The following is a 72,089-nucleotide window of genomic DNA, read 5'->3' as shown; positions in this document are numbered from 1 at the left end:
CACAGGTTAATGGATGACAAAACTTCCAGTTCATACCTGTCACAGAGTTGTATCCAGTATGGGGCTAAGGTGTCTTGGGGGTAGATTTGGGACTTCTTGACCTGGTGTCTTTTCCTGGTCACTGGAATACTCCTGACTTGACTCTATTCTCATCCCCAGAGCTCATTATCTGTCTCTCTATGCCAAAATGGGTTAGTTAAATGACTTACTGTGACTTTTTCTGAATTTTTCCAACAGGACTCAGTATGACATATTTCATTGTCATCTTGGCTCCCCCCTTGCATCTAGTCTGTTTTCAACTCCCAATTCAGACACCAATATCAGTTTTGCAAGGTGGGAGGTAGGGAGGAGACTAGGCTCTATTCCTTCCACTACCCCCATGAATGACTTCTCAGGGATTTAGTTGGAGTACTTAACTCTCCTCTGGGAAGCATTAAAATCTCTTTACCAAACTAACTTGACATTTTATAAACAACACCAAGATGTGACCAAATATGATTAGTCAATTCCATGATAGGTTGATTCATTAGAGTAGTACTCTCACCAAATTAAAGTATCAAATTTGACAATTACTTTACAAGAAAGAGGCAATATGAATGATTTACTCCATCTCTCACACTTAGGCACTAGTAATGTTACTGGGATGCTAGGGTATTGCTGCTTTGCCAACAGCACATGATCTTTTAATTTGTTTCTATGTCCTTTCTCTTCGGACTACCCCTGACTTCAACTAGCTCTAGCTTCAACCTTTTGAAGCTCCTGACTCATATTCAACTCTATGAGGGCCATCATTTCCCAGATATCTTATCAGCACTTCAAATGCAAAATATTCTAAATCAAGCAAGGGTCAGTATTGAATAAAAAGAGAAAATTTAGTTTTATTGAATTTAGGAAATTTTACAGAATTTTCAGTGACATTAAACATCTCATTGAAACAAAAATTCATCTTTTTAGGGTACGTCAAAATTCTTTTAGAGATGCTATGTGAAAATTTAAACTTTTAGGTTGATCCAAAAGGCAAATCTGGATAGGCTATTATCTACTAAAAAATATTACCTAGAAAACTTATGATTAAAAAAGGCAGTGTGTTTATGAGAGAAAAGAACATGTGGGACTTCCGGGTAAGCATGGCTGCAGAGTAGATGCGGCTTGCTTCCTCTCCTCAGACCCAACGACACAGATGACCACAAAAGACCCTCCCAAAATAAAAAACAACCATCCTCATAAGAATGGATAGACCCCACAACAAGGCAAAGCTCTGAATGTAGGTGGGATTCTGGCACCTCCACAATATAAGGGAATGAAAAGCTGACCCACCCACCCCTCCCCCATCAAAAAGCCGGAGCCAGAGCTAAAGTCAGCACTGGCCAGAATCAACAAGTGAGGGAGGAGCACCCCAGGACTGAACAACGGGCAGCCCCAGGTCCAGGGACCTGAATAAGATAAGGTCCTTCTCCTGAGAGTACTAACACCCGAAACCCTGGCAAGCGGGCTAAGGAAGCACAGATCTCAGGCGCCCAGAACTAGCACGCTGTAATCACTGAATGCACGAAGGGATCACTTGACGTGAGCAAGGGGCACCTACAGGTCTTGAGAGTTAGCTAAGACCACCAAAGACTTTCACCTGAGAGCACTAGCTCCCAAAATGCTGGCAGGCAGGGGAGGGCAGTCCTTGGGCCTTCCCAGGAAGACAGCGCAGCTACAGAGAACCTAGAATTAGCCTGAGACTAAAGCCTTGACCATTAGACCCTTATACTGAGGGCAAGTACTACTCATTCAGATTTCTGACTAGAAAGGGGAGGAAGGTGGAAAAAAACAAACAAAACACACGGATGGCAAACTGTACCCATGAACCCCAACACCCCAACACCAAGAAAAGCAAGAAGAAGGGGGTGACCTTGGATACATTTTATGGAGGGAAAACAAAACAAAACAAAACAAAAAAACAGAGAAAATAGCATAAAAGGAAGTGCAAACAAATGCTCCAAAACTTTCCAAAAGAAATGGAAATTGTCCACAAGCTCTTGAAGAATTTAAATTGGAAGTTATCAAAAAGATGGAAGCCTTCTGGCAGCTGTAAAAAATAGACCTGAAACTCTGGACTTCAGTCCCAAGGGGTCCTTGCTCCACTTCCCCAGAATGCTTTGAATTCTCATGTGGGCCAAGATAAAGAAGATATTTTGATTTCAAGAACTATTGGGGCTCTTTTGGATTTCCATTTAGGGGCAGACGTGGCTTTTTCCATAATGTAAGTGAGGTCTTGTCTAGGTCTCTCTGGCCTAGGCACGTTTTCCTTATCCTGTACTTTCTTTAATCCTTAATCTTCAATACACCTCTAAAAATATAATAATCCTTGCAGAGAGAAACTAATTTCTACCTGCCTCAGTTTCCCTAAATTTTAATCTTTACAGTTGGCATAACCACTTCGGGAAAATGAAATATCTCAATCTTCTGATTCTTTTCTGATCTTTAGTTAATCTTTAATAGCTAGTGCGTAGAAATTTTTTTTTTGAGCCACGTTTCTCTGGTCAAGGTTTTTTTTTTTACCCTTGCAAAGCTGCTGCTCGATTAGCTCCTGGCCCTGCCTGCCACCGCCATCTGCTTCGGCCTTTCTTGAGCCCTTCCCTCCTGCCCGGCTTGGCTTGGCGGCTTCTCCCTGCCTGAAGACCTGTTTGCAGATTTGCGGCTCACCTGCCCACCCCTGCTGCCCGATCCGCTCCAGGCTCCAGACCTGTTTGGCGCCCACCTGGTTCCCGGCCTCTTCATTCTGCCTGCCTGTTTGTCCTGCTTGCTGCTCCTGACCTCCTGGCCTCTCTCCACCCTCACCTGGCTCTGCATTCCTGCCCAAGCCTGCTTTCTGAGCCCCAGACCCAGGAGCTCGACCCGAGATCACCCAGATCCATGGAGCAGATCGCTCAGGACTCATTTCTACCAGCTGGTAACAAAATGGGGGAAGGGGGGTATTGGCTCCACGTGGGCGGCCTGGGCTCCACATGGACTGGGGCAGGAGGAGGATTGTAGGAGGGGAGAGAAAAAAAAGGAGAGAGGAGACTTACGAACAGGAACTTTAAAAAATGGCCTATTTAAAAGGATACCTTTTGACTGTTCTGGTAATTTCACTGATTTCACCTGCGTGCCAGAAGAAAGATTCAGCCAAAAGATTCAACTTTGAAGGGACAAATGGGTGGCTCAGGGAACTGAGAGCATGGTCCTGGGTTAAAATCTGGCCTCAGATACTCCCCAGCTGTGGGGCGCTGGACAGAACCCTTAACCCCCATTGCCTAGCCCTTACCACTCTGCCTTCTGACAATAGGCATCTAAAAGGATAATTAAGAACAAACAAACAAAAAAACACCTAAGGAATATTAAAGACTAGAGGCTATATTTTAAGGCATTTCAGACTCCAATGGTTATAAAAATCTCTCTGATCTATTGCATTTTTTGTTTAAGGTTTAACTTTGTGATTTTACATTCATATATTACTGGATTCAATATTATTCTGTTACACTGTTCATTTAGTGTACTGAGTTTTAAAAATTCGGTTGTTTTTCCCCTATAACATTGCTGAACAAATATTATTATAATTAAGCCCATATATGAAAAAACAACTTTTTTCTATTTTTGACTTTGTAAATTATCACATAGAGGTATGCAAAAAATAGACTTGAAACTCTGGACTTCAGTCCCCAGGGGTCCTTGCTCCACTTCCCCAGAATGCTTTGAATTCTCATGTGGGCCGAGATCAACAAAGTATTTAACCTGATTGCAAGAGCTTTTGGGGCTCTTTCAGACTTCCGTTTTGGGGCAGACGTGGCTTTTTCCATAATGTAGATGAGGTCTTGTCTAGGTCTCTCTGGCCTAGGCACGTTTTCCTTATCCTGTAATTTCTTTAATCCTTAATCTTCAATAAACCTCTAAAAATATAATAATCCTTGCAGAGAGAAACTAATTTCTACCTGCCTCAGTTTCCCTAAATTTTAATCTTTACACTGGAAAAATGGTAAATAATGCAAAAGGAACTCAGCAATCAGAACCACGAAAAAACACAACTAGAGAAATAGCTTGAGGCCTCAAATAGCAGGACAGAACAAACTGAAAAGGAAAATCAGGTTTTAAAGGTCAGAATCAGGCAACTTGAAGACAATGATCTTGCAAAAGAGCAAGAATTAATAAAGCAAAGCCAAAAGACTAAGAAATTAGAAGATAATATAAAATATCTCACTGACAAGGTAACAGACCGGCAAAATAGAGGAAGGAGAGACAATCTGAGAATAATTGGCCTACTAGAAAAGCCAGAAATAAATAGTAATCTCAACATCATAATACAAGGTATCATCAAAGAAAATTGCCCAGAGATTCTAGAAAAAGGGGGCAATACAGCCACTGACAGAGCTCACAGAACACCCTCTACACAAAACCCCCAAAAGACAACTCCCAGGAATGTAAGTGCCAAATTCCAAAACTCTCAAACAAAAGAAAAAATCCTGCAAGAAGCCAGAAAAAGACAATTTAGATATAAAGGAATGCCAATCAGAGTCACACAAGACATTGCAAGTTCCACTCTGAATGATCATAAGGCATGGAACATGATCTTCAGAAAGGCAAGACAGCTGGGTCTTCAACCAAGAATGAGCTATCCAGCAAAACTGACTATATACTTCCAAGGGAAAGTATGGGCATTCAACAAAATAGAAGATTTCCAACTTTTTGCAACAAAAAGACCAGAGCTCTGTGGAAAGTTTGATATCAAAAATCAAAGAGCATGGAATACCTGAAAAGGTAAATATGAAGGAAAGGGAAAAGAAGAAAAATGTTATCTTCTTCTTTTACTCAAATTCTCTTCAATAAGGTCTACATTTATATCAATCTATGTATACTAACACATGGGGAAAATGTAATGTGTAAATAGGGGGAAAAGAAAGACCAAATAGAATAATCATTCTCACACAAAGATTCACATGGGAAGGGGAGGGGAAGAAAACTCCTATAAGCAAGAGAGGAAGAGTGTTTTTACTTAAACCTTACTCTCAGGGAAATCAAGTCTGAGAGGGAAAAACATCCAGATCCATTGGGATCTTGAATTCTATCCTACCCAACAAGGGTAGGGAGAAGGGAAAACCAAGGGGGGGAAAGGGAGAGGGAAAACAAAAGGGGAAGGAAAGAGAGGGGGGAGGGAGAGGGAACAAAAGGGGAGGGACTAAAAAGGGAAACATCAAGGGAGGGGACAAGGGGGACTGATTCAAAGTAAATCACTGGACTAAAAGGTAGAGCCGAAGAAGAAAAGGATAGAATTAGGGAAGGCTATCAAAATGCCAGGGAGTCCACAAATGACAATCATAACTTTGAACGTGAATGGGATGAACTCACCCATAAAACGTAGATGAATAGCAGAATGGATTAGAATCCAAAACCCTACCATATGTTGTCTTCAAGAAACACACATGAGGCGAGTAGACACCCACAAGGTCAGAATTAAAGAATGGAGTAAGACTTTCTGGGCCTCAACTGACAAAAAGAAGGCAGAAGTGGCAATCATGATATCTGATAAAGCCAAAGCAAAAATAGACGTGATCAAAAGGGATAGGGAAGGTAATTATATTTTGTTAAAAGGGATTTTAGATAATGAGGAAATATCACTAATCAACATGTATGCACCAAATAATATAGTACCCAAATTTCTAATGGAGAAACTAGGAGAATTTGAAGGAAGAAATAGACAGTAAAACCATATTAGTGGGAGACTTAAACCAACCATTATCAAATTTAGATAAATCAAACCAAAAAATAAATAAGAAAGAGGTGAAAAAAGTGAATGAAATCTTAGAAAAATTAGAATTAATAGACATATGGAGAAAAACAAATAGGGATAAAAAGGAATACACCTTCTTCTCAGCACCACATAGCACATTCACAAAAATTGACCATACATTAGGTCAGAAACATAAGACACAAATGCAGAAAAGCAGAAATAATAAATGCAGCCTTCTCAGATCACAAGGCAATAAAAATAATGATCACTAAAGGTACATGGAAAACCAAATTAAAAACTAATTGGAAATTAAACAATATGATACTCCAAAATCGTTTAGTTAGAGAAGAAATCATAGAAACAATTAATAATTTCATCAAGGAAAATAACAATGGCGAGACATCCTTTCAAACCTTTTGGGATGCAGCCAAAGCGGTAATCAGAGGTAAATTCATATCCCTGAGTGCATATATCAACAAACTAGGGAGAGCAGAGATCAATCAATTGGAAATGCAAATAAAAAAACTCGAAAGCGATCAAATTAAAAACCCCCAGCAGAAAACCAAACTAAAAATCCTAAAAATTAAGGGAGAAATTAATAAAATCGAAAGTGACAGAACTATTGATTTAATAAATAAGACAAGAAGCTGGTACTTTGAAAAAACAAACAAAATAGACAAAGTACTGGACAATGTAATTAAAAAAAGGAAGGAAGAAAAGCAAATTAATAGCATCAAAGATGAAAAGGGGGACAGCACCTCAAATGTAGAGGAAATTAAGGCAATCATTAGAAATTACTTTACCCAATTATATGGCAATAAATACACCAATGTAGGTGATATGGATGAATATATATAAAAATACAAACTGCCTAGACTAACAGAAGAGGAAATAGAATTCTTAAATAATCCCATATCAGAAAATGAAATCCAACAAGCTATCAAAGAACTTCCTAAGAAAAAATCCCCAGGGCCTGAAGGATTCACCTGTGAATTCTATCAAATATTCAGAGAACAGTTAATCCCAATACTATACAAACTATTTGACATAATAAGCAAAGAGGGAGTTCTACCAAACTCCTTTCATGACACAAACATGGTACTGATTCCAAAACCAGGCAGGTCAAAAACAGAGAAAGAAAACTATAGACTAATCTCCCTAATGGATATAGATGCAAAAATCTTAAATAGGATACTAGCAAAAAGACTCCAGCAAGTGATCAGAAGGGTCATCCACCATGATCAAGTAGGATTTATACCAGGGATGCAGGGCTGGTTCAATATTAGGAAAACCATCCACATAATTGACCACATCAACAAACAAACCAGCAAGAATCACATGATTATTTTAATAGACGCAGAAAAAGCCTTTGATAAAATACAAGACACATTCCTATTAAAAACATTAGAAAGCATAGGAATAGAAGGGTTGTTCCTAAAAATAATAAACAGTATATATCTAAAACCATCAGCTAATATCATCTGCAATGGGGATAAACTACATGCATTCCCAATAAGATCAGGAGTGAAACAAGGATGCCCAGTATCACCTCTACTATTTGACATTGTACTAGAAACACTAGCAGCAGCAATTAGAGAAGAAAAAGAAATTGAAGGCATCAAAATAGGCAAGGAGGAGACCAACTTATCACTCTTTGCAGATGACATGATGGTCTACTTAAAGAATCCTAGAGATTCAACCAAAAAGCTAATTGAAATAATCAACAACTTTAGCAAAGTTGCAAGATACAAAATAAACCCACATAAGTCATCAGCTTTTCTATATATCTAAAACACAGCTCAGCAGCAAAAACTAGAAAGAGAAATCCCATTCAAAATCACCTTAGACAAAATAAAATACCTAGGACTGTATCTCCCGAAACAAACACAGGAACTATATGAACACAACTACAAAACACTCTCCACACAACTAAAACTAGACTTGAGCAAATGGAAAAACATTAACTGCTCATGGATAGGATGAGCCAATATAATAAAAATGACCATCCTACCCAAACTTATTTATCTATTTAGTGCCATACCCATTGAACTACCAAAATACTTCTTCACTGATTTAGAAAAAAACATAACAAAGTTCATTTGGAAGAACAAAAGATCAAGGATATCCAGGGAAATAATGAAAAAAAAAACACATATGATGGGGGCCTTGCAGTCCCTGACCTAAAACTATATTACAAAGCAGCAGTCATCAAAACAATTTGGTACTGGCTAAGAAACAGAAAGGAAGATCAGTGGAATAGACTGGGGGAAAGCGACCTCAGCAAGACAGTATACGATAAACCCAAAGATCCCAGCTTTTGGGACAAAAATCCACTATTCGATAAAAACTGCTGGGAAAATTGGAAGACAGTATGGGAGAAATTAGGAATAGATCAACACCTCACAGCCTACACCAGGATTAATTCAAAATGGGTGAACGACTTAAACATAAAGAAGGAAACCATAAGTAAATTGGGTAAACACAGAATAGTATACATGTCAGACCTTTGGGAGGGGAAAGGCTTTAAAACCAAGCAAGACATAGAAAAAATCACAAAATGTAAAATAAATAATTTTGACTACATCAAATTAAAAAGCTTTTGTACAAACAAAACCAATGTAACTAAAATCAGAAGGGAAACAACAAATTGGGAAAAAATCTTCATAGAAACCTCTGACAAAGGTTTAATTACTCAAATTTATAAAGAGCTAAATAAATTGTACAAAAAAACAAGCCATTCTCCAATTGATAAATGGGCAAGGGACATGGAAAGGCAGTTCTCAGATAAAGAAATCAAAACTATTAATAAGCACATGAAGAAGTGTTCTAAATCTCTTATAGTCAGAGAGATGCAAATCAAAACAACTCTGAGGTATCACCTCACACCAAGCAGACTGGCTAGCATGATAGCAAAGGAAAGTAATGAATGCTGGAGGGGATGTGGCAAAGTAGGGACATTAATTCATTGCTGGTGGAGTTGTGAATTGATCCAACCATTCTGGAGGGCAATTTGGAACTATGCACAAAGGGCGATAAAAGAATGTCTACCCTTTGATCCAGCCATAGCACTGCTGGGTCTGTACCCCAAAGAGATAATGGACAAAAAGACTTGTACAAAAATATTCATAGCTGCGCTCCTTGTGGTGGCCAAAAACTGGAAAGCGAGGGGATGCCCATCAATTGGGGAATGGCTGGGCAAATTGTGGTATATGTTGGTGATGGAATACTATTGTGCTAAAAGGAATAATAAAGTGGAGGAATTCCATGGAGACTGGAACAACCTCCAGGAAGTGATGCAGAGCGAGAGGAGCAGAACCAGGAGAACATTGTACACAGAGACTAATACACTGTGGTATAATCGAATGTAATGGACTTCTCCATTGGTGGTGGTGTAATGGCCTGGAACAATCTGCAGGGATCTAGAAGAAAAAACACTATGCATAAGCAAAGGATGAACTATGGGAGTGGAAACACCAAGAAAAGCAACTGCCTGAATACAGAGGTTGAAGGGACATGACAGATAAGAGACTCTAAACGAAACTCTAATGCAAATATTGACAACATAGAAATGGACTCGAATCAAAAACACATGTGACACCCAGTGGAATCACACGTCGGCTATGGGGGGTGGGGGGGAGGAAAAGAAAATGATCTATGTCTTTAATGAATAATGCTTGGAAATGATCAAATAAAATATAAAAAAAAGAAAGAAAGAAACACATATGAGGCGGGTTGATACTCACAAGGTCAGAATTAAAGGATGGAGTAAGACTTTCTGGGCCTCAGCTGATAGAAAGAAGGCAGGAGTTGCAATCATGATATCTGACAAAGCAAAAGCAAAAATAGACCGGATCAAAAGGGATAGGGAAGGTAAATATATTCTCTTAAAAGTGATTATAGACAATGAGGAATTATCACTAACCAATACATAGGCACCAAATGGTATAGCAACCAAATTTCTAATGGAAAAACTAGAAGAATTGAAGGAGGAAATAGACAGTAAAACCATATTAGTGGGAGACTTGAACCAACCACTATTAAATTTAGATATATCAAACCAAAAAATAAATAAGAAAGAGGTAAAAGATGTGAATGAAATCTTAGAAAAAATAGAGTTAATAGACATATGGAGCAAAATAAATAGGGACAAAAAGAAATACACCTTCTTCTCAGCACCACATGGCATATTCACAAAGATAGATCATACACTAGGTCACAGAAACATGGAATACAAATGCAGAAAAGCAGAAATAATAAATGCAACCTTTTCAGATCATAAGGCAATAAAAATAATGATCAGTAAGGGTACATAGAGACCTAAATAAAAAATTAATTGGAAATTAAATAATATGATACTCCAAAATCTGTTAGAAAACAAATCATAGAAATAATTAATAATTTCATCAAGGAAAATTGCAATGGTAAGACTTCCTTTCAAACCTTATGGAATGCAGCCAAAGCAGTACAGAGAAGGAAAATTTATATCCTTGAGTGCATATATGAATAAATTAGGGAGGGCAGAGAGCAATCAATTGGAAATGCAAATCAAAAAACTTGAGAATGAACAAATTAAAAACCCCCAGAAGAAAACCAACCTAGAGATCCTAAAAATTAAGGGAGAAATTAATAAAATTGAAAGTGATAGAACTATTAAACTAATAAACAAGACCAGAAGCTGGTACTTTGAAAAAACAGACAAAATAGACAAAGTACTGGTCAATCTAATTTTAAAAAGGAAAGAAGAAAGGCAAATTAACAGTATCAAAGATGAAAAGGGGGAGATCACCTCCAATGAAGAGGAAATTAAGGCAATCATTAAAAACTACTTTGCCCAACTATATGACAATTAATATACCAACCTAGGTGATATGGATGAATATTTACAAAAATATAAATTGCCTAGACTAACAGAAGAAGACATAGACTTCTTAAATAATCCCATATCAGAAAAAAAAATTGAACAGGCCATCAAAGAACTCCCTAAGAAAAAATCCCCAGGGCCTGATGGATTCACAAGTGAATTCTATCACAGAACAGCTAATCCCAATACTATAAAAACTATTTGACATAATAAGCAAAGAGAGAGTTCTACCAAATTCCTTTTATGACACAAACATGGTACTGATTCCAAAGCCAGGCAGGTCAAAAACGGAGAAAGAAAACTATAGACCAATCTCTCTAATGAATATAGATGCAAAAATCTTAAATAGGATACTAGCAAAAAGACTCCAGCAAGTGATCAGGAGAATCATTCACTATGATCAAGTAGGATTTATACCAGGAATGCATGGCTGGTTCAATATTAGGAAAACCATCAACATAATTGACCATATCAATAAAAAAACAGTCAAAAATCACATGATTATCTCAATAGATGCAGAAAAAGCCTTCTATAAAATACAACACCCATTCCTATTAAAAAACACTAGAAAGCATAGGAATAGAAGGGTCGTTCCTAAAAATAATAAACAGTATATATCTAAAACCATCAACTAACTTCATCTGCAATGGGGATAAACTAGACGCATTCCCAATAAGATCAGGAGTGAAACAAGGATGCCCATTACCACCTCTATTATTTAACATTGTACTAGAAACACTAGCAGTAGCAATTAGAGAAGAAAATAAATTGAAGGCATCAAAATAGGCAAGGAGGAGACCAAGCTATCACTCTTTGTGAATGATATGATGGTCTACTTAAGGAATCCTAGAGAATCAACCAAAAAGCTAGTCGAAATAATCAACAACTTTAGCAAGGTTGCAGGTTACAAAATGTTATATGGAAATCACTTTAAAAGACTGATATATATTAATTTAAGGTCGCCAAGGAATTCAGCTATGTAATTCCTAAATAAAAACTCAAGTCCGCAGTCAACCTTTTATGGAGTTTTTAATTACTAACAGGAGGAAAAAAAGGTATTAGAGAGAGAGAGAGAGAGAGAGAGAGAAAGAGAGAGAGAGAGAGAGAGAGAGAGAGAGAGAGAGAGAGAGAGAGAGAGAGAGAGAGAGAGAGGGGAGAGAAGGGAATAGGGCTTAAATACCCCCTCTGCTTAGATTGGGCCAAAGGCCCAAGACCTTGGATAGCCGAGGCAAAGAAAAGAGATCTGTCCCTATCACTCACGTGACCAAAATGGAGAAACAGTCTCAGGACCTCCACTCCAAGCAACCAGCCTCCAACCACCACATTCTCCCTCCACACAGGAAGTCCCAGCCTCCTCAGCTGTCCTCTACCTTATTTCCTGTGTCTCACCTATGCCAATAGTGGCTCTAGCTTCACCCAGGACTGCCCAGAGGTCTGTCCCCTTTGCACATGTCTGTTGAAGGCCACATTCTCAATAATTAAATCTTGAGCTTTGCTGCAGCCCTTCCTAAATCCTGTTAACCTGAGTAGGGTGGAGATTGTAGTTTCCAAGACCTGATTCTGTCATTCCAAGTATCTCCATTGTTATTGATCAGGAAATAGCCAAATCTCATCCTCTAAAGAATGGTTTGGATAGGGTTGAGTAGTTTTGAAATTCACCATCCCCCTTGAGGCCCAAGGAAGGCTAACCTCTCCAATGGGTCTTGTAAACATACTAGCTATGAAATTACAATAGTTAGAGATAAGGGAAAAATAGGAGAGATAGAGAGAGACAGCAAAACCAAAGTTTTGCTGGGCACATTGACAAAAGCCAATTAGGGGGCCGTCCCCTTTGGCAGAAGAGTGTACATTCAAACTAAATTCAATCAACCTTCAGTTCAAGCAACCACACCCCAAGGTTCAATCTTGATCTTGATGTAATGTAGGTTTTCTGGCATCTTTCTGCAACAGTTCATTCTCTGGATTTAGGAGTTAGCAAGCTTCTTCCTTGAAGATGTTTCTCAAACAAAAAAAAACTTTTCAAAATCTTGGAGTTTTATTAAAATACAATCCCCCCTGAAGTGGGTGTTAAAAAAATCCAATTCAGCTCAGGATGCATTGTTGAGTTATGGGGTATATGAGTCAGTTATTAAAAAAATTCAAAAACAATAAAAAAAAATATATAAAGGGAAAAATATGGAAGAAAGTTAAACTTTTGGGAGAAAGGGAAGAAAAAAAATTCAAAATCAGAATCAAAATACCAAAATCTATGTATAAAATGTTGAGTAAACAAGAATAACTTCATAATGTGCCCTTGTTAAGGTCCAATTTACAGTAATTTCTATCCCACAAGTCTGTAGGACAGAATGCAGTAATATTTCACTTACCCACTTGCAGCCAAGACTACAGGAAGTTGTCATATTATAAGAAGGAAAGGAACTAGAATTTTATTTTGATAGGGAAGAGTCATTCCCTGGTCTGACATTTTTCATTCTCAAGGATATAGGGAGCCAGCATGATAGTCAAATTTTTGTACTTGTATGAGTACTTCATAAAAAGTATAGATACAAGGAAGTCCTACAACTTAACATATGTCAAGCGTTGTAACCTTGAGTCCACATTAGTATTTCCTGTGTGCTCTTTTGGCACTATTCAGGTAAAGTCTGTGTTCCTTGTTTTTATCCCATTTCCTGAAATCAGATACAAACATTAATCATAGTCCCATAACATTTTATCAATAAATGGCAGGTTGCCACAGTCTAAAGCTGTTTGGGTATGTATATTTAAACTTATATTACTGCAGAGAGAAAGGAAAAAAATGTAATTGTATGTATCTTTTGTACAAGAAATGAAGAAAGGGGAAAAAATTCAAATATTCAAAAGAAAAGTAATAATAAAAAAATAAGGGAAAGAGAAGGAAAAAATCAGGAATTCAATGTGTTTTTGAAAAAACAGCATCCACTTGTCAATGGATTATTATTTTCAATGCATGTGATAGGATGCAGTCAATCAGTCTCAGCAGAAAATGCTCTCTTTACATGTGAGCAATGAATCCAAGAGTCCTTTTCTCCAACCTTTATAGATGTTGGAGTAGTTAACAATATTTGGAATGATCCTTTCCACGAAGGCTGAGTTGCTCCAGTACACTGGAAATTTTTAATATACACCTTGTCTCCTGGGTTCAGGTTGTGAAGTAAAAAGTCTAGTGGTCCGGCTTGTACTGCAGCTCCAGATTCATGAAGTTCACGCAGTTTATGCTGTAATTCCTGTATACAGGAAGCAATAGTAGTATCTCCCCCTAATAGTGAGGTATATGCCGGGGAGAAAGGCTTAGCCTATATAGGCGGATGTCCATAAAGCATCTCAAATGGTGAAATATGTAAGTCTCCTCTAGGCCTGCTTCTAAGATAAAATAGGGCCAGAGGGAGAATTTCAGGTCATTTTAAATGGGTCTCAATGCATAATTTTCCAACCATAGTTTTAAGTTCTTTATTCATCCTTTCAACTTGGCCTGAGCTCTGGGGATGATATGGAACATGGAATTTGGGAGTTATCCCCAAGCAAGAATATATTTGATTTAAGACAGAATCAGTAAAATGACTTCCTGTATCAGAATCAATACGTGCTGGCAGGCCAAAACGAGGAATAATTTCCTTTAAAAGCACCTTAGCAACAAAAGTCGCTGTGGCTCGGGTCACAGGAAATGCTTCCGGCCATCTGGTCAGTTGATCTACTATGACTAGACAAAATTTATAATGTCAGGCCTTTGGCATTGTTATGAAATCTATCTGTAGGTGCTCAAAAGGTGTGTAAGCCAGAGGACACCCACTGAAAACTTTGCCACGAAAGGCATGTTGGTTATATGCTTGGCAGGTAGGGCAGGCTGAACACACTTTAGAGGCTATGGTAGTTATACCGGGAGCTATCCATACTCTCTTAACAGAGTCCACGATGTCCTGGGTACCAAAGTGACCATTTTTATGCACAGATTGGCAAATTTGGTGATAGAAATTTCTAGGGAGCAGGGGTTTCCCTTCAGACGATACCCACACTCCATTAATCTGTTTTGCTTTAAATTTTTGTTTCCATTTTTCCACTTCCTTTTCATTATAGGAAAGTGATAAACTTAAATTATCAGTGGTTGTTAATGTTAAAATTAATCCAGCTCCTTCTATGGTTGCCAGCTTTGCAGCAGCATCTGCTTGGTCATTTCCTCTAGAGACAGGGTCAGAGCCACCTGTATGGGCAGAGCAATGAACTACAGCTAGGCCTTCAGGCAGTTTGAGAGCAGAAAGAACTTCATTAATAATTTCTGCATTAGCTATGGATTTTCCAGCTGAGGTTAAAAATCCTCTCTGGAGCCATAGCATCCCGACTGAGTGACAAATGCCAAAAGCATATCTAGAATCCGAATAAATTGTTGCCTTTTTTCCCTTGGCAATTATACAGGCATGTTTCAGAGCTATGAGTTCTGCTCCTTGAGTGCTAATATTAGTGGGCAGAGAAGCTGACCACTCAGTGGCAAATTCTGTGACTACAGCAGCTCCAGTGTAGCGTGTGCCATCTCTCATAAAAGAAGAACCATCAGTAAATAAGAGCAGATCTGAGTTGTTTAAGGGAGTGTCCAAGAGAACATCTCGAGGCTTTTCTGCCATGGACACTAGTGTTTCACAACTATGTAATGGTTCTCCTGAAGTTGGTAAATCTGGAAGCAAGGTGGCAGAGTTAAGAGTTGAACAGAGCTTCAAGGTAATGTTTTCATTGTTTAACAAGGTTATTTCATACCTTGTAATTCGCTGATCAGAAAATGCCTGTGTTCTATGTCTTAATAACAATGCTTCTACCTCATGTGGGCACATAATTGTCAATGGGCATCCCAATACTAGATCAACAGCTTTTGTCACTAGTAAGGCTGTAGCAGCTACTCTTCTAAGACATGGTGGTGCTCCTGATGCTACTGGGTCCAGTTGGGCAGAATAATAAGCAATTGGGCTCTGAGAAGGTCCCAAAGTCTGAGTTAAAACACCTGAAGCTACCCCTCTTCGCTCATGTACATATAAAGTAAATGGCTTGTTGTAATCTGGGATGCCTAGAGTGGGGGCAGACAGGATAGCCTTTTTTAGATCTGATAGAGCTGACAGGTGTTCTGGTTCTAATTTGAGGGGTTCAGGGACTGAATCCCTTCTTAGTGCTATAAGGGGTTTAGTAATTTCCCCATAGCAAGGAATCCATTGTCTACAAACCCTGTTGCTCCCAAAATTGCTCTTAACTGTTTCTTAGTGGTAGGAGCACTTAAATTTTGAATATTCTCAATTCCTTTCGGAGAAACCAAGCGGGCACCTGCAAACAGGATGAACCCCAAATATTCTACTTTCGGGAGGCACCACTGAACCTTATCCTTCAAGATCTTTTGACCTCTTTTGTGCAATTCCAAAAGAAGGTGCTTGCTATCTTCCTGACATGTTTCTGCACCTGTTGAGGCCAAGAATAGGTCATCTATGTACTTGATTAATTTGCTGTTTTTAAATTTTATATTATCTGTATCTTGGCTCAAAATTTGCTCAAATAAGCTTGGGCTGTCTACGAAACCTTGTGGCAGACAACTCCAGCAGTATTTACGGCCATGCCAGGTGAAAGCGAAGATATGCCTCGAGTTCTCATGTATGGGTATCGAAAAGAAGGCTGAGCACAAGTCTACTACTGTAAAGTATGTAGCTGTGCTAGGAATAGAAGAAATAATAGTATTGATATTTGAAACTACAAAGTGTCTCTTTATAACATGATTGTTCACAGCCCTCAAATCCTGCACGAATCTATAGAGGTGTTTGCCATCATGACCTCTTTTTGGTTTTTTAATGGGCAGGATGGGCATGTTGTATTCAGATTTACAAGGGATTATTATTCCCTGTGCAATTAATGAGTTAATTACTGGGGTAATTCCCTTAATTGCCTCTTTTGAGAGGGGATACTGAGGAATGAAAGGAGGTGGGCTAGATTTAGTTTTTATCGGCACAGGAACAGCCAACTTAAGTAAGCCTACATTGGAAGAAGATGTGGCCCAAAGAGACTCTGGTATATCTTCAGGTATTGCAAAGGAGGGATGCTCTTTTTTCTCATGACTCTCTGAGAGAATTACAGGGAGTAAATTTAAAGATTCCTCTGGTACTTCCAATGATAAAGAACCATCTGGAGAGCAGGTTATTATGGCTCTGAGTTTGCATAGAAGGTCCCTCCCCAGCAAATTTAAAGGGGAGTCAGGCATCAAAAGGAAGGAATGTTGTACCTCTAGGGGTCCTACAGACACCATTCTAGAAGGAAGTCTTTTAACTCTTTGGGTTATTCCTGATACTCCCATTACATTCTCTGAGCCAACAGAATAACATTGTAAATCAGGTGTTCTCTTTAATTCAGACTTGGAAGCTCCAGTGTCTAATAGACAATCATAATAGGTGTTACCCACCTTTAAGGTAACATGGGGTTCATTAGTATGGGGGGGTAGTGGATAGGGACAGCGGGTAGTAGGATATCAGGGTCCAGAAAATCAAAGGTTGTATCCTCTGATTCCTGTGCCCCAGCCCCCACCCCGGACACCTTCATTGTGTTTGGGAAGTTCCTTGGGCACCCCCCTGAGGGTTATTCACGCCTCGAGTATTTTTTGGATGAGCACCATTTTTTATATTTTGTTGTGGAGTTATTTCATTTGAGTTATTATTTTCCCAATATCCATTCCTATAGTCATCATTCCTAAAGTTGTGGTTTTCATTGTCATAATTATATTTATTTCTATAATTATCACTTCTGTAGTTGTTATTCAACTGAGTATTCCTATAATCTTGAGAAAAGCTCTACACTGTACCGTATTGTGGCCCTTCTTCCCACAGAAGTGGCAGGTAATGGATTGATAATTAGATTTCTGGAGAGGGGCAATTGTTGTTGGTTCATTATCATGCCCACTTTCTAATTTAGTTATCCTATCTATTACACATCTCATTTTTTTCGTCATTTCCTCCATATCATCATTATTTTCTTCTTCCTTTTCTTTGTTTCCCTTTAAAACATATATAGCTGTTTTTCGCAATTCTTCAAGGTCCATTTCTGACCATCTTGGACATTGTGTTCTAAAATAATTCTTAATTGCTTTGCAAGAGTTATTGACAAAGATCCTTCTAACTTCTCTTAAGCTAGTTTCTTTAGTTAGGTCCCAATCCAGGTATCTGTCCCCAAACTCGATTATTCTATCCATGAATCTGGAGGGTGTTTCTTCCTCCTTTTGCTTAATTTTTTTCAAGTTCCATCCACTTATCTGTATTGTCTGCACATTCCTTCGTTGCCGTAAGGATGGCCTCTCTACAAAGGTATAGTTGTAGATAATCCTCAGGATTGTTATAGTCCCATTCGGGATGCTGAGATGGCCAATGTGCTGCATTAAGCCCCTGGGTTTTGTTGACATGAGCAATTATTTTATTTTTTTCATGTTCAGTTAAAAAAGCCTGTAGCAAGTTCTCAACGTCCTCTTAAGATGGATTATACTGAAAAAAATATGTCTCCCATCTTTTTTGTTACTAGAAAGGGATCTTGTTCATATGTGGGGATTTTGGGTAAATTCATTTATTTCTTGGGGAGTAAACGGTACCCTATGTCTTAAAGTCACCACATACCCATTCCTTCCTATTTCAGGTACTTCTCTTAGAGGAAACAGGCCTCTACTTGAATTTTGTACCTGTGGGTCAGTTTGACAAGGACAGGTTTCTCTAGGAGGATGAGATCTCCTTTGTGTTGGAATTTGGTTTTCTGTAGGAGAGGGAACATGAGAAACTGGGATTGCAGGGGAAGGGTTTTGGGGATTAAATTCAGTCAAGATTTGCACTACACAAGAGAAGCAGTTTGTTAACTGAGCTATAGGGAAGGTTTTTTCCATCTCTATTTCAGGGAAGGAAATTTCCTCATTCAAAGGTTCAGAAACAGGTCTGTTTCTGGTAGAGTGGGTGTTTGCCCATTGATCCTGTAAGAAACATTTTAGATCTTCTAATTGGGCTTGCATTTTATCCTCAATTTTTTTCATTTTAGCATCTCTAAATACAGTATTGAGGAGTACAAAAATGACAGTACATATTAATATAAAAAATTGGAGGTATCCTGCATTCCTCAATGTCCCTAATTCTTCAGCTGCCATATAAATGTCAAAGAATGTAGTACGCATTTATATATATATATATATATATATATATATATATATATATATATATTGTAATTATTTCTCTAACAGTCTTCACAAAACACATGGGGAGCAGGGCAAAGCAAAAAACTTTCCACAGGGTTTTTTTTTTCTTCTAATCTAGGAAGTTGTTCCTTAAGGGAAAGGATATTTAGAAACAGCTCTCCCAGCCAGGACTTTAGGGTCCTGTTGCTGAGATTTAAAACAGCTGTTTTCTATCTAACTATCAGAGTCACACAGCTGGGAAGTATCTGAGGTCCTATTTGAACCTAGGACCTTCTGTCTCTAGGCCTGGCTCTCAATCCATGAGCCACCCAGCTGCCCCTTAAGATTAAAGGGAAGAAAAATAAAAACTGCTGATTCCAATTTAACTTAAGGAGAAAAGAGAAGAGAGAAGAAGTTTTTATACTCACTTGTTCTAGTAGCTGTGTCTTTAAGCCGAGTTAGCTGTTAAAAGGAACTAAGCGGTGAGAAGGTAGAGTAAAAAGGCAAGAAAATTCAGAAGTTTATTGAGAGAATTCTTTAGACTCCCGTGTGGTCAGCCACAATGTTATATGGAAATCACTTTAAAAGACTGATATATATTAATTTAAGGTCGCTAAGGAATTCAGCTATGTAAAATTCCTAAATGAAAACTCAAGTCAGCAGTCAACCTTTTATGGAGTTTTTAATTACTAACAGGAGGAATAAAGGTAGTAGAGGAGAGAGAGAGAGAGAGAGAGAGAGAGAGAGAGAGAGAGAGAGAGAGAGAGAGAGAGAGAGAGAGAGAGAGAGAGAGGGGAGAGAAGGGAATAGGGCTTAAATACCCCCTCTGCTTAGATTGGGCCAAAGGCCCAAGACCTTGGATAGCCGAGGCAAAGAAAAGAGATCTGTCCCTATCACTCATGTGACCAAAATGGAGAAACAGTCTCAGGGCCTCCACTCCAAGCAACCAGCCTCCAACCACCACACTCTCCCTCCACACAGGAAATCCCAGCCTCCTCAGCTGTCCTCTACCTTACTTCCTGTGTCTCACCTGTGCCAATGTTGGCTCTAGCTTCACCCAGGACCACCCAGAGGTCTGTCTCCTTTGCACATGTCTGTTGAAGGCCACATTCTCAATAATTAAATCTTGAGCTTTGCTGCAGCCCTTCCTAAATCCTGTTAACCTGAGTAGGGTGGAGATTGTAGTTTCCAAGACCTGATTCTGTCATTCCAAGTATCTCCATTGTTATTGATCAGGAAATAGCCAAATCCCATCCTCTAAAGAATGGTTTGAACAGGGTTGAGTAGTTTTGAAATTCACAAAAATAAACCCACATAAATCATCAGCATTTCTATATATTTCCAACACAGCTCAGGGGCAAGAAATAGAAAGAGAAATCCCATTCAAAATCACCTTAGACAAAATAAAATACTTGGGAATCTATCTCCCAAGACAAAAACAGGAACTATATGAACACAACTACAAAACACTCTCCACACACAAACAAAACTAGACTTCAGCAATTGGAAAAATATTAACTGTTCATGGGTAGGATGAGCCAATATAATAAAAATGACCATCCTACCCAAGCTTATTTATCTATTTAGCACTATACCCATTGAATTTCCAAAAAAAAATTTTTACTGACTTAGAAAAAACCATAACAAAGTTCATTTAGAAGAACAAAGGGTCAAGGATATCCAGGGAAATAATGGGGAAAAAAAAGGAAGGTGGCCTTGCAGTCCCAGATCTCAAACTCTATTATAAAGCAGTGGTCATCAAAACAATTTGGTACTGGCTAAGAGACAGAAAGGAGGCTCAGTGGAATAGACTTGGGGTAAGTGATCCCAGTAAGACAGTATATGACAAACCCAAAGAGCCCAGCTTCTGGGACAAAAACCCACTATTTGACAAAAACTGCTGGGAAAACTGGAAGAAAGTGTGGGAGAGATTACATTTGGATCAACACCTCACACCCTACACCAAGATAAACTCAGAATGGGTGAATGACTTGAACATAAAGAAGGAAACTATGAGTAAATTAGGCAAACACAGAATAATATACATGTCAGACCTGTGGGAAGGGAAAGACTTTAAAACGAAGCAAGACATAGAAAGAGTCACAAAATGTAAAATAAATAATTTTGATTACATGAAATTAAAAAGGTTTTGTACAAACAAAACCAATGTAACCAAAATTAGAAGGGAAGCAACAAATTGGGAAAAAGTCTTCATAACAAAAAACTCTGACAAAGGTCTAATTACTCAAATTTACAAAGAGCTAAATCCATTGTACAAAAAAATCAAGCCATTCTCCAATTGAAAAATGGGCAAGGAACATGAACAGGCAGTTCTCAGCCAAAAAAAATCAATACTATTAATAAGCACATGAAAAAGTGTTCTACATCTCTTATAATCAGAGAGATGCAAATCAAAACAACTCTGAGGTATCACCTCACACCTAGCAGATTAGCTAACATGACAGCTATGGGAAGTAATGAATGCTGGAGGGGATGTGGCAAAGTAGGGACATTAATTCATTGCTGGTGCGGTTGTGAATTGATCCAACCATTCTGGAGGGCAATTTGGAACTATGCCCAAAGGGCGATAAAAGAATGTCTACCCTTTGATCCAGCCATAGCACTGCTGGGCTTGTACCCCAAAGAGATAATAAGGAAAAAGACTTGTACAAGAATATTCATAGCTGCGCTCTTTGTGATGGCCAAAAATTGGAAAATGAGGGGATGCCCTTCAATTGGGGAATGGCTGAACAAATTGTGGTATCTGTTGGTTATGGAATACTATTGCGCTAAAAGGAATAATAAAGTGGAAGAATTCCATGGAGACTGGAACAACCTCCAGGAAGTGATGCAGAGTGAAAGGAGCAGAACCAGGAAAACATTGTACACAGAGACTGATACACTGTGGTACAATCGAACGTAATGAACTTCTCCATTAATGTCAATGCAGTGTCCCTGAACAATCTGCAGGGATCTAAAAAACACTATCCGCAAGCAGAAGATAAACTGTGGGAGTAAAAACACCGATGAAAAGCAACAGCTTGACTACAGGTGTGGAGGTGATATGATTGAGGAGAGACTCTAAATGAACACTCTAATGCAAATACCAACAAAATGGAAATGGGTTCGAATCAAGAACACATGTGATACCCAGTGGAACCGCGCGTCAGCTATGGGAGAGGTGGTGGGAGGGGGGGGAGGTGTAAACCTTAAAATATCTTAGACTTATAAATGTTGGAAATTTCACCATTGGGAAATGTCATACTTGGAAAATTTCTTACTGATAGTCTATTGGAATGTGAACCCCATTGGCATGGGAGGTTCCTCCTCCTCCCTTCTTAAGATTACTTTAGGACAGAAACCTTTTGCTGAACAATGGAAAGGGCTTTGACCTATGCTTAAGCATAGAACAGGAATTTCTTTGAGTCATGATTGATTTTAGAATTGATACAATGGAGATACTTGGAATGACAGAACCAGGTCTTGGAAATTGCAATCTCCACCCTACTCAGTCCTAACAGGATTTAGGAAGGGCTGCAGCATAGATCAAAATTTAATTATTCCAATCTCTACCCTACTCAGGGTAACAGGATTTAGGAAGGGCTGTAGCAAAAGATCAAGATTTAATTATTTGAGAATATGACCTTCAACAGACATGTGCAAAGCCACAGACCTCTGGGTGGTCCTGGGTTAAGCTAGAGCCACCATTGGCACAGGAAAGACATGGACAGTGATTGGTAGATGAGAGAACTGAGGGGAGGGAACTTGGATGGTTTCCTTAAAGATAGAGGGGTCTGAGGACTGAGGGGGGGTTGTTGGAGAGTTTTGGCTCTGAGTGGTTGGAGAGGTGCTCTGAGAAGCTTGCTCTGAAGGAAGCTGGAGGTGGAGGCCCTTGAGATTGTTTCTCCATTTTGGTCACGTGAGTAATAGGGACTGATCTCCTTTCTTTGCCCCAGCTATCTAAGGGCTTGGGCCTTTTGGCCCAGCCTAAACAGAAGGGGTATTTAAGCCCTATTCCCTTCTCTCCCCTTTCTCTCTCCCTCTCTCTCTCTATCTCTAATACCTTTCTTCATCCTGTTTGTAATTAAACTCCATAAAAGGTTGACTGCTGACTTGAGTTTTCATTTAGGAATTACATAGCTGAATTCCTTGGCGACCTTAAATTAATATATATCAGTCTTTTAAAGTGATTTCCTTGTCACAGAGGGAAGAAAAGAAAATGATCTTTGTTTCCAATGAATAATGTTTGGAAGTGAACAAATAAAATAATATTTAAAAAATAAAAATTAATTAAAAATTAATAAATAAAAAAAATTTAAAGCCTAAAAAAAAGAAAAAGAAAAATGGGCAAGGGACATGAACAGGCAGTTCTCAACAAAAGAAATCAATACTATTAATAAGCAAATGAAAAAGTGTTCTACATCTCTTATAATCAGAGAGATGCAAATCAAAACTACTCTGAAGTATCACCTCACACCTAGCAGACTGGCTAATATGACAGCAAAGGAAAGTAATGAATACTGGAGGGGATGTGGCAAAGTCAGGACATTAATTCATTGCTGGTGGAGTTGTGAATTGATCCAACCATTCTGGAGAGCAATTTGGAACTATGCCCAAAGGGAGATAAAAGAATGTCTGCCCTATGACCCAGCCATAGTACTGCTGGGCTTGTACCCGAAAGAGATAATAAGGAAAAAGACTTGTACAAGAATATTCATAGCAGCACTCTTTGTGGTGGCCAAAAATTGGAAAATGAGGGGATGCCCTTCAATTGGGGAATGGCTGAACAAATTGTGGTATATGTTGGTGATGGAATACTATTGTGCTAAAAGAAATAATAAAGTGAAGGAATTCCATGGCAACTGGAACAACCTCCAGGAAGTGATGCAGAGCGAAAGGAGCAGAACCAGGAAAACATTGTACACAGAGACTGACACACAAATGTAATGGACTTCTCAATTAGTGTCAATACAGCATCCCTGAACATTCTGCAGGAATCCCGGAGAAAAAAACACTATCCACAAACAAAGGACAAATGGTGGGAGTAAAAACACCGAAGATAAGCAACTGCTTGACTACAGGGATGGAAGGGACAGGAATGAGGAGAGACTCTAAATGAACATGCTAATACAAATACCAACAACATGGAAATGGGATTGAAGCAAGGACACGTGATACCCAGTGGAATCGTGCATTGGCTAGGGGAGGGGGGGGGGGATAAGAAAAGGATCTTTGTTTCCAAGGAATATTGTTTGAAAATAACCAAATAAAATAATGTTTAAATTGGAAAAAAAAAAGAACACATGGATAATCCAAGCACTAAAAGTCCTGGGATGTTAAAAGAGAAGACCCAGAAGAAGAATGTTTAATAGACCTTCTATCTAATCTAAATAGAAAACAAAATTTCTTGTTCTCTATTTTACTCAAATCATGAAGCAAGTGATTTTATTTTAGTCAAATCCAAGAGCATAGCCATATATGTATGGATACGAACTCTCAAAACTATATCCTATCCATTTTCTGATTTGAATTATTGGATTTTTTTTTTCCCTGAAGTTACACAGAATGAGTTGGAAGAGCTCTTGAACTTGTTCTGGATAAAAAAAGATTGAAAGGGGTCTAGAAAAGAACACAATCCTGATTTATGATTTATAAAAGCACATGAACAAGAATGACAGAGCATGGTTTTGGGATGTCATGATCTTCCATTGATGGGGGGAGTACCCACATAGCAGTTATCTTGTATGCCGAGCTAGACCTCAGATAGTTAGTTGTTTTGTACCTCATTAATGCAATTTTCACGTAACTTGGAGTAATGAATGGAAAGACCACTGGACTCAGAAGAGGCAAATTTGGATCTATGACCCTTTTCAGTCATATGGCTATAGGTAAATCATTTTATCCCATGGAATCTCAGTTTCTGCATCTATAAAATAGAGAGAATTATATTTGTGAAGGGGTCTGGTGATAGTGGTTAGATTGTTAGACTGGGCTGGTGGGAAAAGAGCTAATTATTCCTTCCTTCTGTCCTTCATCAGAGGTATTTGCCTTTCAAATTCAGGCAAGGAAAAAGATAGGCCTGTTTCCTAATTCCCTTATATACCAAACTACTAACTCCTTTGTTTCTCTCAAGGATTCTTAAAGGCCTAGTGTCTGAAAAAAAAATTTTTAATCCCTACCTTCTATCTTGGAATCAATACTAGGTATTGGTTTTAAGGCAAAAGAGAAGTAAGAATTAGGTAATGGAGGTTGTGACTTGGCCAGGGTCACACAACTAGGAAGTGACTGAAGTCTGATTTGAACCCAGGATCTCCTGTTTCCAGTCCTGGCTATCTATCCACTGAGTCACTTAGCTACCCCTAGGTCTTCAAACTTTTAAAAAATAAATGTTTGTAACCAAATTGCAATATAATTGGCTTCTTGTATATCTAAATACCATGTGTTTAATTTTATGGATTTAAACATTTTGAGAAGGGGTCCACAGGCTTTAACAGGCTGCCAAAGAGACCCACCAAAAAAAAAAATGGTTAGGAACCTTTGAAAGAAAAAAGTCCAGGACAGCTGGGTGGCTCAGTGGATTGAGAGCCAGGCCTAGAGATGGGAGGTCCTAGGTTCAAATCTGGCCTCAGACATTTCCTAGCTGTGTGACCCTGAATAAGTTACTTAATCCCCATTGCCTAGTCCTTATTGCTCTTCCCTCTTGGAACAGATATGCGGTATTGATTTGAAGATGGAAGATGAGGGTTTAAAAAAGACAAGAAAAGAAAGAAGTCCCAGGACAGGCTTTTCTCTCCCTTCTATAGGAAACTGTAAATATGAATAAATCATTCTTTTTTGTTTGCTGCTCAGATCTGGCAGATCTGCTATTTTAAAATCTTTCTCTCCTCCCAAGTATATGCTATTTCTCTTTTTCTTGCACTCAACAATGACACAAATAAACTGGCACAACTCTGTTGATCATAAAAGCTGATTTTAAATACAGGTAAATACAGAATAAACTTTTTTTTAAATCCTTACCATATGTCTTAGTATCAATTCTAATATGATAAGGCCTAGGCAATTGTGGTTAAATGACTTGTCCAGGGTCACACAATGAAGAAATGTCTAAAGCCTGATGAGGTTGACTTCAGGCCTGGCACTCTTCACCTACGTTAGCTGTCCCTGAGTCAACACATTCTTCTTTTTTTTTTAAACCTTAGCTTTCTGTCTTAGAATAGATGTATCCCAAGCAGAAGAATAGAAATTTCTCCAGGGTCACACAGCTAGGAAGTGTCTGAGGCTAGATTTGTACTAAGGACTTCCATTCCCCAGGCCTGGCTCTCTATCTACCAAGCAAATCTACCTGTCCCTGAGTAAATCAATTCTTAAAAGAAAGAGATAGGCTTGGGAAAAATGGACATATTCCACTTGGGAGAAATGGAGCAGAGTGGAGAAGGAAGGTGAGGAATCAACTCTAATCTCAAAAGTCCAAACTGTTTCAGCTATACTGTGCTGGCTTCTCATATACTCTATGCAACCATATTATTATCTCTATTTGATAAAGTTCTGGGGTGATTTGACAGGGTTAGGCCATTGTAGATCTGAGCTACATTCTAGATTTATACAAGTTCTTTCAGAGGTAGTTGAAGAGACAGCTTTAAATCCTCTTGGTCCAAGGTATGGCTATCATTTGACTCCAAGGGAAGGAGAGGCCACACACTTGAGAGCAGAAGCTGAAAGAGTGATAGGATAGCTAGAGTTCCTAAGCTCTACCCTTTTGGTGGAATTTAAGAGTTCTGGCACAAAGACTTCTAGAAAGAGAAGGGAGAAAGCCTGGATGGTGCCTCCTGGAGAGAACTGGGATTCCTTGGACAAAAATCACAGAGAAAAAAAGGACATAACCCCAGAGATGGAAGAGCAGAAAGAGAATAAGGAACAATACTGAGGAACCAAACCTGGTTCTCCTTCAACTATTTTGAGTTATTCAGATGGTACTAGTCCAGTGGGAAAAGGATTACTCTTTAGTAACCCCAAGTGCCAAATTCATTTCTGGGGAATTATAAACCCCTAGGACAATGATGGCAAACATTTTAGAGACCACATGTCATGCCAAGTCCCATCCCTTATCCCACACAGGGGAGGGAAGAAGCACTCCCAATCTACTGCTGGGCAGAGGGGTGGGTGAAGTAAGGAATGTCCTCAGTGAGTATAGAGAGGGGGATGGGAGTGGCCCAAGTACTCTGCTCCCCTCCAGCTCTGCCACCTGTGAGTAGCCCACCTTACCCCCTGTACCCTCCCATTGGGCTACTGGGCAAAGAGGTGGGAGATGTGAAAAAATAGGCACAGTAGAGATGGGGAGGGAAGCAACTCTACCTTTCTATTAACAAACTCTGGGGGATAAAAAGGGAGGAATATCATGTCCATAGAGGGTGTTCTACATGCCATCTTTGGCACATGTTCCATAGGCTCTCCATCACTGCCCTAGGATAGTCCCTAGTCAAGGTGGGAGAGAGAGAGGAGCTCACCATAAGGAGTTGATTCTCTAAGGAATCCAACTTGATTTGTTTTTTTTAATCTGGAGGACTGTATAGATTGTGGAGGGGAAGATGAAGGTTTGCACATTAAACTAATGATATATTTTTAGGTATAGGACATATTTATTTGTTCTTCATTGAAGATGCAAATAGCTTAAAGTTCTCATTCACTTAGGACTCTATTCTCTTTCCTTCTCTAGTTTCCTGTAGTATCTAGTATCCTGTTTCCTTCTCTAGTGAGTTCCATCTTCCCAATGCCCCCAACAGCATCCTCAATCAGAAATACAGCCAAGCATGCATGTGCACACACACACATACTTCAAAGCATGCACAGATATCCTCAGATTATTTCCATATTGTGATGACTTAGGGGTTTGTATTATATGGAGAGAAAAGCCAGAATATTGTGAACTTTAGATTACTCCACCCTACTTAGTCTAACAAAACTCAGGAAATTGTGAACTTTAGATTACTCCACCCTACTTAGTCTAACAAAATCAGGAATGTCTACACCCATACGTAAGGATTAAGTATTTAGAAGGATGGCCTATGACAGACATGTGCTAGCAAATGACAAATCAGAAACAACTAAGTCAGCCTAAGATATCATTGGGACATGTGAGACACAGGAAAGTGTTGTAAAACCATCTATATATTTCACATCACTTCCTCTTTCCGGCCTCTTTGATGGCGGAGAGGTGGCTGGTGGTAGCTTGCTGAGAGTGTCGGAATCTTGCCATGGCGGCTGCTATTGTCCGGGTTTAGAGGTGAGTTTTCCTTGATACCATACTGAAGGAAACCTAGTAACCTAGTTCAGGTAAGGCATCATCTCTGAGATCTCTCTGAGTTTAGACTGATTTTTCTCTCTTTTATCTTCCAAACTGTAGCATACCAGGCATGTTAGCATCTGGGAAGTATGACTGATGTATTGATATTGTATTACCAGACAAATGGTCAGACCTCTTGATGTTCATTGTATGGAAAGAGACAGGCCGAAGCACTAGCATAGGACGGGCAAATTCATGAGCTGGGCCTTTGGCAGCCACGCTGCCTTGGCTCGGAGTACATTCATTTGCAAAGTGTGGGTTAACAGCCATGCCTTGGCTCAGATACTAGTGGTAGTCTCTCGGTGACCGAGAATGACTATTGTCTTTGTGCATTATCATCTATTGATGTACCCTCATGTGGCTTTGAAGTCCAAAGGCTGAGGCACAAAGTTTGTGGCACATGGGTCATGGGACACCAGTTGTTATGGGAGGTGCGGTTGTGGCCTGGTGTCGGCGTTCATGCGTAGCGGCAAGACGTCAATGTCGTTCATCTTCAAAGGTGGCGGCAGCATGGTTAATGTGGGTTCTCCAGCTGCTTCTGACAGAGGCAGCAAATTCTAGTTGCTTTGGTATAATGCCAGCCCACTTCAAGTTTGACTTTAGCTGATCCTTGAATCTTGTCTTTGGTCGACCTTGTTTCCTGAGTCCAGCTGACAGTTCACCATAGAATACCTGTCTTGGTATTCGCTGTGGGTCCATGCGGATGTCCAGACCATCGTAGCTGGGTTTTGAGGACCATTACTTCGATGCTGGTGGAGTTGGCTCTGTCGAGGACTTCCTGATTGGTGATTCAGTCCTGCCATAGGATCCTCATGATTGACCGGAGAGAGCGTTGGTGGAATTGCTCCAGCTGTTTCATGTGCTTCCAGTACAGTGTCCATGTCTCACAACCGTACAGGAGCGAGCTGAGGACCACTGCATTGTACACTTTGAGCTTCATCGCAGTGCTTACACCGCTGTGTTGGAGGACTTTAGAGTGCAGCGCCCGAGTGCCTGGCTAGCCTTTTGGATCCTGGCATTGATCTCATGGTCTAGGGACCCGTCATTGGCGATGGTGCTGCCCAGGGACTTGAGGGTGTTGACATTAGAAAGCTGCGTGCTGTCTATTGTAATGCACGGCTGGTTAGTTGGCCTCCCTGGTACAGGTTGGAACAGCACCTCTGTTTTGCTGAGGCTGATAGTCTGGCCAAACAGTTTTGTTGTGGTGGAGAACCTGTCCACAATGGTTTGAATATGATTTTCTTGGTGGGCCATGAGAGCACAGTCATCTGCAAAGAGAGCTTCCAGGATGAGTCTCTCTGTTGTCTTTGTTTTTGCAGTCAGGCGGCGAAGGTCGAATAGTGAGCCATCCAGTCGGTATTTGATGTAGACACCCAGGTCTAGATCCATCACAGCATGTCTTAATACTTGGGTGAAGTATAGGTTGAATAGCACTGGAGTGAGGACACAGCCTTGTTTCACGCCATTGGAGATGTTGAAGCGATCGGAAGTCTGTCCACCAGATAGGACTTCCCCTGTCATGTCGACATGAAAGAGCTGGATCAGTTTGACAAATTTTGCTGGGCAACTGAGCTTGCTGAGGATCACCAACAATGAGTCCCTGTTCACTGTGTCAAACGCCTTTGTCAGGTCTATGAAGATAATGTAGAGATTCAGGTTCTGCTCAAGGCATTTTTCCTGCATTTGCCTCACCGTGAAGACCATGTCGATGGTGCTGCGATCTGGTCGGAAGCCACATTGTGATTCAGGCAGGTCCTGCTCTGAAACAGATGACAGGAGTCTGTTGAGTATAACACGGGCGAGGATCTTTCCAGCAGTGGAGAGTAGTGAGATGCTTCTGTAGTTGTCACAGGCTGCTCGTGAGCCTTTGTTCTTGTATAGGGCTACGATGGAGGCATCTCTGAGTTCTGGGGGCATGTCTTCCTCTTCCCATATGCTGGTCAGCACTATGTGGAATGCCTAGAGCGCCTTTCCATTTAAGGCCTTGTACACCTTGGTTGGGATCCCGTCTTTACTGGGTGCCTTGCCTGCACTCATTTGTTTAATGGCTTTTTGGACTTCCTCTATTGAAAGAGGGACGTCAAGTTGTTCAATGGTGCAGTTTTGGGGGATCGGGTCAAGGGCGCTTTGGTCAACTGAAGAGGGTCAGTTAAGAAGCTGACTGAAGTGTTCTTTCCACCTGTTGCTGATGCCTTTTTTATCTTTTATGGGAGTGTCACCGTGTAGTGTAGTTTTTCATATCAGCAAAATGCTGGATTTCTTCTGCCTTTTTTTCCCACCATCGGTCTTACATCTTCCTGATCTCACGCTGCGCCGTGGCTTGGAGAGACTTGAATCTGTCCTTTTTAGGAGCAGAGTTTGGGTTATTTTGCCACTCCATAAAGGCTTTGTTCTTTTTGCTCAATAGGTCTTCAATAGCAGTGTTGTTCTTGTCGAACCAGTCCTGGTGGTTGCGTTTTTTGGGACCTAGGACTGCCTTTGATGTTTCCTTCACTGCGTCTCTGAACTGGTTCCATTTCTCGGTTGAGCTTCCAGTGAGTGGTCCCTTGGCAGACAGCTTGTCGTCCAGGCAGGACTGGAATGTTTGCAAATAAGATGGATTTCTAAGATGACTCATGTTGTAAAATGCACGAACTGTCTGGGCGCGTTTTGGATGGCGAGGCGCAATGCACATTTGAAGAGTCGCTCTAACCAATCGGTGGTCTGTCCAGCATTCAGCTCCTCTCATGGCTCTGATGATCTTTACATCCTTGATGTCTCGCCGGCGTACAATGATGTAGTCAATGAGATGCCACTGTTTTGATTGTGGGTCATCCACATTGTTTTATATTTGTTTGCCATTCTGAACACAGTGTTCGTGATGGTGAGTTCGAACTCTGAGCATTTGCTGAGTAGCAGTAGGCTGTTGTTGTTCATTTTGCCCACACCGTGTTTGCCGAGCACTCCTTTCCATCTTTCATGGTCCTGGCCAACACGGGCGTTGAAGTCTCCCAGTAGTATCAGCTTGTCATTTGTGGGCACTGAGTGCAGGATGGCACTCAGGTCAGAGTAGAACTGCTCGATGGTCTCCTCTGTGCTGGTCCGTGTTGGGGCATATGCACTGATGATTGTGGCATACTGTCTTTGCTTAGAGGTAAACAGATCTTCATGAGCCTCTCGCTGATGCCCACAGGCAAGTCTGGCAGCTGTTTGAGCAAACTGGTCTTGATAGCCAGGCCAACACCGTGGATTCTGTCTTCATTTGTGGCTCTACCTTTCCAGAAGAAGGTGTATCCAGTGGTGGGTTCGCTGAGTAATCCCTCTTCTGGTAAGCGTGTTTCACTTAAGGCTGCGATGTCGATGTTATATCGTGCCAGTTCCTTACTGATTAGAGCTGTTCTTCTCTCAGGTCTTGGGGTATTCTCTCTATCAAGTAATGTTCTGATGTTCCATGCTCCTAGTAGAAGTTTCTTTGTATTTTGTTTCTTTTGATTTCGACCGCTTAAAGAGATGACCCGCCAGCCGCGGTGTGCTGACCGGGTGTTTGTAGGGCAGGCAATGTTTGGGACATCTTTTCTAGTCCCCTCCCTTGATTAGGGTGAGCAGTGCTGTCCTAGAGAGGGCTGCTCAGTCGCCCAGGATGCTGCCGAACGTCCCTGCTGCCCTACAGGGCCGAGCGACCACTGGTCTGTGGGCCGCCTACGTGCAGGATCGTGACTACAACTGCCAGTGGTCACCTCCACCTGTTGCATCGCCACTCCCCCATCGCTGCAGGTCTTGAAGAGGGTGGACGGGGTTAGGATAGATGAGTGTGCACAAAGATACTTGTGCGTGAAAGAGATTTAAGTGGAAAAGTCAATGCACAGAGATAGTCCCACTCTCTCGGCGTTGGGAGCCTGGGTCCATTGGCACGAAAAATTGTTACATCTGGCGACTTCCTCAGCTGCATTGGATGGCCGTGTTGTCTTTTGTGCTCCAACACGCCCTAAGCACTCCACAGTGCTTTGCTGCGTCACCATCTCAGCCATTGAACCTTCTTATTGGTTTCTTCCGCCTGTTCTGCCGAAGCAGTCTTCACATGCTGGGTGAGCAAAGCCCTGGTTCACCAGGGGTCGATGACCCAATGGCTACCCTCACAAGGTTTAGCCGGCCTGTCAAAGCCGTTGCCCGGGGTGTGGTCGCTGCCGCATGCTGGCAGCTACTGGGAGCCACAAGTGAGAGCTGGGTATCAGATGGGGGTCAGAGGCTGGAGAGCTGCCCTAGGAGGGCACGACAAGCCCTCCATACCAGAGATACTACCCCTCCCTGACCACCCCATACACCCCAATTTTTTTTTTGGCTCAGATAATTCATTTGCAAAGCACGGGTTGGATTAATCTCCACCTCTTTGATCTCATCATTGTCAATTCAACCAATATTAAGACCTATGTCATGTTAGGTATTCGTTGATCTCCTCCCAATCAACATTCCTAAAACCTTCAATAAATTCTGGGGAACTAGCTTTTACTAGCTCTCTTACTTTTACTCTTACTCTCTCTCTCTTCCCCTCCTCTCCTCTTACCCTCTTGCTTCACTGTATCTCTTTCCTAGTGACACAGTCGCCCCCAGGCCTCCTATTGCCATAGGAGGCACCAAGGAATTTGTGACTCCCCACTTTTTCTAGCGACTCAGTAGCCCCCAAAGCAGACTCTCTTGTCTATAGGAGTATCTAGTACTCGCCACCTATTCTCTTATTACTCTTATTTCCTCAGAGTTCGCATTACTCCCCATGTGTTTCAACTTTTACCTTTGAGTCATTATTATTCTCCCATTTCCTTGGCCTCCTCTCTCCATCTCAGGTTATGACCCACAGATAGATAATATAGGACTTTCGTGGGGGGTCACTATACAAATACTATCCTCTTAGAGAAAGCCTCTAATCTTCAAAGAACTCGTGGTGGAGGATTTAGAAATCCTATACCTTTCCCTCTCTCTTCTCCTTGATTTCTTCCCCATATATTGATTAAACCACCATAGATTTCCACACTGACTTGGGTATTTTATTTGGTATATCCCCTGGCGACCAAAAGTCAACTTAGATTAGGTCACAACCCTAAATTATCCTTACAATATCATGATTTATATTAAAGAGGTGATTCCTGCCTCTCATGTTTCCTCCCTCCTCCTGGCTTCATAGAGCAATAAAGAATCTCTGAGCTGTCAAGGGGGGTAGGGGGAAGCTTCTTCCTAATTGGCTACAAGTTAGGAGCTCTTGGCCTCCTGGTATGCCTGTGCTTAGGACTGGGCTGCCTCACCCTTATTTCTTAATTTCTTTGGTACAAATGTCTTGTGAGATCTCAAAAGGCAACCAGAATCTTCCCCTTTCCAGACACCTGAGTAAAGGTGGCCACTATCAGAGCAGAGAGAAGAGCAGCCAAAATAGATAGGGCATATGTGAAAGAGAATTTAAAACTCTCTTTGTTTATTTTGTTAATCAATCAAGAATTTGAAGTACCCCTCCTTTCACACTTAGTAAAAGTCTTTTAATAGAAAAAGTTCACACCCCAAAGACCATAAGCACTGAAATGTCAGGCAAATTAGGAGGCTGTGATTGGTTCCTGTGAAGTGGGAGAGAGGCAGGAAGTGGCATGGAGAAGCTACTTATAAAAAAGCCAGGCAAAGGACTCCTCAGGATGTATTTTAGGAGGAATTTGGCTGAAGAGGAGGTTTTTCTGTGATTCATTCTGCAAGGCACTTTACATAGATACATTCAGCATTGATGAGTCAGGTTGAAGAAGCATTCTGCACTGCATAGATTTAGTGTTGTGACTCAAGCTGATGGAAGAGGCTTATGCTGGTGAGACCCTTGTTGAAGAGGCTACTGTACTTCCACATGGAGATTGGAACTTTGGAGCTCTAGGGTGGTAGGCTAAGAAATATTTTCTACTTCCCTCACATATTTCCCTCCTTTTATTATATTAAATATTTAAGAGCTACTAACATTTTGACTTAAGAAGTTGATTTTATATACAGCAACCACAAGCTCTTTTTTTAACTATTATTATTTTTGTCAAACCAAAAATTTAATTATTACAGTTGGCAAGTAATTTTAATTATTACACATGAGGGGACTCATTTTTCAGAAAAAGAGACCACTAGAAAGAAACATCAGGCTTAGTGATTAGTAAATGCTCAGTTAGTAATTAGATTAGCAATGAGTGCCAATTGACAAATATTTGTTAAATACCTATTAGGTGCCAGATATGGCCTAGGCCCATGATGGTGAACCTATATATAGCACATGTGCCAAAGATGGCAGGCAAAGGCCTCTCCATTTGCACAGGCAGGCCCCTAGCTTTGGCCAGCTGGGAGGCTGGACCCGCCCCCAAATGCAGGGGGTGGGGCATTCTAGCCTCTTTCCACTGTTGCAGGGGCTGAGCAAGGGCAGCTTGGCTGAGCCCCATGTATGGCCACTCCACCCCACCCTGGCTCCCCATAGCTGAGCAAGGTCACAGGGTAGGCCACTCCCCTCTGATTGGCAATTGATTCTCCCCACCTATCACCCAAAAAGTATAAAGTTCTTTAGTCTTTGTAGACACCCTTACTGGATGAATAGAATAGGTAACAGTCCTGCTTTGTAAAGGAAAGGATTGATTCAGTCCAGGCCCTCCTGATTGCACTGACCCTAATTAAAATAACCCCCTGAGCCCCATTCACAAGCCCTAAGGGAAAGATATGGGGAGGGGAGTCAAGATGGCCACTTAGAAGCAGCAAAAGCCAAGTCTTCTGTGGAAACTCTTCCACACCAATCAAAAACAAAGTGCTTTGAGGGAACAGAAAACCAAATCTAACAGGACAGAGCCAGGAGACCCTCCTGTTCCACACAAGCCCTAAAGGAATGTGCTAATCAGTTCTTCCCTAATCCTTCAAAGGAGGATGGAGAAATCACATACCCAGCCCAAAATGGAGGGATCTTGTGAAGAAAATCCCAGCCTCTAGCTTCTAGGCCTTGGTGCTTCAAAGGCTTACCAAATGCCTGAGGCTTCCAGGAAATTCACATCCACTGGAGTTCTAGTCACAGCCTTTCACTTTTATTAAATATCCCCAACCCCACCAGTATAAATGCTTTGATAAGAGTTAGATCTGTTGACTGGAAAAAAACACAGAACTATTAAATAGTCAAAATTACTCTTTAATCAAAGTCAAAAGGGATTCTGCGCTAACAGGCTTCAACTCAGAGCTGAGCGCCACACACAACTGCACAGAGTCCAAGGACTGAACTCTGGTCACTCTGGTCACTGACCCCTGGGAGTGGCACCAAGATAGATGATGACTCCAAGGAACAAAAGAATTTGGGGAACCTCTATACCATTCAGGGGAAACCCAGGGGCAAAGAAAGATGATTGAAATTAATATAGCTACAAAGAAAATGGGAGTGTTCAAACTACATAGACAGAATACAATCAAGCAGGGGAAAGGAATCATAGCTAGAGGCTAGGGTGTAGGAGAAGGGGCTGCTTACAATGAATACTAAAAGATGGTTCCTGCCCAGGTGTGGATCTTCTTGGGAAAGGGTCTGATACAATAGGGGAAACTACCTAAAACAAAGAAGGCCCTTAGCATATGCTTAGTCTCACCCAACTAGGATTGTCATTCCCCTGAGGGTCCCCCACTCAGTCTGAACCTGCTAGCCTGGGATTCCCTTCAGGGTAGATTCCCATGGGAACAGGGAACAAGTACAAATTTTGGGGTCTTAAACCTAGAAGCTATTCCTGAAACTTGGGGTTCATCAGATCCCACTAGCACACAAGTTTGGGATTCCTAGATTCCATGTTGACAGGTCACTGACCCTTTTCCTTTTAATATGACTCATGTACTTTGTAGGAAATGACAATGTATTTCTCTAATTGTACATACAGGTATCTTAATGGAACATCGTAGGCCATGCCCCTGCATGCAGTTGGAGGCAGGACATGGCACACAATGAGGGGCAGACACTGGTACCCAATGGGGTGGGGAGGGGTGGGGATGGGTGGTAGGACATAACACGGGGCCCCTAAAAAGTTCCAAAAGGTTGCCCTTCACTGGCCAGGGCTTAGGCCAGTGATGGGCCACCTTTTGAACTTGGTGTGTCAAAATTTGCCAAAAAAACAAGCATAACTCGGGCGGTGTGTCACTTGAAGGAAAAAAAAAACATAATTTCACCATACTTATAGTTTAAATAACAAAAATGTATAATTGTAATATATAACTGTATTTAATAAGCCATCAACTAATTATTTAACTTAACTGCTCAGTGACTTCTTTGTTCATCTGTCAGTAGATTTCTTTTGTTAGTTAACTTGTGTGGGTTTCCATGAACTAAGATAAGTGAGGGGGAGGGGGAATTCTTTAACTAACCTGCCTATCAGTGACTTTTTTGTTGCTGAATTTCATTGGCTAAATCGTCAGTTGAAGGTTGGTACTTTGTACACTTCAAGGCCTAGCAAGCATCACTAACTTCACCAGTCAATCTATTTCTTTTATTAGTTTTAATATTATTTAACACTGAGAATAAGGTCTCACAAAAGTATGTAGAGGGAAAAATTATGAGTAAAGCCATTGCTATATTTTTCAGGGTGCTAAAAGTATCTGGTAATCAGTTCCAGGTACTCCTCTGTTGCATGTGGGCCGGAGCCCTGCCCAGTCTTCTGCTGACCCCGCCCCACCCCACCCAGTAGGCTGGCCTACAAGATCAGTGACTGCTGCTCACCAGCCTGCCTGCCTGCATGCTCCTTTCCACATGTGTGGTCCTCCTCCCCGCCCCTACAGAAGCCCCACATGCCTCTAGCCAGGCATGCTCCACAATCACCCACCCCTGGGACCAGCATGTGGAGCAGCCTTCCCCCCCCTCCCCAATGGCCACAGCTGCTGGCCCAAATAAGGCCTCATGTCATTGAAAATGGCTACTCCTGTCAGTGCTGACTGTGGTATGGGGGAATCTCTCAGGTGAGAAAACTTCCTTCATTCCAGGGCATTTGGGGGCACCTACTCTAAAATTTAAAATCTTAAAGAGTTCCTTGAGGTTGAGTGAGTTGTTCAATGATGCAGAAGTCAGGATGTATTTGAGATGAGACTTAAGCTTGTCTTTCTGGCTTTGTGGCTTGTTGTCTAACCACTACACCAAGTACGGTAGAAATCACTGGCCCTGAAGACAGAGGGCCTGGGTTGAAATGCTGCCTGAGTGACTTTGGGTATGTCTCAACATTGCTGAGCCTCAGCTTCTCATCTGAATTTGATGGCTCTTAGGTTGTTGCTTCCTATTCTACAATCTCACAAATAAACTAAATATGTCCCAATTAGGCTTTAAAATTAGCCTCTCAACTGATTGTACTAGTGGTGATAAGTTCCTGGATTCTGTCCTAAACATTCTTTGATTATTATTAGCATCCCTTTTCCTGTGTGAGAATAAAACCACCCATTCCATACCTGATTTATGTTGAATATTGGGTACTTCCTTTATTTCTCCCTTTTTTAGGGTAGGGGAGATCCTAGATTAGAGCCAAAGGTGATTTGTTCCTCAGGAATCTAAGTAAGGTTATAAAAGAAGCACTGAGGAAATTAATTACTCTACTGAGAAGACCTTAATGAATCCTGGGCAAACTTTAAGGGACTAGCTGAGGATGCTAGACTCTGGCCTCAGCCAAGCTGTACCTGGCAAACCATGGTGCTATATGAAACAGATGAAACTATATGAAACTATAGTTTCTAAGATTCCCAGGGGAAATTTTGGGAAATGGCAAATACTCATGTTCTGTTTTGTTTTGTTTTGAATGAGTTCCTCAGATTGAGAATAGTTGCACAAATCCAGAACTCAGGTTATTGATTAAACAAATGTTAACTAAATTTGAAAGTGTGGGCATTGCAACTCTGCTTTTACTCAGGTCAGACATTGGCAGCAAATTAACAAAATTCTGTTAAGACAAAATTTTGATCATTTAGATAAAATATTTAAAGTAATTGTTCAAAAAAGATGTATCTTTGAGAGATGGGTACTGATGATGGGCAATGAGCTACATTCAGATGTGAAAAGGAGATGAAACTGAATTGTATTTGGGAAACATATACTTTAAATGATCCCAAACTTCTCCAAGACTCAGAAGTCTATCTTTAAACTCCATAATTTTCTAGGTTTTGTTATATGACTACAAATCATGTGTAGATATATAAAGATAAGGACCATCATTTCACATCTCATGATATGAGGAAATCCTATCACTAAAGATTGAGAAAGCAGAAAACTTTGCAGCTCCCCTTTCAACAGTAGCTTTGGTTTACAGTTTTAAAGTGTAAAATAATAATTTGCATATAGTACAAATGTCTTCTACATTAGAAGAAAATTTCCAAATACAGTTACCCCATTTTCTCACTAAGATTTTTGTCTCTATTCGAGCTTTATAAAACCCAAAAGAAAGAAAGAAAACACAGGTTGTAGTTAAGCTATGTTTTACCCTAAGAAATAGACAAATAATAAAATCCAACACAATCTGAGTACAAAAGATTAGCCATCTGTAGCTGCTACTTCCCTGTAATCTCCACACTAAACTTTCTCCCCTGTGTTCATCTCCTCCCCACCAGGAACTTTGACTTAATCCCTAAATCTACCTAGTCTCATCAAATAAGCAAGCTTCTACTTTGTCTTGCCTCCAGATCCAGGCATCTAGATCTCACAACATGGTACCAGTTTTGTAACCTTCCTCTCTTTTCCATCTCCTTTTTAAGTATTTTCCCCTTTAAGCATCCTGAAATCTGGAACTATCTTGATTGTTTGTGTTTATATCTCTGGCATTAAGCACTGTCCCAGACACATAAGCATTTAATAGCTAATATATGATTTCTTTCTCTCTCCAAGTCTAAAAGCTGAGATTATATTTATTCTTCCTAAGGGAAATGCTTTCTTTGCTGCTTTTTACATGCAATTTATAATCTCCCTCTCCACCCCCAAACTGAAAACACACACACACTGAGAGAGAGAAAGAGAGAGAGAGAGAGAGAGAAAGCTTTTATCCTAACCTGGCATACCAGCTTGGTTTGTCTTAAGCCAGTGAAACAAACTCTCACCTGCAATATTTCAGAGTCAAGACAGTTCTATCTTGTTCAAGGAATAGCAAGGAGACCAGTGACAAACTGGATCATAGATGTCTGGGTGGGTAGTGACAGAAGAGGTGTAAGAAAACTGGAAAGGTGAGGGGAAAAGTTATGAAGGGCTTTGAATGCCAAATAGAGATGACAGATTTGAGCTTTAGGAAAATCATTTTGACAGATGAATGAATTGGAGTGAGGAAGAGATTTGTGGCAGGGAGACCAATCAGCAGGCTATATATACTGCAATAGTCCACTAGTTCAGGCACCAGGGGTGGTGGCAATGTCAGAGGAAAAATGTTGTGAAGGTAAAATTGACAGGCCTTGGTAACACATTAGATAGGAGAGAGCAATTACTGAGAGTAGAGTGAGGAGTCAAGTGTGTTTCAAGCCTAGATGAGTAGGAGGATAGTGTTACCTTTAACAGTAAAAGGTAAGTTTGAAAGGAGAGAAGGTGGGTAGGGGGAGGGTAATGAGTTCACTTTAGTACACAGTGAATTTAAGCTAGATCTACAAGATCTATAAATAAAGAGAACATTTTCTGCCCAAATAAGTCACAGAGAATATTACAAGATGTAAAACAGATAATTTTGACTACATTAAATTTAAAAGGTTTTGCACAAACAAAACCAATGCAACCAAAATATAGAGGACTATCAAAGTAGGAACTACTTTAATCAGGGTCTTTAATCAGTGAAGTACCTTTTCCCTGGAAGGGAGGCAGGAGACCTGTGGTGAAGGAATGGCATTTTTTCAAAGTCTGGAAACTGATGAGTAAAGGAATGACTTCATATAGAACTTGTGAAAAGACACGATAGATATGGAGGAGGCAACACTACATACAGCATACAGAAGAACAAGGCTTGGAAACGGGGGAGCAGAAGGGGAGTTCCCCAGATAACCTTTAATCCTGAAAAAGTTTTTGTCGAAATCTAATTATACTAACAATAACATTTATATATGCATCTCTTTTGAGCCTCACTAACAATCCTGTGAGGCAGATATTATCCTCATTTTCCATTTGGGGCAACTAAAAGTCACTCAGAAAAGTTTAGTGACTTGTCCGAGGTTACACAGCTTCAAGAGACATCCTATGAGTTTGGCTCGTGCTAATTCCACGTCCAGGATTCTATGCATTACGTTACTCTGCTTCCTGACTCCGGAGGACTCAGCTATAGACAGCTACTCAACCACCAGGGCAGTTCTCGTACAAGTAGGAGCAAGTTCTCAGAGCATTCCAGACCAGAAGCAGGAGAGCACGTCCCCGCGAGATCCTCGTCACAACTCCAGTCAACGGCCTCCCAGTCTTAAACCAGGAGAGCGGGAACCCCAACCACCTCCATACCCTTCCCCCACGCCCTAGGGATTTGAACCCCAGAGACTCACCCGCCTACAACTCTCGGTTCTCAACCAGTCAGAGGCCGCGCAGGCGCTGGGGGTCACCATGGTTACTCTTTGTGGGAGGTGAATGGCGGAGGCAGTGGTGAGGACCGTCACTCAGCGGCCGGCTCCGCCTCTTGGATCCTCCCTGCCCGGTCGCTCCGCCCCTTTCCTTCCTCCCGGGCCCCGCCTTGCTTTCCTTCCCTGGGCGCTGTGAGTCGGAGTTGGAGCGGATTTTGCAGCTCACGCTGTGAGTAAACTGGGGCCCCCGAGTTGGAGCCCGGAGCCGGAACGGCGGCCGAGGCGGCTACAGGTGAGCTCGGCCTCTGTGGGGGCAGGACGCTCCGCTCCGGGTTGGGTGTGTATACGGGGTCGGGGGTTGTGGAGCACCGGGTTGATGGGGGCTGCCGCTACTGGAGGGGGCGGAGGCTGGTCCGGGAAATCAAAATGGCTCCCGCCGTTTGGCTCCCCCTCCCTCCGCGGCCTCCTCCTGTTCCTCCCCTCCCCCCTCTCTTTTCTGCCCTTTCCCTTCCTGGGCCTCTTTTGGCCCTGAACCCGGGGCGGGAAGCCCGGCCTCGCCAGCCTGGCCTTTGTGTGGCGGGGGCCTGTGCAGCCGGCGTTGTCCGCACAAAGACGCCCGACCCGGGCGGGTCCTGCGGCTCACACTTGGCCCCAACCTTTCCCGCTCCCTCGCGGTCCTCGCCCCTCCGGGCCCCAGGGTCAGGCACGGCCGGGGGCAGAGGCAACTGTCGAGGACTAGCTGTTTCCTGGCTAATCCCCCTATTTCTTTTTCTTTTTTCTTTTCCTACTTGCTCGTAGATTTCTCTCATCTCGTCACCCTTTCCCATGCCTCTTTATGCCCCTCCCCCATATATATGTATGTATAGCCCACCTAGCCGAGCCCGAGAAGGCCCCTCCTCGTAGCAGATTCCCACGGCAGCGCCAGTTTCAAATGGATTCCCGAGGCCGCCTGCGCGGCAGAACAAACTTCCCGCTGTGGAGGAGGAAACGTACTTTGAGTAATGGAAAATCACTTCTACCAACCATTGTAACTCCATCCAGAGCTGCTGGTGACATCTTAAATCTCTAGTGCAAAGGTCGAGTTGGTTTATTAGTGCTGCCAGGTTTCTACCCAAAATGGAATAAATTATTCGTGAAAATACGTGATTGAGGGGAGGAGGGTGCCCTAGTTTATAATGGGAGTGGTGGTAATGGTGGTGCTGGGGGGGTGGGGTGCTGGGGGGGGGAGGGGTGCTGGTGGTGGTGGGGAGGGTGGTGATAATGGTGATGATGAGGGTGGTGGTAATGGTGATGGGGGGTTGGGCGCCCAAGATGCTTTCCTTTCATTTGTTGTCCCTTTCCTGGTTCCTCAACCTCTTTTAGGTTAGACTTCTCATCAAAAATTATAATAGTTGATGTTTATTTAAGAAAGGCTTTTAAAAGTTATGTTGGATATTGCTAATCTCATATTCTAGGTACCCCAGGCAGAATCCTGGTATATTTCATCACTCTGTCAATTCTCAATGGATATTTTTTATTGACTCGGGTGTTTTTAATCTATATTGGGCAGTGAAAGGTATTGTACCATTTCTTGTGAAGTCAAGATTAATTTTTTTAAAACTCTTTGTACCTCATAGTAGCTATCTGTGAGGAAAGGGGGGTGCTATCACTTGGATACCAAAGCACTTTACCTATTGACCAGATGGGCTAGATTATTCCCCAAATAGTTCTTCATATCAAATCTGGACCAAGAATGGGAAGAATGCTTCAAAGATGAGGGTTTATTCAAAAGTAACACTCAAAACTTGCTGAAATTGATCAGCTTATTTGATGTGAAGCTAGGGATTTATATGGACCGTATCTTACAAGTAGCTTGCATTTTAAACATGGTGACATGAAAGATCTGTTAGTATCCCTCTCATCCTATAGTCCTTCCATTCATCAAAAAATCCCACTATATAAGTTTCTTTCCTTGCAGAGGGAGGAGAAATGGGTAGTAGATGTTAACCAGTGGGAAACTTGAAATTCATCTTAGCATTTAGCAGAACTTCACCGAGTGGACAAAGAGTTGCCTGTTTAATTTAGCCACTCCAAAGAAACAAATAGTAACATCTTTATGGAGAATGGTGATCAACTATGGAACTTTTAGTAAGGGGCATGCCTCTTTGTGGCTTTCTTTTGCATATTGGCATGGTGAGTGTTCAGTTTGAGTGTTTTTAAATTTTGTTAAAAAAAAAAAAAAAGAATCACTTGAAATTTATGGAAGAGTTCTCCTTCCCCATCCTACAGTAGGAAGCTACTACATTCTTAGTATTGTATCATATGTTTGGAAGCACAAAGATTTCCACCATGAGTAGCTGAAAAAGCTGGTGCTTGTACCTACTACTTCCCTTTCAGTCTTGTTTAAGCTGACCAGTCAAATGGAGACTGACAACAGGGGAGGGAAGTAGGATGTGGGAAGAGGACAGTTCTCAGAAACATTTACTGGTAAGTAAACTTTATCTTTATTGGTCTCCACTTGCCTTGTCCTACTGTAGCAACATGTAGAAATGGTCATTGGTGAGAGTAGGAAATTTGCCAGAAAATGGCACAAAGGTAAATTTTTCCAGGGCTTTTGTGTCCAAATTAAAAGACTTAAAGGAGAAATCAATCTATTGCTGGTGTTACAGAGAAGTACTAGACCAAGTAGAAGTCACAACCAGTAGACTTTTTCTTTTTCCTATTGGAAAAGAGAAAGTAGCAGGAATAACATACTATACTTTAAAAAAGAGAAATGTTTTTAAAACCATTAGGATGAGGATACTCCTGGATAAAAAAAAAAACTCCCAACATCAATACAAGTTAGCAGTGTTCTCTGCAGTTTATAACCTCGTTTCTTAGGGCACACAGGAGAAGTGATTTGCTCAGGATTATATGGCCAGAATGTATTAACCAAAGGCAAGACCCTCTGCCCACTATACCACATTGCCTCTTAATTGTTTAAAAAAAAATCATCTGTGCTTTTTGTTTTATAATTTGTTTTGCTGGCAGTTAACTGTCAATATTACTTGTAAGATTTAGCACTGAAATTAATGTCTATCAAGATATTTACATGGTGTTCCAATCTCTTGGGGAAAACTAGAAGCACCCCTTGTCACTTTTTTATTCAGCTGTTTTTTGTTTTGTTTTGTTGTGGTGTTTTTTTTTTACAGTAGAGTGATGAATTTTATCTTCCAAATAATACTGGATTTACCTCAACTTTCAGTAAAAATATGCTTTATTAAAGGGGGCTCTATCTCAGTCCATATCCTAATAAGTGGGTTTAAAGGATTTTCATTTTCTTTCTTGGTAAGTAACTAGAATTTTTAGGAATGGATTTTTAAGACTTCCATTATGATTTACCTGCAATTAACCATCATTAGTATAGATTATCCAGTGTTAGTAGCTTTTGACTTGGGGGAGTATTTTAAGTTATGTTTTAGCTAATGATGAAGTACGGCTTCATTTCATGAGATCAGTTGATAGTGAGAAGACAACATGGATCAGCATTTCACACGTTGATAACTTCTCTTTTTTATGGCTAGTGATTTCTTCTTAGGTTCTACTTCTGGGTTATTTTTTAGAATAAAATATCACTTAATAAATAGTGGTAATGTGAGATAATATTGTAAAGTGCTCAGCACAGTGCCTGGCACATAGTAAGCACTATATAAATGTTAGCTATATTGTAACAAATGAGACATAGCTTTCTGTACAGTCTAATACTAGTATAAGTGATTAGGTGTACAAATATGAGGTAGAATTTGATATAGAGTACTATTGATCCAAAGCAAAGATGATCATTTTCTCTTCACTTCCCTACTTAATCATATTATTTGAGTATGTCTAATTCTTATGCTGCTTTCTCCTTTCTCCCTCTCTACCACTTTATGACCCTACCGAAGCCTATCCTAGAGATTTTTGCTCCAAAGATACAAATCTTCAATTACCTCCCCCTGCCCCAACATAATTCTTATTTTTCTTAAGTTGCCAGTTTCCTCAGGTAAATGTTAGGAAGAAAAAAGTCTGAACTGATTCACACCAAAGTATGAATGAAAAAAAAATCTTCAACCATCCCAGTGCCAGATTTGTTAAAATGTATTTAAAATTATTAAATTTATTAACACATTGTTCTAATTGATATCATTCCAGACAATGTCAAAATGAAAAGAAAAATTGAGGGTGTTATATGTAAGGATAATTTTATAGTTCTGACTTAAAATCTAAATTAGTTATTGGTCACCATGGGATATCCCAAATAAAATACCCAAGTCAGCTAGAAATTTATGGTGATTTTAATTAATGTAGTGAGAAGGAATTAAGGAGAAAAGAGAGAGGAAAAGAGTTAATTTAAATTGCTCCAGCTCAGGCTGAACCAGGCAGGAGTTCAAGGCCTTGGCCAAGGGGCCTCCCCTGAGAGCCAAGAGAAAAGGGAGTCAGTCTTATCACTCACCAGGTCACCTTCTCAAGGAAGCTGTCTGAGGGAGCTCCTCCAGGCTCGAGTTCCAGGATCGAACTGGCGCCCAGCCTGCTCACAGGAAGTCACCAGCCAGATCCACCTCTCCGGGGAAAGAGCCCGAAGATAGGAAGTGACGGACGGTTTTACATCACTTTCCTGCATCTCATCTGTACCAATGGTAGCTTAAGCTTCACTTAGGATAGCCCAGGGTCCTGTCAGATGTTTTCTGCACATGTCTATCAAAGGCCATCCTCCTGAATACTTAATCCTTAAGTATGTGTATAGACATTCCTGATTTTGTCAGACTAAGTATCTTCATTGTTACAATCAGAAGATTGCTAAATCTAATCTTCACATATATAAGGAATGAATTATCAGACTTTAAATGATGTATACTTTGAAGTTGGGTAGGTACTATCCAATAAGCCAGTCTTACCCAGGAATCTTCCTACAGTTCAGTTTCTCTAGAATGGACATACATTTTGTATAGCCTTGAATGCTTACATAGAAATTGACTGCATACTGTATAGTACTTAGGCTACTTTGGGTTCAGAATACTATATTAGTATTTGGAATCATCTGCTAGCCGTGTGTGTGTGTGTGTGTGTGTGTGTGTGTGTGTGTGTGTGTGTGTGTGTGTGTGTGTGTGTGTGTGTGTGTGTGTGTGTGAAATTTTAAAGAGACAGTTCCATAGTTTTAGTGTACAAATACTGTTACAACATTTTAAATGAAGCAGAATTGAGTACAGAGAAGAAAAATTTTGTTTTGTATTTTAAATAAAGCAGATTGCCTTTTTCTGATTTAACATTAAAAGAATTTGGTTTGTGGAGGATTACATATGTACAAATAAAACCAAGACAAAGGTAGATTGGGTTGCTAGAAAGATTCCATTTAATTTCAACTTTCTAATTTAGCTATTATGATATAAAATACTAGTAAACTCATTTGGCTTTTTTGGATTATCTGGGTAACTACAGATCAGCTTACTATTTTCTTTAGAAAGCTAGATATAAAAAGACCTTTGGGTTTTAACAGTTGGCTTTCAAAAATTCACAAGCACTCAGGTGTGCTAAGGGATGATTTAAAAGAATACTTTTAAATATAATAACTAATACTTTTTTAGGACTTTTGCTCATTCTAAAGCAGTCATCAAAATTGCTGTCTTCAGAACTATTCCCTAGTGAGACCAGAACCAGATTAACATGTAATTGGAAAATGTTTAACAAAATTAAACTACAATACAATGTATGAGTGCTGGCAATAGGGATTGTTTCTATTTTAAGTCTGATAGCAGTGTTCTGAAACACTAGTCAACTACTAGTTTTTAAATTGGTCTGTCATTCTAAGCCTTGGTGTATTGCAAAATGTTATCTCTGAGTTTATTTTTAAGCACTTTAAAAGTTTAATGGTAAATCTATCTCATTAAAATTTTGGTATTTTTGGTTAATTAAAAAGGAAGAAGCCAGTCCTTTTAAGTATGCCAAGCAAATTTAGGTGGGAAGGGGGGAAATGTGTTTCTAAATCAAGGGGTATGTATTGGATTTGGAGACTTGGGTTTGACTGACAATCACTGTTTACCTGTATCAAAGTTACTTAACTCTATAATCTTTCAATATCCTTTCAAGATCTAAATCTGATTCTATAAAATAGAACCTTAATTTAGGAAAAAATAAATGATTGCTGCTTAGTTTTTTACCTCTTAAAAATATTCAAAAGATACATAGCTTGCCTTCATAGACAATTGAGTTACATCTTGCCTCTGACATATACTGACCACTTAACACAGGGCTATTTAATTTTCAGGACCCTAACGACTTTCTAGGACTACAGGCAGTAGATCAGAGGTTCTGATCTGCAGTCTTCATTGGTAGTTTTTAATAGGAAGCTCCTTCCTGACACTGTTAACATCACAGATCTGGTCAAAGAGGAAAAAAGGTAAAAGGTTGAAAAGGCAATTAACCAGAATATTCAGAACTTGTCACCACTATGAAGAAGCCAATTGGTACTCTAGGTATTACTCTTAACATAATGTTTAATATGTTTATCGGACACATGCATGCATGCATACACAAAAAGTATGTTTTGTCCCCTTCAAAAATGATTTTAGGAGTTTATGTATTTGAATACTTCTAGAATGGTGTCTTTGCATTAAATATTTTGGAATTGGTTTCAGGGCCCGTGGCACATTCTTTTTAATCTCATTGGTGACAAATCCTTACTCCATTGGTGACAAATCCTTACTCTTAGAAGATAGGTTTAATTTTTGGAACTAGCCAAATGTCATTTACCTAGTATTGGGGAATAAGATGAGTGATTAAGCTGATTTTTGATGTTGGTCAGCAACTTTCATAGTATCATCAAGAAATGCCTAGAGTAAGGAGATTTGGTTCTTACTAGCAATGTGATCATGGGGAATCTCTGAACTTGTTTTTTAAAATTGTAAAATGATAATGCTTCTTACACTCATAGGCTTTGTGTAAAAAGTACTTTTTTAAAGCATTGTGTAAAATGAGTTGTCTATTAGCAAAAAGATTTTTAAATGTATAAATATGTATATGTTTAATATTGTTATACATTATACTTAATATAATATAAATAGTATATAGAAATTATAACTAATATTTATATAATGCTTACTATATGCTAGGTACTGTGCCAAACTCTTTACAAGTTATTTGAACACAGGTCTTCCGGATTCCAGGCCCAGCTTTCTATCCACCTAGCTTTTACTCCTTATTTATATAAGGAGACTAAATTTTCTTGTTTGGTTTTTAAACTAGCTCTGTTAGTGATTTCAAAAGCAGATTTAATATTTAAACTCATTGAGGGGGCAACTGTATGGCTCAGTGGCTTGAGAGTCAGGCCTAGAAACAGGAGATCTGGCCTCAGATACTTCCTAGCTATTGTGACCCTGGACAAGTCACTTAATCCCCTATTACCTAGCCTCTTCTACCTTGAACCAGTACACAGTATTAATTGTATCATTTTTAAAAATAATATATTTAAACTCAGAGATTGCCCATCTCATATGTATGATAGTTGACATAAAATGGTTTAAGATTTCCAAGTTGCTTTACACATTTTATCTTGTTTGAGGCTCACAGCAACCTGTCAATTGTTGTTAATACAGTTATTACTATTTTATATTGAAGGTATTCTCCTAATTTTTTTATGAGAAAATTGAGGTTTATCGAGATTGTGACTTACCAGTGATTGCATACAGATAATTTCAGAGTTGGAGTTTGAATTGAGGTCTTCCTGACATTGTGCTTGATGCCCTTGTAATGTGCTGTAGCCCGCTTAGGTGATAGAATTTTCCTATAGGAAGTATTCTCTTATAAATGAATAAAACAGGAAGTGACTATGTTATGCTAAGTGCTGAATTGTAGCTACTGAATGAGATAAAAAGTTGAAATAAATAATTCTTTTTAAGAGCTCAAAATCTAGTTATTTCAGGGCATTTAGGTGGTTTAGTGGAAAGAGCCAAGCCTTGTAGACAGATCAGATTTGGCCTCAGACACTTCCTAGCTGGGTAACCCAGGGCAAATCACTTAATCTCAATTGCCTACCCCTTCTGCCTTGGAACTGATAGTATAGATTCTAAGACAGAAGGTGAAAGGGTTTGGGGTTTTTTTTTGTTTGTTTGTTTTTTAGGGGGAGATGTTAAATATAAAAATCTAGTTATTTCATACAGGTAAGCTCATTTTTCTCATAAGTTAACACTGGCTATGGGCAATAACTGCATTTTGTTATTTTAGAAAAACTTAGTATATATACTACTACAGTTACAGTTCAATAAAGGTAATTGTCCCTGCAGATCTGGTTGGACTTCATTCAGTAAAGCATTTTTAATACATTCTTTTTGTTGACCCAACTCACTTTGAAAAAGATAATTTTTCCAAAAAGGGGAAATAAGTAATTGCCTTTACTAGATGTCTATTTTTTAAATTCAAAATTGTCTGTGTACCTTGATTTTAAAGTAATGAGATTATATAGGTTGGTAATTTTTTTTACCTAAAAACATGTGAATACAGTAGGTCTTCTGTATAGTAAGAAATTTGTCTAGCTATACACGGTAAATTTTCTAAACACTTTGAAGCTAAAATTTTATGGCAACTGAAGAGGTTTGTCATCAGACTCAGTTCTTACCCTCCTGATTGGGTGACCCTAATTTGTAATCAAAATAATGCAAAGTTGGGTAGGTACTCAAGTGGAGAAAGAAGCAAAAAATCTTAGCCTGGGTCATGATTCAAGACTTGTTATTCTAGTAAATTTATAGGCTCTTTAGAGTTTAATTTGTTTAATTTCATTATAACTGGAAGAATTTGATTAAATCAAATTTGTTATAATTTGAATCACTCATTGGGAAGACTAATCATTTTTATCAACAAAAGGTACCCTTAATAGATTGCAGTCAAAGTTTTGATAACTTTCATAATCTGTAAATCTCATTGTTTTATAGAATTTAGCCAATGTACAATTTAAAATATGTTGGTGGATCTTTAATGACATTTTGATTACTCCATTGGGGCAGCTAGCAACCTTGCCCTGTATTCTAATTTATAATTCTAATTCATTGTCTCCCATAAATCCTACAGAGAGAGATTCTATACAAAATGCTATTGGTTTTTTTATCTTTTTCACATTTGTTATGTATGGTGTCTTAGCTTTTATCCCTCATTCTTACTTTATGATGAGCCATTCCCCCTTTTTTGATCATATGGTTCTGGATGAAAAATGGCTTTATTTAAAGAAGAATAATCTAATACTTTAAATCAGTTTGAAAGTACATTAAAAAAGTTAAGTGAAAGAGTTTTGAAGAGACTGGTGGAAAAGGAGGACTGGAGCCTAATAATACTTATATTCATACATTAAAATTTTACTTATAGTATAAAGGCACTTGAGATGCAAAAACAATGCAATGAAAGGTAATTTGAAATGGGAAATCGTGTGTATTTTTACCGCAGTATGTTAGGTAGTTAAAAGAATACCAGGAAACTTTCTGTTTAAAAGGGGGAAACATCGATTAGCTTTCCTATATTACAAATATGTATGACATTTTTATTTAAAACATTTTCTAACTAGCATTTTTTAATTCAACATGAGACTTAATGCAGCATGTGGGTGGCATTCTTTTTATTCATATGGTTAGCACTCTTTTTTTTTTAATTCCTAAATGATAACTCAATTTAGAATTCAGTGGAAGAAAATACATATATTTCTATCCATACAGGAGAAAAGTTCTTCCATAGCTGGATTGGTAAGTGAGTTATTAAAGCAACATATCCATCAAGTTGATGAAAAATTTCCTTGTACATTTTCTTGAGTAATGAGATAATTCTTGTGTAACTTATTTTTGTGGGGGGGGGGGGAATAATTCATAAAGATCTTAAACATTTTGCAAATATTTTATTTTCCCAATTCCATAATAAGTTTTAATATAAATTTAAATGCTTTTAAGTATTTTAAAATCATTATAATCCATCCGATAATAATCCTTTCCTTGGAAAAGTCTGTAGAAAACAAATACTTGATTAATTATATTTATGTGTATAATTATTCATATTGTTGCTTAAATGTTTTGGTGAGTTTTATGACATCCCTGAGATTATTAATTGAGGTTTTATTTTATGAGATGTTAATGAACACAGGTTTGGAGAATATTGATTTTTAAAGTCATGTCAGTGGCCTTTTTGTTTTGATGACCTGGTTTCAAATATCAAATATGCAAATTGGAGACTGTATAGAGATAGACTTTGCGGAGGAAATATTTTCTAGCATAATCTTGCCAAACTACTTAAGAGGAAAAAAAAAGGTATATTTGTATAACATGCTTACTATCTAAAAGATTGGTGTACACATTTAACTTGTTTAATAGGGTGTTTCTTCATAGATTCATTGCATAGTAGCAAGCAAAACTAACAAGGTAAGGAGAGGAGATCACAATTTGGAGAGCTTATTTTTGTAGTTCTATTTAGAGCAGGTAGAAGAGGTGAAAGCACTTGTGAAATTTTTCCTGGAGCTTAGTTTTAATGTTTTTATCTGTTTTTCTGTCCTTCCTGTAGTACTTACTCTTATTCCTTCAAACATTTATTGAATGCTTACTATGTGCAAAGTGCTGTGGAGAATTCATAGCTGAATCAGGCAAATTCTGAGCCTCACGCGAAGAACTGGCCATAACTTTTTCAAAATGCAAATGACAGACACGTTTTAAAATGCCTAGTTAATTTTGTTCTCTTCCTACCAAGGTAGGTGTTGCATTGCCCCTTAAAGGATGTTTATTTAATTATAGCCGTCATAGAGAAAAGAAAGGGGCTCTTAATACCAAGAATCAGATTTAATTGGCAATTTAAGTAGCCTGTTACTCCTGTTGGGCATATTGTAATGATACTTCTAGGTAGAGTTGATGATAGCAGTGAAATGGATACGGTTCCTTAAGGACATCCTTTAAAACAATTGCCCAATTTTCAAATTTGTTAAGTAGTCTCATTTTACAGAGGAAAATTGTGAAATGGAAAAAAAAAAACATTAGAATTGAAGTCTGAGGACTTGTGAGTTCAAGATCTGACCTCAGGGAGAACACTTAATATTTCTGTGCCTCTGTAAAATGAATGGTTTGAATTAAAGTTATCTCTGAAGCCTTTAATCCTATTCTCTTTGAAGCAGCATTTTGATAAAATTAGAAGGGAGAAAGGGGATGACAAAAAATGGGGGAGGCATTTAATGTGGGAAGATAATCTATACTAACAATGATAATTTATATGAAAAAAATGGTTTTAACATAAGATTGAGGACCTGAATGTGTGTAGAGAGAAAAGGGTAAAATAACTTGAAGTTCTCAGACTTGATGTCAAATATTATTGGAAGGTAATCAGGATTCTAAATTCTTAACACTTTGCAATTTAATTATTTGCAAGGATAACGGAGAGTAGAGTTTGAGAATTAATGATGAATCACAACATGCTCATTTTTTGAAACTTTCAGTCTTTGATGGTCTGCAGATGGCAGAATATTTTGTAGCTTCCTAGCAGTATATGGTAAATTAACTAGAAGACAATTCCAAATAATAGATATTACCTCAGAACTCAGAATATCTGTGGGTATCTAGTAGTAGAAGCTACAGGCTCCATGTATGAACATGTTGTCAGAATTCTTATTACGGATAGTTTGTATTTTTTTATTCATCATCACAAACTTTGATATTTGAGCCAAAAAAAAACCTGGTTTGTTAAAAGAATTTATTATTGACTATGCTTGATATTTTGATAAGCATTTGTCATACAATTCTGGTGATATACATTTCAACATTGTGTAGCCATTCTAGTAGCACTATATGAAAATAAAATGGTATTTCCTTAAATTTTGTAGTATGTATGAGAGTGACAGCTTGGTATAGTGAATATAGAGTTAGGAATATCTGGGTTCAGATTCTGCCTCTTGACAAAATCAGCTTTATGACCAATTAAGAAAGTCACCTTGACCTTGAGCAGCTCTCTAAAACCTAAGATATTTGGGTGGATTGTGATCTATGGTGGAAAAATTTATTTATACTAATTTTAAAAAGTTTTTTAGTGGTTCAGTCTTATAGGCATGTAGATAGCATTTTTTAAAATTCCTTGTTAACTAGAGAAATTGACATAACAAGGATGCAAAGGTTAATGGAAGGCGGAAACCAGCCACTTCGATAAGTACTTTGCACAATAGTCCTTTTGTTGGAGATGGCTATGTAGGTTAAAACAAATAAGTTTTTTTGTTGTGTAAGTGTATTTAAAATCATAGCATTTTCTTAATACTTATGTGTATTCATTATCCAGATTTCATACCCATTTCTAGGCAACAGCTATAGAACTTAACTAATTATACAAATATAATAAGATGTCCAAAAGTGACAATTTGTTCCAGTAATAATTTCAGAACACATAGCATTCTTCAAAGTAAATCTAAAAGCATTATGCTGCTATAATTCTATAAAATCAACTGTGATTTATTTATCCTGTTATATAAATCTAGGCATTAAGGAGAAAAAGGAAGTTTCAAAAATAATTTGGAAAATGCCTAAATACTAAGCTGAATGGTAAATCCTTAATTTGGTTATCTGCATTTTTAATCTAATCCACTAAATCCTTTCCAAATGTTTTTTGGAAATTTATGGTCCTATTTTTCAGCTCTACCTAATCTCAAATTTTATTTTCAATTATAGACATAAACCATTCTTTTGACTTAGTTTTCTTTTTCTGTGTAATATTTTTAAGACATCCAAATTTTTTCCTGAAATGAACTTAATTGATCTGTGTTAATTTCAGTGTTGATCCTACTGTTTTAATAACCCTGTAGAGCTATTATATTAAGCTAGCTCTAGCTTACCTAACTGTGTCCTAAGAGAAATGCTTGAGTGTTAATTGTGACTAATCTCCCATCCTAGAGAATTAATTAATAAGCTTTGGCTAAATGCTAAACATTCATTTTCTGATAGTTTTGTTTTTCTCTGAAAACAACATAATTTAAATTATACTAAAATAATTTTATTTGGTTTCAACAGGACACAATGTTTGCAAGAGGAATAAAGAGAAAATGTTTTGATGGTGAAGAAGATATTGAAAGTACCCTGGCTGGTTTTAAGGCTATTCCCTCATATAATCTTCAGCGGCAATCACTTTTAGACATGTCTCTGATAAAACTACAATTGTGCCACATGCTTGTTGAACCTAATCTATGTCGCTCAGTTCTCATAGCAAATACTGTAAGGCAGATTCAAGAAGAAATGACCCAGGATGGAACTTGGCAAGTGATAAATGCTCAGAATACAGGACAAGCTTCTCTTGACCGACTAGTATCATCAGATATCCTTTGTCGTTCAACAAAAGAACAGAGTGACGGGAAACTCATTCCAAGTTATAGTAGTTTCTCAAAAGACTTTGAAGATATCCAGTCCCAAGATATTATTTCTGACCTGTCCACAGTTACATCAGTACAAGCTTCAAGAAACCCTCAAGGTAATGTTTGGGAAATGGAGAACCCTCCCGAAAATAGGGGAAACTTTCAGAAGTCACTAGATCAAATATTTGAAACATTGGAGAACAAAAATCCTAATTCTGTAGAAGACTTATTTTCAGATGTTGACAATTCTTATTATGATCTTGATACAGTATTAACAGGAATGATGAGCAACACAAAAATGGGACATTGTGATGTGCTTGAGAGCTTTTCATCTCAAACAACCACAAATTCTAACTCAAATTGTAAATCTGATATAAATGAGCTTGACCATATTGTGGAAATCCTTGTTGAATCTTGAAATGGTTAAATTCAAAGCATGATACTTTGAAGAAATCAAGAACTTTTGAAAAAACAAGCCTTCAAATAGTTTACTATCAAATGTATATGTAATCTACATAAAAGATAAAAAGCACTTCATTTTGTGAAATAGTGTTATCTTTAAAGCTAACGTGCTAATTTTGCCTTTGACAATTTTAATTTGTCCACTGAAATTTTACTATCTACTAGTTGCAGGGTCTGAAACTTCCAAGATTAGGCATAGTCTACTTTTTCTTTCCTGTTTCAAGGCAAAAAAGGGAGATTGGTACAAATAGGTTCTTGACTTTTTATTTAGCTTTTTTTCCTTTTTTTTAAGGGTCTATATTTAAACTTTTAATTGTCCTGATTCCTTTTATCTTCCCTCTTTTTCAGCTACAGTCACCAGCCTTCAACTTGATTAGTCTAGATAGTTGTTGTTTTTTTATCAGTTTTTTGTATGTTTTGGGCAAGGTTTTGCCTTTTGAAAATTTTTTATACTTTTATCAGTGCTTAGATTTTCCAGCTATTTTCCTAAACATGTATTTTTACTATAAATGTCCTTTCTGCTGCTACTTCATTAACTTTTTCATAGCATAAACACTTGGAATTGGTATGTTTCTGTTAAATTTTTTATTAAAGTTTTGTTTTTCAGAATGAACTATATTGTAGTTCAGTAAACTGTAAATATGCAACATGCTTTAAAATGTAAGAACTGTTTTCATAATCATGTAGTGCTTAAAGTTGAGAAACATCTCTTTTTATACTTGAGTATCATTAGAGGGGGGAAAATGCTGATCCATAGATACAGTTCTATTAAAAGCCATGCCTCATGTTAATTCTGAATATAAATTATGATGTGTAGGGTTTTATTTATGTATATTTATATGTAAATGTCATTAGTGAATTGTTTGTCATTGAAGTCTAGGGTCAGGTTTCTTTATGTGGAAAACTCTTGCACTAATTTACTAAGTAAAGTGTTATTGGGGGCCTTAGAATCTCTATCATTGTGTTCTTATGTAGATCTAAATTAGTATGTTCTATTCCCATCTTAAAGTTTTCTGTATAGCTGTTCTTCCTCTGAAAGGTGTTGCTTAGGTCTTTTACCTACATTAAATAAAGAATACATTCGTTGTAGAGTGTATTTGAGAAAAGTTCAATTTTACTTTTACTTTTTACTTTTTAGCTGTTCCTGGAATTTTCTTTTTTTTTTAAATCAGACTATCGTCTGCTTGAAATAAAGAGATTTGTATACATTTGGCTATATGGCACCTCTTCAGATTTTGAAAAAGATAAAACCAGTATCTTTGTCGCAGTAGCAAAAATGGAAAATTTGGGAATGGAATCCAGACATCATGACAAGTGCAATGAGGAATGAAAAAGTGGGAAAGTGGGGGAAGAAAAACATTTTCCTATCTTCAAGGAAAAATTTTTTCATATTTCTTGTCTTTCTTTCTCTCCCCATATAGATTGGTGTAAATGTTACTTCTAATACTTTCTCAGATTTCTTGTCATTTTAGTAATAACTATTTCAGTATGAATACTCAAAGAATTGTAAACTTGGTTTTTTTGTTGTTGTTGTTGTTGTTTTGGTGTTTTTTTTTTTAAGAAAAATGTAATTAAACATAGTTGACAAAATTAGAAATGAAAATGTGGATTGATATTTAAATCATAAATTGGTATAATTGTGTTGACTGGAGTCTTATTTCATGTCTTTAAATATTGATTTTGTCATAAAATGTTTTAACTAAAAATTTAGGATAAATGAAAATCTTAAAGTTCCATTTTCCAGTAGAAATACCAGTGGGATAAATGAATAAAGGAGGGCATGTCAAGACTGGAATTCAAGTTTCAACTCTTGACACCTACTAGTTGTGTGTGGAAGTTGGGAAAGCTTGGTTTCCTGAGTTCAAATCTGGCCTCAGACACTTAATAGGTGTGTGACCCATGGCAAGTCCCTTAACCCTGTTTACCTCCATTTTCTTCATCTGTAAAAATGAACTGGAAAAAGGAATGGCAAAGCACTCTCAGTACCTTTGCCAAGAAAATTCTAAATGGGGTCAAGTTAGGCCTGACTGAAAAAAAAAAAGCAGTGTTCCTAACTATTCTTTCTTGCTAAACATCTTCAGATCTAAATTTAAGAGATGATAGAGTATAATATGTACTCTGATAAAAAATGGAAGTTTATCTCTAAATATAAAGGATAGGAATTCTCACATTTGATTAAATTGGATCAATATTTAAAATCTTTTGGATAGTTTTTTCTGTACTTAATTTTACCTACACATTCTACTGGCATTGGCCTTTAATGTTTTACCCCTTCCCACCTCCCAAAATAGCCTAGTAGTCTTCCCCACTAATAAAGACAACTCATTTTTGGACTTAAGTTGGTAGCTTATTTCTATTCCCTGGGAAAATAGGTCTGTTAACCAAGGCTAAGTGAACTAGTCTATTTGATCTATATCATCCTTCAAGACACTGTAATTTTTATGCTATTTTCAATCATTTTAACCTGATTTTTTCATATAAAAGTTCTGTTTTAGAGGGATAAAGTGGAGACCATAGTTCTAGAGATGGACTTGAACTTCAATATAAATTCAGTTAAAGACCAAATGCTAATAATACTATTTTAAGTGTTGCCAATACTAGACAAGGTCTAGTGATTTAAAACTTTATCCCTAAATAGGTAATAGTTAACTGGTTATTCTGAAACTTATTTGCACAAATGGTTGCAAATTCTGTATTTGATATACCCATAACTTAAATTCTACTCTATGTAAACATGAACTATGATAGTTCATATTTATGCTTGTTTATAATGAAAATGCTGTTTCCATTTGCTTGTGAAATTCTGGAAAATGAGGCGTCAAATGTAATTTCTAGAGGCCTTCACTCAAAAAACACCTTTATGCTCCTAAAAATTAATTGCCTCAGAATTTTTAATATAGAACTTAAAAAGGCAGAATTAACTGATTCCTTGGGGGGCATATTATGTTATCAAATTGTTAGAAAACTACCAAACTCTTACCATATATTTTTATTGTAAAGATAAATAGGAATATTTATCATTTATGATCCTAGAACAGACCTGAGAAGTAATGACTAGTAATTAAGTAATGAGAAGCCAAGAAAAATTGTAGGTGACTATCAAACCTTTTGGGGAAGGGTAATTGGATTCTAATTCCAGCTTTGCCACTGGACATGGACACATGCCACATGGACAAATCATTCCTAATTCTGGGCCTTGGATTTCTCATTGTAAAGTAAGGACTAAGGCGATCTGCAAAGTTCTAACTCAAAACTTAGATTAGTAAGATAAAGTAGTCTTTGAGTCTTAGATGTATATAACTGTACAATTCCCATTGCCAGCATGTATATTTCTCTCCCTGGCACAAATAAATTGTAGCAGTTTTATCTTTGGTCAGGTGAAATATGATTTAAACACAAGTGGTTTCCTTTCCTTTGGCAGGGTTACATTTGGGGGGGGGGGGTACTTGGTTTTGTTTTGGTTTGTTTTTCAAATTATTTGAATGTCATGTGCCTGCAGGATGGTGCTCTTAGAGTTGATGGTTTAAATCCTTGGCTCTGCCAGTTAACCTGAGACAAATCTCTTTAACTCATGGCTTCAGTTTCTTAATCCAAAAAATGAGGGTTATACCTTCTTTCCAACTCTGAGCCTATCAGTCATTCTAATTCATCCAACATTGAGTGTTGTGTTGGGGGACTGGTAAATTTGCAGTCAAAAGCAATTTAAGGAGGGTAAGAACAGTTGTGACACTCATAATTTTGAAATATGTTGAGCTTTCTCTTCCATTAAGGCCTTAAAAATTGGCATTTGGGGGCAACTGTGGCAGTGGAGTGAGAGGCAGGCCTAGAGACACGGAGGTCCTGGGTTCAAATTTTACCTCAGGCACTTCCCAGCTGTGTGACCCTGAGCAAGTCACTTGACCCCAATTGCCTAGCCCTTACCACTCTTCTGCCTCAGAACCAATATACAGTATTGATTCTAGGATGGAAGGTGAGGTTTTTTTTTTTTTAATGGCATTTTGCTTGGAAGAGGTTTATAACAAGTATATATGAATTTTGCAGGAAATGTAGTCTTTGGGGTCTAGTTACGATTCTGTGCAGTTTGGTCTGTAAGACAATTAGTGATTTCTTCTATTACTAGTCCTGAATGAATACTTTATAGTTTTAATTCATTAGAAACTACATTGTCGGAAAGTACCCAAGTGCCTCAAGTATTATGCTAACTAGCTGGATTATAAACTACTGGGCCTAAAAGATTTATGAAGTCTCAAAGCTGCCAACTTTTTCAACAAGAATTTCAGTTAACCTGTGAGTCCAATGCTTACGGTTTAAAAATGGTCTATTTAGGGCTTGTCTTAATTTGCACTGTTTTTTTGTTACTCTGGCTTCCAGGATACTTATATTCTTTTCCTTCCTTCCCCTGAGGCAATCGAGGAACTAAGCCCTGGGCTATGTTTTCTAGCCCATTTGAAGTAGCACTTTAGGAACGAATTGTTAAGTTTTTCCAAATTTGTCTCTAGTTTGCACCCACTGGCACCTAGTTCTGTCTCCTGGGACAAAGCAGAACAGGGCTAACTCCTCTTAAAATATTTGAACAACTGTCACCTCCCCCCTAACCTTCACGCGCTCTTTGTGCGTGTGATTCCTTGGTTCCTGTATCCTTCCTTTCCTACTACCATTATATTGTTTCCAGGGTCCTAGCAGCAGTTAACAGACCAGGGAAAGGAAGCTACTGGGGAAAACCACTTCCTGGAGTACCACCGCAGTTTTGTTTGATAGACGTGGCGAGCGTCTCGCGCGGAAGCCTGTAATCTTTTAGCCAATCAGGAAGCAGTTGCTAGCTGTCCTAGCAAATCAAAAGTGGCGCTCCCGACAAGAGGCGCGGATCTTGACTAGCAGGTGTCGCTTGCGCCCTGGGGCGCAACTACTTGGATGTTAGAGCACCCAGTACGGTAAGGGCCACCAAGGTTTCCTAGTTTCTTGGCTGAGGTTGAAGACCCCAGTATTGTGGAGGACATGTGAGTGACGTAGCACCCGAGATACTACCTGGGTTGTTGGGGGTGGGGAGGGTACAACAAAGTTGTGGAAACGTGACAGTGGCCAGGGGCATGGCTTGGAGGTGGCATTGGCGGCACCATACTCCCGCCCCATCCATTGTAAGAAATTTCCCTGGCTTCCAAGGTGAGGGAAGTTGTGAAGAAGGATCTGAATAGAGTCCGAGGTTGGCCACGGTGACCTCTGACCAGGGGCATGGGGCACACTTTGAGGCCCTAGTCTGTGCTTAGGAGTGGAAGGGTGTGGGGAGACATTTACGCCCTTAGTGTGGAGCCGCTGGGGATACTCGGCCCTCAAAGGAAATCCCCTGCCTGGTGTATCCTAGCTGGGTGCTTCCCACGATGTCATCCTCTGGATGCAACTGGAGGTTGTGTAGGCCCACGAGATCCGAAATCTTGTGTTTTGTGCAAAGTCGTTAATTTATTAAATTTAGTTCATTATTGTCCTTAGCTTGTTCAATAAAAATCATGCCCTCTGTAAATACTGAATACATTTTTGCCTTTAGAATTTTTAGAATTTTAGAATGTCTTTGAGTGCACCCTAATGAAATGTGCATCTCTGGCCTATGATTATTTGGTATCAAGAATAATAGTCTTCAGTATCTGGCATAAAAATCACACAACCAGCACTTAAGCACAGTACCTGTCACAAAATAAGTTCTTAATAAAAGCTTATTGATTGACTGAAACAGCAGATCCCTCAGCTTTTAATAGTGCTTCATACAACCATTTGGTTAAAGACAATTTTCTCTTGTTTTTAACCTTCCAAAGCAGGCAATCCAAACTGAAAAAATTCATCCCTCTATACAACTAATTGCATAAAGTTATGACTTGATACAGTGGGATCCAGATGATGATTTTTTAATCATGAAACAAAGCATGAAATAGTACTCTAGGAGTTTAACATTTGAAATAACAAATTGGTTAGTTTCCATTACTAGTTTTCAAAATTCAGATAGGAAAACTGACTCTTTTGTTGGGGAAGTGTTTCAAATAGTAACTTTGGTTATAAATGGAATCAAATGAAAATTTGTTTTCATCATTTCCCTGACTGTTAATGCACATTTAAAAACTAACCTCCTTTGCTGTATTTGGTCACATCTTAAGTGGTGAAGTTAGAGATATATAGTTATGAAAATAAAAATCATGAATTAGATAGAGCTGAATGACAAGATAAGAGTACATAAAACCCTAATCTGTGATTGCATAGGTACAGGAAATTCCTGGTAAAATAAGTCTTCACTTAAAGTAAATTAGCAGTTCCTGTGGAGTCTTGTACATTAAGAGTAATAAGTCAAGTAGTATATATTTAGAGCAGACTTGAACCCACTTAGTACTGATTATGAGAGTAGTTCCTTATGCTATGTGCCACTTTACATTGTCTATTTTTATTTAATTTTAAAAAATTTTTGAAGCATCCACAAGTATTACTATATTCAAAGAACAAAAAAATAATTTTATGAGAAACCATTAATTTCTTGTTATATACAGCTTGTTTGAAAAATTTAAAGCATGACAGTACCAACACTGCCCTATCTGTCCCCAATCAAATTTCCTTTTGCTCTTCTATATATTATTTGATTTATGCTCTTTTCTTGCTTTTAAATCACTATTACTACCTTACCTCCCCCCCCCCTTTAAAGTCCTCCCCATCTATAAGTATAGTTAAGTAAAACACAATGGCTGAAAATATGTCTCAGTTATGAACCTCCAATCCCCTATATCTCTGCCACGTTTCCAGTTCTTTACAAAGTACTTCTATAGATGTATTTGTACATATGAATACTTTTAGGGCATATACTTTATATGAATATGAGAGCACACACATTTTGGGGATTGCATTACATAATGAAGTAGCAATAGTCTATATTTAGTCTTTGAGGTTTTATATAGTCTTTATATATTTTAGATAGTCTTTACATAGTCTTTAAGGTTTACAAAGTGCATTTATCTTGTTTATCACATTTAATCCTCAAAACAACCTAGCCAAGAATAAGTTCTATTATTGTCATCCCCATTTTACAGATAAACTAAGGTTTAGAGAGGTTAGGTGATTTGCTTAAGGATCACACAGGCATACTTCCTCATACCTATCAGATTAATATGACAAGGAAATGATTTTTCAAATGCTGCAGAGGATGTGAGAAAATTGGAACATTAATACATTGTTGGTGGAGGTGTGAACTGATATAATCATTTTGGAGAACAATTTGGAGATATGCCCAAAAGGCTGTAAAACTGCATATTCTCTGACCCAGCAATACCTCTACGAGGTCTGTATCCAAAAGAGATCATAGAGAATGGAAAAGGACCTACATTTACAAAAATAAATAAATGGGGGAAAATAAATGGAAACTAAAGGAATATCCATCAGTGGGGGGAATGGCTGAACAAATTATAGCATATGATTGTATCATAAGAAAAAACAAACTATTGATTTCAGAAAACTTGGAAAGAAGGGAAGTGAGTAGAACCAGAATAATACTGTATATGGTAATGGAAAGATGTATGATGATCAACTGTGAAAGACTAAACAATTATAAGCAATGCAAGAACCTAAGACAACCCCAAGGGACTCTTAATGAAAAGAGATATCCACAGCCAGTTAAGAAATTGTCTATGAACACAGATCAAACCATGTCATGTCTTGCCTTATTTCCTTAATGAATTTTTTCTTGCCTGTGTGATATATGTCTTCTTTCACAACATGTAAGGAATAGGGAAACTGATATGACAATGCTGGTATAACCTATATCAGATTGTTTGCTTCCCTGGGGAAGGGGCTGGAGGGGAGAGAATTTGGATTGCAAAACACAGAACAAAAGGTCACAAAACAATTGTTAAAAAGTTGTTTCTACCAAAAAAAAAATCCAAAAGAAATGACTAGTTTTGTTTTGTTTTTTAAAGGGTTGAACAAGAATTGTCTGAAGCTTTCACCAATGGTTTTCCTGATTCCCAGTCCAGCATTGACCATTAGGCCACCTAGCTTCTAGTGAATTCAAGACACTACCCTCCCCCCTCTTCACAACCCCTTCAACAATTGTCATTTTCCTTTTTCTTCATCTTTGTGAATCTTATGGGTGGCATCTCAATGTTGTTTTAATTTTCATTTCTTTTTGCATTAGTGATGTGGAACTTTTTAATATGATTATTGATAGTTTGCATTTCTTTTGAAAGCTGCCTATTTATATCCTTTCACCATATATCTATTGAGAAATGGCTCTTATTACATATTTGTCTCTAACTCTTGTAAATTAGAACTTTATCACAGAAATTTGTTGCAAATATTTTTCTCCAGTCATGTTTCCAGTCCCTAAAAGAGAGTCTAAAGAAAATCTATATTTTGCAGTTAATCAGGACACAGAAAAGAATGATTTCTTTGTAATCAAGCACTCTTCAAAATCCTGTCTTGATTAGAGTGTGGGTAAAAGGATAAATTGTGCTATGAAATCTATCCTTGTTTAGGGACTTGACAATAATTTTGAAGCAATAGCAGAATATAATAGAGGAAAAAACATTTAGCAATTTATAATCTTGAACATTTGTGAACTGAAACTGACTTTCCCTATGAAGAGGAAATGGGTCTTATCTTCTTATCTATTCTGTAACCTAACAATGTTGCCTACAGGAAACATTCAACTCTGTGATTATAGTAGTTATTTCACAGGCATTTTTGAAAGTTAAAATCCTTTTGTATAAATGTTGTATATTTGTATCATAGAGTAAATCTGAAAATAAGGATGTGCTGTGGACATAAAATAAGTTAACAAAACGTTATTGCCAAGTTAGGGCCTTGAGGGGAATTGTTTTCTTTGTGAATGAAGGCAAGTTCCACAAAAGCCTCCATGATACAAATGATAGAAATTCTCAATAATCAGTACCTTTATTCAAAGATAATTTTGAACAAAACTTCAGGTCAGTTTTTTATGGCCTTACTCATCTTTTTGCTTTCCCAGCTCCTCTTTATTGTAATTTTCTTATTTTTCTCTCCAATCCTCTCACTTATTAACTTTTTCTTTTCCTCCTTCCAAATCCCTCTTCACAATCCCTCCCTCAAAGTTTGGGGGGGCGGGGGTAGGAATTGCTTATAATTAAGCCCTTCTAGCAGACCCTCTCTATTAGAATTCCTTCCTATCCCCTCCTCCTCTTCTTGTTTATTTGTTGAACTAGATGTGTTTCTATACCAAACTCCTCTACCCTTCTTTGATGAGTGCTGATGAAAGTGAAGTAACACTTTAACTTCCCCCATACCTTCAACCCTTCCACAACTCTTCTGTACTTGCTAGGAATTTGGTGGGTTTTGTTTTTGTTTTGTTTTTTTGCCATCACAAAAAGAGCTTTTAGAGATATTTTTTAACACATATGACCTTTTCTTCTTTGATCTCTTTTGGACATTAGACAGGTAATGATATCTCTGGGTAAAAGGTAGTAGTAACTTTTGAGTTAGTTTTGAATTTCTTCCCAGAGTAGCTGGACTAATTCCAGTTCTACAGCAGAGCATCAGTGTGCTTGTTTTCCTGTATTTATCCTTTTTTTTTTTGGGTCAACTTTGTCAATCCGTTGGGTGTGAGATTAAACATTAGTTACTTTAATTTGTATTTCTCTGTTATTGATTTAAAGCATTTTCCCCCATATACCTGTAGTCTGAATTCCTTCCAGGTAACATTGGAGAAGGGTTCTTAAAAATTTGAATGAGTTCCTTACATATTTTGGGAAAGAAACATTCGTCAGAGAAATTTCCTACAAAAACCCAATTCTTTCCTTTGTAGTTCTCATTTAATTTATAATATAATTTTAAACTTTTTCTAACTGATCTATAAGGAAGCTAATTTTTCATTAAGACTTTGCTTATAGGTATTGGTTATTTTTCTAGGTTTATGTCTTGGGCAGCCCTAACATAATAATGGCTCTTTTTCTTTATTTACTCATTTTTGTGGGAATTTAAGTTAAGCACTCCTGCTCCATACCTAGAGGTTAAGTCCGGAACTCTTCCTTCTGGGGATCAGGATTGGAGTAACACCCTGCTTCCTGCCCATGGATCTAGTTCTTGATCATTACTTCTTCTGAATTGGAGCCTAAGCCCTGCTTCTTTGCCTGAGTGATCAAGACTGAGCTTTCCCCTTCTTCCAGGATCAGAGTCTGAGCAATTACACTTTTTTTTCTCCCAAAGGCTTAGCTTAAAGACATTACCCTCACCTACCCCAAGGTTTCAATGTCTGAGTGAGAGAGCTGAGGGCCCTGTGCCCAGAGACTGATTTATGTGCAATTAGGGAACTAGGCCTCACATCTTAGCTGGACTTCTCAAATCCCTTATTTTACATTTGAAGAGGTAAGCCTCAAAGAAATCTAGATTTGCCCTTGTTCACACAATTTGCTAAGCAGCAGTATGCAGATACTGGATTTTTTGCAAATTGAAGGTTTGCAGAAACCCTGCCTCCATCAAATCTATCAGTGCCATTTTTCCAACATGTGTGTCTGTCATATTTTGGTAGTTCTCACAATATTTCAGACTTTTTCATTATTATCATATCTGTTATGGTGACCTGTTGGGATGCCACAAACTGCACTCATATAAGACAGAGAACTTAATTTATAAATGCTGTGTATGTTCTGACTGTTACACATTCAAAGTCTGTCTCCCCCTTCTTGGACATCCCTATCCCTGAGACACAACAGTATTGAAGTTAGGTCAGTCAGTTACACTACAGTGGCCTCTAAGTGTTCAAGTCAAAAGAAGAGTCAGTTGATTCAGCAAACTTCATTGTTGTCTAATTGCCACAGCCACTCCAACCTTCAGCAACCACCACTTTGATCAGTCAACATCACCATCAAGACAAGACTCCTCACCGACAAAAAGATTACAACTGGCTGAAGGCTCAGATGATGGTTAGCATTTTTTAGCAATGAAGTATTTTTAAATTAAGGTATGTACATTGGGTTTTTTAGATATAATAATACTATTACACATTTAACAGACTATAGTATATTATAAATATAACTTTTATATCCACTGGGAAACTAAAAAATTTGTGGCTCACAATCACAAATATTGTGATATTTGCTTTATTGTGGTGGTCTGGAACTAAACCCATAATATCAGCTAGGTATGTCTGTATTCAAACCTGACTCTCCTGACTCCAAATTCTATATCCTTTCCTTGAGGGAAGACACTAAAGGTATGGAAAAAATCTTGGACTTTATTAAAACTGGAAGAAAAACAAGTGACAGAACATCAACCACCACTGACCAATGTGTTGGTTTTCCTTCTGTGCTGATTTTTTTATATAATTACCTACAAATGAATCGAAATGCCTTTTTCAATGAGAATAGTAGTAGAGAACAATAGTCTCTTGCAGATGATATTCCACTGTGATTTATGTCTGTCATCACACAGAACATTGAAGGATGTAGAGAATTTAAGATCCTAGAATGTTTTTTGGTTTTTGGTTATGTAAAAGCATTTTATTTGGTATTTTGTGGGGACCTAGAGGAAGTAAGGGATAAAGCATCAGGCCCATGGTCAGGAAGAACTAAGTTCAAATTCAGCCGCACTGGTTATATTATTATCATCATTATATTTCCCAACGGTGATAGATAAGAGCTAGCACAAAGTCCAAATTAAAAAAGAGTTTCCTGTGAATGATGAGGTCCTATATGTTCTTTCATTTGATGTTGTACTGCTTGCTTGTATGAAACCCTAAAATATTGCAGAGCCTCTTGGATTGACTTCTGTAACCACCTGGAAGAGTTTGACTTTACCATTCACACAGAATTGCCAAAGTAAACAAAGGGTATCTTGACTTTTGGCATCCATTTGGACTAGGAAGAATATTCATTAGCATATATATCTGGAACAGACAAAAATAGTCAATAAAGTAGAGCTAGAATTAAATAGGAGAGTCTACCAGTTTGCCTTCAGAAAATTAAGAAGCTCCTTAAATGGCTCTACCCATCTTCCAGGACTCATCTTTTTAATACTGGTATTTTAGTGATTTTTTTTTGTTTGTTTGAGATATGGAACACAGTAGTCTCTAAAAAGTTGAAAATGTATATCACACAGATCATATATGTAGGTGTGCAATGTGTAAGTGAGGAGCTTCAAAGAAGAATAGGAGAAAAAGAGGCTATTAGGGAAATATATGAAAGAAAAAGATGGGCTGGCCATGTGACACAGACAACAAAAACCTTCACAAAACAAAAACAAAAACAAACCTCCTTCACAGGTTTTTCTGTTGTCAAGAGAAAGGGAGGAACACCTCTAGTGCTGTTAGTGGTGCTCTGTGTAAAGCTGAGGGGCAGATAGGGATAGGTTGAGAATGGGAATACAAAAACATTTCAGTATTTAAGAGGATAAATGAACATTTCAGAAATATTTTGAGTAAAGGAATGGACATCTCATGGATAGACTAGAACTTATAAAAAGTTACAAGATAGTGAAATTATTTATAATGTGTTGCCTTTTGAGTTAAAAAGCAAAGCAAACCTACCTTCAGAATTACAGAATTAATACTATGACTAAAAAGCAGTTATGAAGAAAGAGAGAACTTCATGCTTGCAAACAAAGTGAGGAACCTCATCTGTCAATCAAGGTGAACATTCCAAAACAGAATATTCCCAGGAAAGTCAGTTGGAGGCTGGCCAGAGGAGATGAACTTCTTGCTGGGGTTTTTCTGACCAAGGGAGAAACTTCTTCCCTGGGGAGTTTCTGACCGAGAGAGACTGGCTTTGGTCTGACCTAGGCTGTGGTTTTGGTGTGGCTGATTTGATGATTGATCATTATATATTGAACTGATTAGAAGAAGACAGAAGAAAATCAATTGTCCTTCATAATTCCCTGACAGACTTTGTGTCATAGCTGTGACAAGATTGACATTTCCTAAAATCACCTAATTCTCATTATAGATTATGGAAACCCTCATCCCTCTCATCTCATTTTACCTCAATCTCCATCCTATTGTTCCCAATAAACCCCCTTACTTGAGAAAGGAAGAGAAATAAGACCAAAGGGTTTTAAGGTACTACAAGTTTAATATGAATTCAGAGCCAAAATATGGTGGCTCCAAAAGCTAATGGAAATTTAAGAAAAATAATTCTTAAGCAATAGAGCTTTAGTGTCCAGAATAAGAGATGCGATACTTTTGTTGTCTTTTGACCTGATCAGACCACATAGAGAATATTGTATCTAATTCGGTGCTCCTTATTTTGGAAGAGCCGGTGTCTCTATCTGACCTTTTATTTGAATGGAATGTACTTTGGAGAGGGTACTCAAGATAGTGAAGGCACTTGAAACCAGGATTGATCAAAGAAATTGGTGATTTACTGTGAAGAAGAGAAAATTTAGGAAAATGATAACTATATTCAAGTATTTAGAAAGATCAGACTTTTTTTTTTTTACTTTAGAATAAAGAGGAGTAGGTGAAAATTACAAGTGGGCAAATGTCTTACTATAAAAACTGTTTCCTAATAGTTAGAGTGATCTCAAAGTGGAATAATCATTTCTATGGAAATTGAGTTCCACATCACATGAGTTCTTTAAGAGAAGATTGTAAGTAGCTGTCAAAATCTTACTCAGTCCAGTGTTTTGTTTTGTTTTTTAACTACAAGAGATTTACATTTGTGAGTAAAAGGTGGATGAGAAAGCCTTTGAGTTTGTTCTTAAAATCATATTCTCTGATTTTACTTGCATTTTGAACCCAGTGCCAAATAATGTTTGAATTCAGCTGTGGTTTTTTTTTAAATATATACTTCTAAAATTTTTCTGAGATATAAGCAAAGTTGTCCAGTGCAGTGCCACAAGAGCCACAGATCTTAACTTTGCTTTAATTAAAATTAGGTAAGACCTTATACACAACTGCCTTTTTTAAATTTCCTCTTTACTTTTATTTCCCCTTCCTGGCAAGACTGGGGACATTCTGATCATTAAATAAATAATTGGCAAGCTTGGAATTCTAGGACCTGAGACTCAGAAAAGATTATCAGGTCTTATAATCAATACAATTGATTATTATCTAAGCAATCTCATAAGCATTTTATTAAGTGCTTACTATGAGAAGAATAGCACGTGAGGTACAATTGGGCTAGGCACTAGTTGAAAGTTGGCTAGAATTTTCTTTAGCACAGTACCTTAGGGAGGCCATAGCCTCTGCTTCTCAGTCATTTTAGGCTCTAAATTTAAACTTAGTGCTGGAGATAAGACAAAAATTCAACGGGCCTTAGGAGGTTCCTTTCTACAATGGAGTTTAAATTGTTACTGACAAAGGAAAATTAATGTTTTTATTTTAATCTTGAAATCTCAGCTTCTTAGTAGATTAGTTCTTGTGATTATTAAGAAGCAAGACATTCTGACTGTCCTTAATGAGAATTTTTCTAATGGCAAAGAACTTTGCAGTTAATGTTCTACAACTGTACTTTCCATTTTGTCCATGAAAGGTATGCTATATGTATATTCAACTTGCATTTATTTTCTTTACCACTAATTTTTTTAAAGGGATATTGGAATGAATGTAAAAATGTGCTATGACAGTAAAAATGTGCAATCATATTAATTGATATGCATTTTACCATCGTTTTAGAAAGATCAGTCTTTATGAGATCACATTTCTAGGACCCTGTTTTAAGTATTGGGTAGCTTTGGGGGAAAGTCCAAGAGAAAATTAGATTTAGAGCAGTTTACAAAAGTTCTGCCTACTTTTTAAGAATGGCTCCCTTAAAAAAAAAGAACTTTAGTTTGATTGTTTGCCTCTTGTTATAAACATGTAATGATTAATTCTGACTGGGGGGACATAAGGAATTGTAAAGAAATGATTGCTAAGGGATAAAGAGGTGAGGACAAAGAGTTTTATATTCTACTCACTGAAAAGTACTATATTGCAAAGATATTTTTCCCCAAGGGATTTTTGCGGGGTGGATGAGGAGAAGAACTTCCCTCATGAAGTGTTTTAAGATGGAAATAAATGTTTTAGCTGTACATTAGATTGCCTTATGCTTCTGCTGTTCAGTCGTATTAAGCTATGAATATGGTATTTAGAAATAGAGGAATTCCATTTAAGCAACTTACCTGTACATTGAAATGTTTTAGTTTATTATAATTATGATTGTTGAATGTATCTGTATATTGTACATTTATTAAAATCTATAGACTTAATTATTTTGCAACTAACATGCCTTTAACTCTTTAAACATAATGCAAATGTGTATCCCTAAATTTCTAATGTGGTTACTAGACTGCTTTAAAGTGTATAATTACTGCAATTATAGAATCCTGCATTTATTTTTAACTGATTGAAATTTCACTTTTTTAAAAGTCTGTATGAATAATTGTAAATATTGTTATGCCTCTCTAGTACTGATGTGTGGTAAATGAGAGTGTTTACAAATTTACTAAGTTTACTTTTATTTCTGTTAATTTTAATAAATTCAAGTAACCATATGTTTTGAAAAATGTAACTACACATAAGTTTCTTTGAAAATCTTTTTACTTTTATTTACTTTTTTTTTTACATTTAAACTTGAAAATCCCAGTGTTTGTAATTATTAAATATTACATTCTAAGATCTTAATTGTCTTTTAATGAAAGTACCTGAAAATGTTTAGATGATTTAAATGAACTTTATTCCTTTCATAATATTGTTCTATTTTCGTTAGAGGTCATAAAACCAAGAAAACCATTCAAATCAACATTAGCAGGGAGCATCTAGGTACATAGAGAGAGCTAGTCCTAGAGACGGGGCATCCTGGGTTCAAATCTGGCCTCAGATATTTCCTAGCTGTGTGAACAAGTCACTTAATTGCACTTGCCTAGCTAGACCTTACCGTTCTTCTGCCTTAAAACCAATACATAGTATTTATTCTAAAACAGAAGCTAAGGGTTTAGAAAAAAAATCATTATTAGCAGGGTTATTTAACATCTTAAATTATTGAATTGGAGCCTATTTTGAGCATAATTTTAACTATTCTTAGTGAAAAGGGTCAGCTTTGGCAAGAATGACTCAAATTAAGCATGATCATCCATAAGATTTATAAAGTTTGATAAGGAGTACTGGGAGATGAGATGATGACAGAGGTGAATGTGACTTGTTTTATACCTTTGAATTTGGTGACCACCTGTGAGTTTAAACAAATTCTATCTATCAATTCTAAATAATTATCCACATTCCTTTGTTGATGTAGCAGACTATATCCACTTAAAACTGCATAGGCAGTTAGGTGTAAAGTGAATCTTTTTTTAAAGGATCTTAAATTAAAGAACCTTTATGATGTGAATAGTAGACAACAAATTAAACATGGAAAGCGTTTATTAAAGGCCTGCTATGAGCTAGCCCACTATACTAAGCACTGAGGATGCAAAGTGAGGGAGGAAGGAGTTTTTATTGCCTACCTTGTTTCTGGCACTGTGCTAAGTGCTTTACAATTATCTCATTTGAGATTCACACCATTTTACAGTTGAGGTAACTGAGGCAGACAGAGAGGTCACATGGCTTACTCAGAGTCACACAGCTAGTGTCAGAGGCTGAATTTGACCTCAGGTCTTTCTATGAGTGCAGAACTCAAAATAAATACACATAGAAGATAGCAAATAAATCAATTTAGGAGTCAAAAGATATACATAGGAGAATATAGACCAGACAATACTGAATAAAGGAACGTTCCTACTGGGAGCAAGGTAACTTAGCTCAAACAAGAGCTGGGTTCTCAGCCAAATAGAAATTTCCTGAAGTCTCTGAAGTTGCAAGCCAGAGATAGGGATAATAATAAAGACTGTCAGTTCCTATGTGAGGATAATACTTTATTAACATTGTTTGACCTTAACTTTATGTGGCTAGAAATTGTCTTACTGTAGAAGTCAGACTAACCTTAGAGGTGCTCCAAGGAAGCCAGAGACAGTAGCAAGGAATGCTTAGGCCTCACTCAGATCTTATTTGGTGTCTTCCCAGGTCTTGGGTAACCCCCAAAGTCAATATTTTGAGGCTTCCCTTACGCTTTTGTTTTTACTCACCTATAGTGAAGGGAAAGCCATACCTTATATCTAGCTCACTCACTCTCCTACCAAATGACTGTAAAATTCTTTCTAAAAACCTTTTTAGTTTTGGAGTTTCTTCTTAACCTCTCATGTCTTCCCAGAGGCTTCCTTCAGCAACTTAAAGTGAAATTGGCCTCTTCTATCTTCCTCCTCAAAGCTGGAAGAAAACTTGAAGATTCACCAGTCTCAGAGTGGGGACTGGCCAAGAACTGAAACTTGCCACTCACTAACTTCTCCCAGTCCCTTACAAAAGTGGTTGGGAAAGACCCCAACCAGTGGGCTTTGGGGCAAGGGATTCTGTGTGTCTGTGTGTCTGAGTCTGAGTGCCTGTAGTGGGTCTGTGTGTATTCTCTTGCATGTATGTGAATATATACACATGCGTACATATATTTTTAATAAAATGTCTACAAGATCATTGGCTTCTCTATCCCCTTTTTCATTTGTGTACTTGTCAGCTAAGGAATAATACTGTATAGTGGATTATTTTGCACTACCTACTTCTCCAATTTGCAAGGAAAATGCTATGGAAATAGGAGCAGTTACTATTTATTTCTGTGAGCCTCACTTTGTAAAAGATTCAACTAGGTCAGTAATAGCAAACCTTTTAGACAGAGTTCCGTGCCCCACCCCCAG

The 72,089-nt window shown here is 38.4% G+C and overlaps 1 protein-coding gene across 10 annotated transcripts; it reads left to right on the top strand.

Moving 5' to 3' along the window:
* Positions 1–40,755: 40,755 nt before the first annotated feature.
* Positions 40,756–56,050, top strand: CDCA4 (cell division cycle associated 4). 10 transcript variants are annotated; one of them, XM_007473307.3, is made up of 5 exons: positions 40,757–40,901; positions 41,408–41,685; positions 51,131–51,313; positions 53,076–53,139; positions 53,605–56,050. In XM_007473307.3, the coding sequence occupies exons 4-5, from the start codon at positions 53,137–53,139 to the stop codon at positions 54,358–54,360; spliced, it is 759 nt and encodes a 252-aa protein (XP_007473369.1). In that variant the 5' UTR covers positions 40,757–40,901; positions 41,408–41,685; positions 51,131–51,313; positions 53,076–53,136; the 3' UTR covers positions 54,361–56,050. The 10 variants fall into 10 exon arrangements, with proteins under 10 accessions (XP_007473372.1, XP_007473369.1, XP_056667048.1 ...); XM_056811070.1 differs by lacking the exons at positions 51,131–51,313; positions 53,076–53,139 and adding exons at positions 42,064–42,164; positions 42,986–43,075; XM_056811072.1 differs by having other exon boundaries at positions 41,408–43,075.
* Positions 56,051–72,089: the final 16,039 nt, after the last annotated feature.

The sequence above is a fragment of the Monodelphis domestica genome, chromosome 1, assembly GCF_027887165.1.
Source record: "Monodelphis domestica isolate mMonDom1 chromosome 1, mMonDom1.pri, whole genome shotgun sequence".
Lineage (NCBI taxonomy): Eukaryota > Metazoa > Chordata > Mammalia > Didelphimorphia > Didelphidae > Monodelphis > Monodelphis domestica.
Note: the sequence above shows the minus strand (reverse complement) of the source record. Positions and strands in the feature narration are given on the sequence as shown.

Coding starts and splice junctions, on each gene's coding strand:
- CDCA4 (XM_056811070.1), top strand. CDS start 43,040: ATGTGGGAAGAGGACAGTTCTCAGAAACATTTACTG. Junction 43,076..53,604: donor GTTCTCAGAAACATTTACTG/GTAAGTAAACTT, acceptor TGGTTTCAACAG/GACACAATGTTTGCAAGAGG.